The 69,864-nt window shown below is 51.5% G+C and overlaps 1 protein-coding gene across 1 annotated transcript; it reads left to right on the top strand.

Moving 5' to 3' along the window:
• Positions 1–30,091: 30,091 nt before the first annotated feature.
• On the top strand, positions 30,092–61,270 carry XKR7 (XK related 7). Its single transcript, XM_077832382.1, has 3 exons — positions 30,092–30,663; positions 59,523–59,722; positions 60,318–61,270. The coding sequence occupies exons 1-3, from the start codon at positions 30,092–30,094 to the stop codon at positions 61,268–61,270; spliced, it is 1,725 nt and encodes a 574-aa protein (XP_077688508.1).
• The last annotated feature ends 8,594 nt before the right edge of the window (positions 61,271–69,864 follow it).

Genomic DNA, 69,864 nt, shown 5'->3' with positions numbered 1-69,864 from the left:
TTTCAGAGTAGCAGCCCTGTCAGTCTGTATCCGCAAAAAGAACAGGAGGACTTGTGCCACCTTAGAGACTAACCAATTTATTTGAGCATAAGCTTTCCTGAGCTACAGCTCACTTCATCGGATGTCTGTAGATTATTGATACCCCTAGATGCTATGCAGCTGCATAATTCTTCCTTCTAATTCTGAATACGGCAGCATTCGGGATAACTTCAGCTTTCAGCCTAGATATGTGAACTGACTTCTTTACCTTTGGTCTTTGTTACAAGAACTGAGTGTTTGTGGAGAATGGAGACGTGCTGAATGGAATGGAGGCATCCTGAGTACATTTGCAGGGGGTGTTAGTGCATGTCTGTGCGAGAGAGAGAAGCAAAAAATCTTCGGTCAAGATGAAGTCGTGTTTATATGGCAAAAATCACTTGAAATTAAACAAATATGTTTTAGAGACTTTCCAGTTAAAAAGAGGACAGCTTAATTAAATAGCCTCTGAGTTTGAAATAATTGAGAAAGGACAAAGGTATTGTTTGCAGTATAAGAGCAAAAAGGGATGTCAAATACTTGGTGAGGGGTAGGGACTTGGTAGCATCCCCCTCCATGCCTCTTCTGCTGGGTCATTGCCTGAACACTCTTTGTTGCCAAAATACTCGATAAGGGTCTTCTTTACTGGAGAAATGACAGCTGAATATTTAGCAACTCAGGACAGGGAGAGGTTTCTGTGGAAGTGAGTCAGCACCACTCTTGATGAAGCAGCAACTCTGCTGCGTGAAAGAGTAAATTACATTAATGTAATTAAACAGGGGCACTCAATTCATGAAGAGCATCTGTTTAATGCACAAAAGCAATAAAAGTGAGGGATCAGGGCTTCTCCAAGACTGGTCCCTGCCAAGTCACTGAGCAGTTGTCATTAAGGTATTGAAGGCTCTTCCTGGTGTTAAGAACCACTTCAGCTGCAGCTGAAGTCCTTGGAATAATGCAACTTCATGTAACTTTGGAGTCCAGTTATGGATTGCATAAGTGAAAAGATTTTGCCAAAGAAATATGTAGGGAAACCTCCCAGAATCTGGATGTAAACTAATATTAATGATTGATTTGCATTAAAGGTTTTTTGGGTTTTTTTTTGCTGTGCTTGGAAATTGCTTACAATATTAAGTGTCTGCAAGGGTGGGAAATATGTCTGGCTGGGAGGGTGGGAAATGTGTCTGCAAGCTGCATGGAAACTTTTTAAAGGCACCATAATAGAGGTTCAACTTAAATGTACACCCCAAATTAAAAAAAACATAGAGAACCAAAAAAAAGAGCCACCGTGACTAAACTACAAAGTAAAAGAAGCAGTGAGAGGCAAAAAGGCCTCCTTTAAAAAGTGGAAGTTAAATCCTAGTGAGAAAAATAGAAAGGAGCATAAACTCTGGCAAATTAAGTGTAAAAATACAATTAGGAAAGCCAAAAAAGAATTTGAGGAACAGCTAGCCAAAGACTCAAAAAGTAATAGCAATTTTTCTTTTAAGTACATCAGAAGCGGGAAGCTGCTAAACAATCAGTGGGGCCATTGGACAATCGAGGTGCTAAAGGAGCCCTCAAAGACAACAAAGCCATTGCGGAGAAACTAAATTAATTCTTTGCATTGGTTTTCACGGCTGAGGATGTGAGGGAGATTCCCAAACCTGAGCCATTCTTTTTAGGTGACACATCTGAGGAACTGTCCCAGATTGAGATATCATTAGAGGAGGTTTTGGAACAAATTGATAAATTAAACAGCAATAAGTCACCAGGACCAGATGGTATTCACCCAAGAGTTCTGAAGGAACTCAAACGTGAAATTGCAGAACTACTAACTGTCGTCTGTAACCTATCATTTAAATCAGCTTATGTACCAAATGACTGGAGGATAGCGAATGTGATGCCAGTTTTTAAAAAGGGTTCCAGAGGTGATCCCGGCAATTACAGCCTGTAGGCCTGACTTCAGTACCGGGCAAACTGGTTGTAACTATAATGAAGAACAATATGTTCATCTATATGTCTGACAATAATTTGTTGAGGGAGAGTCAACATGGTTTTAGTAAAGGGAAATCATGCCTCACCAATCTACTAGAATTTTTTGAGGGGGTCAGCAAGTATATGGACCCAGGGGGATCCAGTGGATATAGTGTATTTAGATTTTCAGAAAGCCTTTGACAGTGTCCCTCACCAAAGGCTCTTACGCAAAGTAAACTGCCACGGGATAAGAGGGAAGGTGCTCTCATGAATTGGTAACTGGTTGAAAGATAGGAAACAAAGGGTAGGTATAAATGGTCAGTTTTCAGAATGGAGAGAGGTAAATAGTGGTGTCCCCCAGGGGTCTGTACTGGGACCAGTCCTATTCAACATATTCATAAATTATCTGGAAAAAGGGGTAAACAGTGAGGTGGCAAAATTTGCAGATGATACAAAATTACTCAAGATAGTTAAGACCCAGGCAGACTGCAAAAGGATCGCTCAAAACTGAGTGACTGGGCAAAAAATGGCAGATGAAATTTCATGTTGATAAATGCAAAGTAATGCACATTGGAAAGCATAATCCCAACTATACATATAAAATGATGGGGTCTAAATTAGCTGTTACTACTCAAGAAAGAGATCTTGGAGTCATTGTGGATAGTTCTCTGAAAACATCCATTCAATGTGCAGCAGCAGTCAAAAAAGCGAACAGAATGTTGGGAATAATTAAGAAAGGGATAGATAATAGGACAGAAAATATCATGTCTTTATATAAATCTATGGTACGCCCACATCTTGAATACTGTGTGCAGATGTGGTTGCCCCATCTCAGAAAAGATTTATATTGGAATTGGAAAAGGTTCAGAAAAGGGCAACAAAAATTATTAGGGGGATGGAACAGCTTCCGTATCAGGGGGGATTGATAAGACTTTGACTTTTCAGCTTGGAAAAGAGATGGCTAAGGGGAGATCTGATTGAGGTCTATAAAATCATGACTGGTATAGAGAAAGTAAATAAGGAAGTGTTGTTTACTCCTTCTCATAACACAGGAACTAGGGGTCACCAAATGAAATTAATAGGCAGCAGGTTTAAAACAAATAAAAGGAAGTATGTCTTCATACAACACACAGTCAACCTGTGGAACTCCTTGCCAGAGGATGTTGTGAAGGCCAAGACCATAACAGGGTTCAAAAAATAACTAGATAAATTCATGGAGGATAGGTCCATCAATGGCTATTAGCCAGGATGGACAGGGATGGTGTCCCTACCTCTGTTTGCCAGAAGCTGGGAATGAGTGACAGGGGATGGATCACTTGATGACTCCCTGTTCTGTTCCTTCCCTCTGGGGCACCTGGCATTGGCCACTGTCGGAAGACAGGATACTGGGCTAGATGGACCTTTGGTCTGACCCAGTATGGCTGTTCTTATTAAATAAACTGAGATGAAAGCTCACAAAGCAGACAAACAGTGGTACCCCTGTGTCCACAAGCCCTCTAGAACACCAAGGAGTTAGTAGGGTAATTAAAGGAGATGAAGCAGTTGGAGAGAAGGTAAATAAATTCCTTGCAGCAGCCTTCCTAAAGCAGATGATGAGGAAATTCCTGCCTCAAGGGCATTCTTTACAGGAAATCATAGTATGGCATGAACAGAGCAAGAAGTCTCTGAGGAAGAGATTATGGAACAGCTCAAGTAACTTGAGTGCAGGGAGTCCCTAGAACCAGATGGCATTCCCACAAGAGTTCTTAAGGAATTAAAACTTGAGGCTGCCCTAAGGTTCTGTAACAGATCCCTAACCATGCTCCTGAACCTGAAGAATGGAAATTCACCACTGTGATTATCTTCTTCTAAAGAGGAGCCAGGGTGACCATGAGAATTACAGATTAACAAGCCTCCTGTCAGTGGGGGGAAAACTGACTGAGTGTAATTTCCAAATAATACACCATGTAGAAAAATGTTAAATGAATACAGGCAAACCAGCACAGGTGCTTGAAGGGTAAATATTGCTGCTCTGACCTGCTAGAAATTTTTGGCAGAGCTATTAAAATAATGGAGGAAGGGGGAATTGGGCAGATATAGTTTTCTTGGATTTTCCAAAGCATTTGCCAAGGTCGTTTCAAGATGCTGTTAAAGAAAATAAATAGCCATGGAGTAAAGGGGCAAAATCCTGTAGGGATTTGAAAAGTAGCTAAATGATAGGAAATAGTGTCATAATTAACAGCTGCTTTTCATAGAGATAAAATGTTTAATAGTGGGAAACCATGGTGATCAGTGTTGGAGTCAGTCTTAAATGTGTATGAAAGAGTTGGTGGAAAGTGGGAAATGTGGAGTGATATTTTCTGATGACTGAAACCTATGTAGATCATTAACAATTATCAAGGATTGTGAGACTCTTCAGAAGGAGTAACACTGGGGTTTGGGCATCACACTGGCAATGACATTTACTCATCTCCCCTCTCTTTAATTCAGATAAAGGGAGGACTTTTTAATTGAGGTGTATGAAATACCAAAGGGTCTACTGAAATCCTTCTGGTTTCAGACACTCATTTTCACGCTGAACACTGGATGTGAGAACACAATGGCACTCAGAGCTGAAAGGCAGTACATCTAAAATAATGGGGTTTTTCTTCTTAACTCATTGTGCAATCAACCTACAGAACTCCTTGCAGCAAGAAGTGACAGTTGGTTACACCTAGTGACAGTTGTGGAAAGAATAGACTAATTTCCTTGGAGGATTTCAACAAATCCATCACAAACTGAGTCTGACTAAACAGAATGAATGAATGAATGAATGGAGTTTCATATCTGGGAGCATCTTGCAAGAGAATGGCTTCCATGCAAATTTTTGGAGAGGAGGGAACTCTCTAGGAAGCAATTTTTGACTGGGCTTTCAGTAACAGAGCTGAAATGAGTGGACATGTACAGGTGTAGTAGCAATCATGGGCCAGATTCTGCTGTTGGTCATGCTGGAGTAAATGTAGAGTAATTCCACAGAAATCAATGGATTTAGGCCACATCAACACCATTGTAACACAGCGTAATCTGCCCCAGGAAGACAAGAATCTAGACAGACTGGTAGTGAGATCTGAAATGAGTGCCAAAGACAGGAGAATAACTGTTTAATTTCAGTAGGATACATTCTGAGAGACTCCATTAAGATGTGGGCAAAATTGAGAAGAAAAAGCAATGGAGGAAAAGGACACAAAGAGGAAATGGAAAGAATTGAAGATAAATTACTGTATCCCCAAGTGTTCTCCATGCACCATACAGCTCAATAACTACCCTAGGAGCAGAAAAAGGCAATGAGAATGAACAAGGAAGTACAGAAAGTAGAGAGAGAAGTGCCCTCAAGGTCTAAAACATCAGGTTTTGGAGGAGGATGGGAGGGGTGTCAGCAAAGGTAAGAGTAAATCCATGGTAGGAAAAGAGAGGATGACGGATGAAGGGAAAGCTGCAGTGTTTTAGTGTAAAAGGTAAAGGTGACTATAACAAGGAAATGAATCCTTGGTTATAGATTGCACAAAGCAGAGTGAAGAGGGAGCATTTCTGGCTTGTTCACGTTCCCATCCGGAACGCAGGGTGCAGCTGGGTTGATGCTGAAATTACATGGGAATCAGATTTCAGAGTAGCAGCGGTGTTAGTCTGTATCCGCAAAAGGAGGACTTGTGGCACCTTAGAAACTAACAAATTTATTTGAGCATAAGCTTTCGTGAGCTACAGCTCACGTCATGCTCACTTCATTGGATGCATCTGATGAAGTGAGCTGTAGCTCACAAAAAATTATGCTCAAATAAATTTGTTAGTCTCTAAGGTGCCACAAGTCCTTTTTTTTTTTTTAAGGGAATCAGAGACATTGAGGGGGGAATGAGCAGCTTGTATAGGAGCCCAGTCCTGCAAGCAACTACTCAAGTAAGTAATCCTATTGAAGGCAATGCCACTGCTCACGTCGGTAAGGTCTGCTCCTGTGAAAGTGGATTTGCAGATTGAGATGCTTATCTTGTAGCACAGCTATTTGGCCCTTTGGTGTTGCTTTAGGCTTTCCAAAACCAGAGCTGGGTAAGTGAATTTAATACAACCAGAGTCAATAGGCTTGTGCTTGTTCACATCAAAGCTGAATTTTGCTCTTTATTTTTAGGAATAAGATCCGCCCCCTCCCCCCCCCCATGGAGGCTATAGATCTGAAATAATTAGACAGGAGGGATGAGCTATGTGAGTAAGAGGGAGGAAGCTGGGGGCAGGTGAATGTAATATAGGAAGGGATAGACCAGTGAGGTTAAACTGAACTTCTGTGACTAGTCATTGTGTGGAAATGTTTACCAGGAAGAAACACTTGTGTATTTAGAACAAAAAGAAATTGTAGGCTACAGCTTGCTTCTGTGAGACAAGAGCACACCCGAAGATGGACTTTCTAGCATCTTATGGAAACATAGCGTTGTGTGGCCGAACAATCATCTCACTGAAATCCTCTGTAGTATAGGCAAAAACCTGCCCTCATGTATAACCATGCACCCCCATTTAGGTCATGGGTGCATGTAAATTTGATCCATGATTTTGAACACCGTGAAGACCCCACTAGGACCTTAGAAGGAAGACCCTGCTCCCACGGCATTCAGATTCACTGTGCAAACATGCACAGCCAAGACTCGGCGCTTACCTTTAAAGGACCCTCTTTCAGTTGGGCAGAGGGACAAGAATACTCTGTCCAGAGCTGGGCCAATCTGTTGCACCATCACCTCTGCCACAGAGCTGTTACCAATGGCTACACACACCCGTCACTGGTCATTTGCAGCTGATCTGTGAGGACATGAAGAGGAGGGACTGATCCGTGCTCATGATTTGCCCCTGCTTCCCCTCCCACATCAGGCCTTAGTTTGTGCTTGTGCACACACACAGAGTAACTTTTTAGATGAAAGCCAATTGCTTTTCCACATGTCTCTGCAGCTGTAAATAATTTATGCTTTGTCATAAATAATCCCCCTTTCTCCCCACCCCCAAGCAGTGCTCACTGGGCTTTGCTTATTCTTGCTGCTTTCTAACAATACATCCATGTCAGGCAGATGGGCTCATTAATAGGAGAGGGTTGGCTGTTGTGGTTTTTTTTTTAACAATACGTAATAAAGCGAGCATTAGAAGACACAGTCGATGAGATCAAATTTCATTCACTGCAGCTAGGCTGCTCTTTCAGAGCTCAGTCTGTTATCTGCTCCTGACAGTTCCCTGGGGAAGGGGATCTATCTGTGAAACAGGGCAGTGCCTACCAATAATACAGAACCCACATTAATGAAAGATGCAGTGATCTGCACTAGGAACTAGGCTTCATTCACTGTAAAACCTGTCTGATTACAGACATTTAGTGAGTCAGTGGCAACAAATCTAGCAATGAGCAGAGAAGTCCGAGGTGGGTGCCCAACCATTGCACCTATGGACCACACTGATAGCTTGCCAGGACCTTGAGAACATTATATAGGACATGGATTTAAATCTTCAGACATTTTAAAATGAGAACTACGTTCACATGCTCATACTGGTGTTTGAAACATCACTAGCAATTGCTGCTTGTTTGAGTTCACTGAGATTAAAATTCCACTGATGACCAATTTTGTGTTCTTCCTTCTCTTACAAGCGGAGCGCGACTAGGGGATAGATTCAGGATGCTACAGCCCTTCAAGCTGCTCTTTCTGTGCCGTTGTTCTAAGGCATCCCATTTGTGGGAATTGGAGGGATCTCAGAAATCAGAAGCGTTTTGGTTCCCATTTTTCCGAGTCCACCTGATGTATGACAACCTGGTTATCTCCACTCTGCTGGGCTCCTATGATTGTAATTAGTTGTGCACGTACTGCACTTAGAACTGTACAGAATGTGCAGCATGCAGGGCCTCTGCCACGCAGATCTCTGTAGGCTAATAAAATGAATGAAAAGCAGTAAATCCATCGCACAGCATTTCTTCTGTATATGACTGAGAACTATCCATGCTAGGTGTTTGGATAGTGTGATGATGGGCATGGGGTAAATATGACAGATTAGAGGGATGGGTTATCCCAGGTAGGTGGCATGGTAGAAATTTATTTTGAAGGAGAGATTTGGGGCATCATGTAAGAATGCACAAAGAAGAGAAGAATACAGAGGGAGGGAGGTGTTGGTGGAAGAGGGGGAGTGGTATGACAGGAAACCAGAGATGATGGCCAGAATAGAGCCACTTTCATAGAAACATTAAAAATAGAGAGAAATTCCCATAAACATGCATCCCACTTCAGACAGTGCAGGATTGATGTTAAATGCCACAAATGATGGTGCTTTTTCTTTTGGAAGACTATTCCACCACTTAATAGTTTGCAAAGTTAACAAATTGTCCTCAATGTTCATCCCAAATATCTTTCTTGTTTTCATACCAATTACTATTTATTGATAACAAAACTTAACATTTAAATAGGGTTTTTCAAGCATGAACTCATTGATCTTTAACCAGTTTAGTGCTTGAACCATCCTTCAGAGTGCCTTTCTCCCTAACCCTGATCTGTTCTCCAGATTAGGATTCATCTTAATCCCTAATAGTTATGGGTTCTTTTAACCCCTGAAGAATTTCCTCCAAGTTTTCTTAGCATTAACTATAATTGTGAATATTCTTGTTATCCATTTCAGTGTCCACGCTTTAATTCCTTTTCCTTTCAGTAGAATACTGTTCAGTCTTGGCTTCTTAGGTACAGTCTTTCCAGTTGAAGGCAAGGGATTCATTACAGCTACCCCACCCCCAGCTCAGTGGAAATAAAATAATTTCTGTTCATTTTAATTTCATTTTTATTCCTTGCAGTGAGTTTGATGCTGGTGCCACATTGACAGCTGTGGAGACTGTGGCCCTCTCTTCAGAGACTAGGGGAGGGAGTAGCAAGACCAGTGCAAGCTTCCCCACACTACCCAGTCAATGACTTGGAAGACAACTCCAGGGATGAGGGGGAAGGTCACCCTCCATGGCCCATTCAGTCCTTGGCCCTTCTGCTGAAACTGCCAGTAAGGAGGCCAATTAATGCCAGTTGTAATGGTAGTTTTAATTATGTAGGTATCTGTCCCGGACTCAGGACAAGCAACTCCATTCACATACATCATCAGCTAAGTGTCAAGAAATACCAAGTGTAGACTGGACCATTTCTAGCGATGACAGGCTCCGTCCCCAGTGAGCCACCCAGTCCCCCTTCTATTTGTTTTTAGGAGCCGCTAGCTGCTCTGCAATTCAGCAAGCACATTTTAAAATTCAAAAAGCGCCTTGTGAGTCTTTAAACATTAAAATGCTCCAGAGTGGTCATTATACCCTCCCCTTGCAATTCCGACTCAGTGTCTCATGATTACAGTCATCCCATTCTGTCACCCACAGATTGCTGAGGGTCAGGGGGAGAGAGTGGGGAGAAGCCAGGAGGATAAACAGGTGCATTCCAAGAATACTCTCTCCAATCATCAGTCCTCTTTGGTATGATAAGTACAGGAAATGGGAAACAAAACAAGGCATGTCCCAGCTGCTGGTGATCTGTGAGGTTTGTTTGGCAGAAAACATTTGAATCCTAAACTCTCAGAAATGGGATCCTTTCCAGAGAGCGTTAGCATTCTATGTCAGGAAAGGAAACAGCTCCTGTGGTCTTGGAGCAAAAAACCTCTCTCTTCCTCCATGGAGCTAGCAAGCTGTCCGACCCTGAACGTGTCCTAAATGGAGTCAAGAAGGTCCGTTATTTGCATTCTGTCAGTAGAAGCTGCCAGTGTTGTTGCCCTTTGAAGAGCTGGCATCTGAGATGCTGTAGGGAGGCCTAAGAAAAATGGGAGTGACTGTGAATGTGCAAAATTAGCACTTTATATTGGGGGGGAACCTGAGACTCCAGCAGCAGGGATCACACCAAGCCAGAGTTGTCCTCAGGGCCTTGAGGAATGGTTCCAGAAGGGTGTGATAGCTAGTCAGAAAGGGATGGGCCATATTCACACCTGAATTAATTCCAGGGGTTACAGTGGGGTTAAATGTGTAGGGAACTGTTAGAGAGCTTATTCCTTCACTCTCCCACTTCCCTGATCCTTCTCGCATGAACAGAGAGCAACAATACCTGAAGTCCAAAGGTGCAAACAATTCAATGTTTATTGGGGTGAACTTCCAGCAAGCTTAAATCCAAGTTCCTTTTTCCTTATTTTTGAATCCCAACTTACTTCCTGTTTGCCACTAATTTATATAGTAATATTCTTAGCTATACCTTAACCAATCATTCTACTGAAATTTAACTAACCAATCCTAACATATTGTAACATGATTAGCTAACCAATTATATCCCACCACCTTAATTAGTTTACACCCAGCAAAATTAATTATACAGCAGACAGAAACAATCACAGAACCAGACAGAGACCATGCCAATAAACAACAGCAAAGTGGGAACTATAGTGACAAAACAGTACAGAAGTGGGGATTTCACAAGGACATCTATAAAGACATAAGGGTTTCCCAGCTGTGAATATTGATAAGTGAGTTCTTACCAGACAGAAAACTATCAACCTAAATTTCCTTTTACATCTTCTAGGCTCTTCCCTTTCTCTGGAGGTGATAGATCGGATCACCTTCCTAACGGCCGCAGATTGACTAGTTTGCAATGTGAGGATGTGACCAGTCGCTTCCCAGCTTATGGCTGTCTCTGCTTAGCCAAGGACCTTGGCCTAAGAACAGGGCCCCAGACTGTCACAGTGAGAGAAGGCCCTTACACAGATTCTTTCTTGTATACCTCTATTACTAGCTAAATGATAAAAATATACCTACATTCTTAGAGTATAGGCCTTTACAGACAGGCCTGAATATCTATATTCTAACACTCCACCCCTTTTTTTTCTTTTGGGATCCTCCTGCCCAGGTATCCCTGGAAAAGCATAGGACATATGGCGACACACTTTCTGATAGGGCCAGGCATCAAGGTGGAAGGTGTCGATGCTCCATCTGTCCCACTGCCCCTTGTGTAGTACCGTGCCCTGCACCTTCTCTCGTACGGGCATACCACACCTATTCCAATTCGTGTTCCAGACTTCCCAGTGTAGTGGGCCCGAGAAAGTTGGGTCCGGGTTGTCTAGTACGTTGCAGGGGGGGACTTACTACATTACTTATAGGTTATAATTAGTGGCTGTTCTCTAGGGGGTTGTGCCCCCCTTGATCGTTTCCATATGCAATGTAACAATATAGTTAATACACCAGCTGCCATGATAATCCACAGCAACTCCGAGAGTCCTGACCACTGCAGTATGGTCCGACATCCTGGCCACCACCAAAAACACTGCTTCTCCTCCTCTGATAAGGTTAACATTTTGTCAGCGCCATCCTGTAGTGTGTACTGTAAGTGTGTCCAACTGTTGGCGCTTGCAGCAAGTTGCTCTTGTAATCTTTGTGTACTTTTGTCCATATTGTGTGTCCATTGAATATCCACAGTGAACTTTGGTATTGTCCAAACCAATTCAACTACTTGGTACGGTATGGGGTAGTAGGTGCCGGTTCGATTGTTTAACGATTAAGTCCACTGATCCATTAGTGCACCATAGTCCAGGTGGCAGTGTATAGAAGTTCATAATTTGGTCATACACTGGGAGGATTTTGCCTCCTAGTGTTATATTGCACGATTGCATACATTCCCAACAGAATACACCGTACCCCATATGTATTACCCCTAAATGCCCCCCCTTTGCAATAAGCCGTTGATCCTGCTCCTCCATAGTCATAGGAGAGGGGCACATCCATATTTCTCCTCTGGATATACAACTGCTTAATGTGATGACAGTCCAATTTACCCCATTCCACGCCCCCCCCAACTATTTCCTAGTGGCTCCCAACGCGCTCCCCCTTCCCTACTTACTCCCATAGGGTTCAAGGGAACCACCTTATTTGCATTTCCTTCCCATGGTATCATAGTAACAATTACACAAGAACTGTCCCCAAAGGTCGGGGATGTTATTTTCCAGGTAGATGGGTATGTTTTTGCAATTGTGGATAAATATGGGCTAGCCTCCCGATTTAATACTGAAGGCCATTGTTCTGACCAAGCATCTCTCATAATATACATTAACATTATTAACTGAGCATTTTGAATACCTGCGCACACTTCTCCCCATGTTAGTCTTCTGAAGCCACCCCCCACCCCTGTCACCAGGTCCCCTGCCCAGTGAGTTAACTGCAAGTTTACCTCCACTGCGTCCTCCACCCTGTGGCAACTGCCGATACTTGCTGTGCCATTAATTCATTAATTTGTTGTTGAAATTTCACATTTTGGCTCACTAATTGTTTGGTTACCCCCTCGTCCCCCAGATTCCATGTACCCAGCATAGTGTTCCCTGCTGCCCACAATCCCCTTTTCCGACGACGATTCCAGGTGTGTCCCCTCACCCACCCATTGAATTGTTGTTTCAGTCCTTTTATGTACATACTACAATTAGGATGGATTTGGTCCACCCACCATGCCTTGGGGCGTCCCATCCCTGGAATAGAGTGAAAGGACACGTCAAAAACTGCTGGCTGAACCTGCTCCCACAATGGCTCCCAGACATTTGCTCGTCAGGGAATATTCTCGGCTCCAGGCTGTGACCACTTTAAGTTTGGATTCTTCCAACTTGGCACCCATATCACCTGTAGGGTTACATTCTGTAAAATGGTTAACTCATCGTACACCCAGCGTCCCAAAGGGGATTTTACACCTAATGTAATATGTACATAACAATCACACCTTCGGGGATTATCTTCCATGGAAGTACCATTGTGGTTACATATGGTAACATCACACCCTAAATGTGGGGCCCTATTTTCCCAAGAGGGTTCATTTGCTCCAGGAGACCAGAGGGTTATATTCTTTGGACCCTCTGTAACAAACCACATAGCTGGGTAACTGTGTTTTCCACTATCATTAATCATGGCAGCACCCAGGGAGTACCATGCGATATTTCCTGATAAATTTGATATTCTCCACCTGGTTGGGATTCCCCCATCTAATCCATAAACCATATACCGACACTGCCAAATTCCTGTTGGAGTATTAGTGGTACATCTTTCTATGGGGAGATTCTCACAGTCTTCATTAGCTTTATTACCACAGGTTGCATGTGTAGCCGTCCATGTGTTTCCTCCTTTTGACGCTTCATATCGTGGGATCTGAATAGAATTTGTAAATGTGACAATTGTGATTAGCACTAGTAATTGTTCCATCCAGGGCCAGGGAATTTTTATCCTTTTGTCCTTTTTGAATTAACCTGTAATACACACGTAACAAAATTTACACGTCCCCTTTCCCAATCCCCTGTTTGTACCTTTTTTATTTGCGTGCAGTGAATCCACTCCCGTCCTCCATTCTCTGTACCCAGTAATAGCAGACTGGGCCCTAATTGGTCAAGGACAAGATAGGGGTCCTTCCATTGAGGAGCTGGGAATGGATGGTGTTGACCTGGAATCTTGTACACCATTAGATCTCCCACCATGGGTAGATTACTGTGACCAGTTTTTTCCTCCCATTTCCACTCCCTTTCTTAGCTCACTTTTAATGGTGCGGTTCATGCATCCCACCTGCCCCGCAGCCTGGGGGTGATAAGCAATATGGAACAACTGTGTGATTCCAGTGAGGGCCGAGAGCTCCCCTAACAGATCTGACCTAAAAGCAGCTCCTTGGTCTGAGTCAATCACCTTTGGGACCCCCCAGCGAGTGAATACCTCATTTACCAGTATTGCAGCAGTTACCCGAGCAGTTTGATACTTTGTGGGGAAAGCTTCCACCCACCTGCTGAAAAGCATCCACCACCACCAACATGAATCGGTTTCTCCTGTGATCTGGTGGTGGGGGTCCTGTGTTGTCAATCTGTATTCTTTCCCATGGTCCCCTGTCTCATTAATTCTCCCCTTAGCACCTTGTGAGGTGGGCTGTGCCTGGCACAGTCCAAACAACGTTCCAAATGTGATTTTAAATCAGCTGCCATTCCTGGCCCCTAGCACAACCTTTTTAAAGTTCCCAGTGCCTCCTCAAACCCGGGGTGTCCCCCTGCCAAGCTCCCATGTACCCAGCTTAAGAAAGCCGTCCGACTTCCCTGGGGGCACAGCATGACTGGTTCCTCAGTTGTTAAGTTTCAGAGTAACAGCCGTGTTAGTCTGTATTCGCAAAAAGAAAAGGAGTACTTGTGGCACCTTAGAGACTAACCAATTTATTTGAGCACCAAATCGCTTCCATTAGTTCCACCTTGGGCACATGCCTGGCCCCAAGTTTCATGATGCCTTCCAGTCCTGGGTCAGATTCCTGCAACTCTCGAATTCGCCCTCCCCGATCTGTATCCACCCCGCTTCTTGTTAACACTGTGACAGGCACACTCTCTTCTGGCTCCCAGGGCCATGGGGGTGCCTCTGTTGCAGCCCGCTTGGCCTCTACATCGGCCAGATTATTTCCTTTGCTTGGGGTCCTGTTTTCTTGGGTGCCTTTACCTTTACCACATTGATCCGTGTAAAACAGTGACTCAGCTCCTCCACTCGCTTCCACTAGGTAGCATGCTTGATTGTGGAGCCGTCTGTTGCCCTGACGTGATTATCTGCCCACCATCTCAGCATTAATGTGGCCCTACGAAATACATCATCTGAATCTACCACCACCCAACATTCTGGCTCAAATTTGGGATCCACTTCATTTAAAGCTGTTAGCAAGGCTGCCAGTTCTGCCTCCTGAGCTGACCTTGCTTCTAGTGAGAAACCAACGGTGCTGACTGTCTCATTGCCTCGGATTCCCACAACAGCTAAGCCTGCAGTTTTCCGTCCCCCTTGATACCTACAACTTCCATCCAAAAACCATACCAGTGTCCCCTCCTTTACCTGATTGGGGTTAGCCACCCAAAACACCTGACGTTGGGTTTTACCCAGGCTGGCTTCACATTGGTGTGGGGTGCCAGCCAGATGTAATCCAGCTACCCAGACTATGGGTTCCTTTAACACCTCTGCTTTAATGTTTTCTGCCTGTAGAGCCAGCAACCATTTGGCAATACGCTGCCCACTCGCTTGTCCCTGTAAGACAGTGTGCATGTTTAACTGTCGCAGGGGGTCAGGATGAGATCGGACTATGACTTTCTGCATTCCCGGGAGGCATTTGAATTTCCCTACCCCCCAGTAGGAGCACAACCACACCTTTTCACACCACCCATACTTCAATTCCACAGTGCTCAAAAGTCGAGAGGCAAAGGCCACAGGTCGGTCCTTTGCTCCATACTCCCGTGTTAATGCACAACCAATGGTAGTGTCCGATACCAAAGGATACAGATAAAAGAATTTCTCCCCATCCGGGGAGGCCAGCACTGGAGCACTGGCCAGGTTTTCCTTTAGCACTCTCACTGCCTCAGGACACTCTTCTGACCACTCCCAAGTTGAGGCTGGGGTTAGGTCAAATAGAGGCTGGGCTATTTCTGCATAATTGGCCACAAAATCCCTGCAAAATCCAGTTAGACCCAGAAAACTTTGCAAGCTTTTAACATCCATAGGGAGTGGCAGGGACTGGATCAGTGGCACCCGTCCCTTATCGATTTCCCTTCCCATCTGGGACACTTCCACTCCTAAGTAGGTCACTCTTGTTTGTCCCATCTGAGCCTTTTTCCCATTGACCTTCAATCCTGCTCTTGCCAAAGCTTGCAGGACCTGCTCGGTTAGTTCCCTGTCTTCTTCCTCTGTCCCTGACATTAGCAACAGGTCGTCTACATATTGTATGCACCTTGCTGAATCCAACCCCTCCAGAACCTATTTCATGTACCTGTGAAAAATTGCAGGGGAGTCCCTATATCCCTGGGGTAGGACTGTCCAGCAGAATTGTCTGCCCTCCCATGTGAATGCAGTTTTATACTGACACGAGATAGCTAGTGGCAGAGACCAAAACCCATTCGCTATGTCCAAAACAGTGAAAATTCGGAATTGGGGTCCAATACGGGCCAAATTTCAGGGTACGCTGCCACCACTGAGGCTGGCGAATTGGCCAGAGTATTTAGCGCCCTGTAATCCACAGTGAGGCGCCAGGTACCGTTTGGCTTCCTCACGGGCCACACAGCAGCATTACAAGGGGATGCAACTGCCCGAATCAGCCCCCTCTGTTCCAATTCCCCAGTCGTTGCCCCCACCTCTGCCAACGCCTCCCGAGGAATAGGGTACTGTTTCTGTGGGGGAGGGTCCCCTTCCTCCATCAGTACCTCCATGCGGCCCCTCCCACAATCCAGGTTATCCTTCGCCCACACAGGGATGTGTTCCCACCCAGCCGGGGGTGGTGGGAGGGCATGTGCCGCCTTAATGGTCATAGTGGCTATCCCCATGGGAATGGTAAAGCCCTGACCGTCCTGCGTTTGCCCCAGTAAACACACCCAATTGGCTAAATCCAGTAGAAGTCCCAGTTTGAGTAAATCTCCTGCCCCCAACAGATTAAGCATATCATTACAACCCCACATAATCACCCCTTCCCCCATGATTCCTTTGATCCATCCCTGCCTCAGGGTTAACTGTGTCTCCCCTCCCGTTGCCCCTACAATTGTCACCGTCCCTTCTGAGGGTCTCCCCTGCCCCCATGTGGTGAAACTGATGGCTGCTCCAGTGTCTATCAAAAAATCCCTCATGGGACTCCCTTCGATTGCCCCCTGGAGCGTGGGGCGGCCAGATGCGTCCCGTCCTAAACTGAGAACATGGACAGGACGCCTCCCAGGGCACCCCTAAGTTGCAGCACCCACCTCTGTCCCTCCCACTGGTTCACAGGGGGACCGGGGGTCCTGGCACCGAACACATTCCTGTCTCCACGCAAAATTGTGTGTCTGGCATTTCAGGCAGTCCCAGTCCCCTGGCCTCCAGGGCCACTTTCCCCCTGATCTGGTAAGATCCTGGGTAGTCAGTTTAGCCTGCAGTCTCTTGATCTGTTGCTCTATAGCTGCCCGCTTGTCCCTGACTGCCCCCCCAAAGCCACGAACTCTCCCTCTACCTCCTCCTCTCCAGGCTGACCCACCCCTTTTCACCTTGTATTGATCCCCCGCAGTAATAGCATGGAGAGGCTCTTCCCCCTGACGCATCTGCCTCCACACATCTGCCTGTTTCAGAAACTGGGGTAGCTGATTGGGAGCAAGTTCAGGGTGCTGCAACCTTAAATGCCCCACGAACTGCGGATTGCTCAGCTCCAACCATTTCTCCAGCAATTCCACACCCCTACCCTGCTCCACACCCCCATCAGGTCCCGATGCCCCTGCCTGTGGCATCAGCCATGGACCATCCAGGGGATCCACCCAGCACCGTGCCCATGCCTGTATGCGATTAAGTGTATCCCGGCCTGTTTCCCCAGGGATTCGCTTCATCTTATTCATCCCCGCAGTATGAGAGTACACCCCAAACAACTGTTTTGCCACCTGTCCAGGGATTAGAAATGGGTGTGCCACTCCTGCCACATCGATTCCCAAGGTACCTCGTCCCAAAAGACTATGCCATAAGATCACCTGGTCCTCCCGAGTTAGACCCTCCATCTCCCTGCCCACCTCCACTAGCCACAGCACAAACTGATCCCAATCATCCCGGGGTACCTTTCCCAAACGGCCCAGAACTGCCTCCCGGTCCTTCAGGGACAAGGGGCGGATTTCTGCCTGTTCTACTACTTGTGGGGCATGGTCCCCCCACCCTGCGACCGGGGCCACTATTCCTGCCTCCTGCAGTTCCTCCCGGGTAGCCTCTCTCGCAGGGGCTGTAACTGTGGATCGCCGGCTTACAACGTCCCCTGGCAGTGGTGGGTACAGTGTTTTTTCAGGGTAGGGTGGTGGAGGTGTCTCCTTCAGTTCCATTAGTGGGGTGGATGGTTTGGGGTCCCCAAATCCATTGCCCCCATGTTTACAATGATACAATTCCTCCTCTAAGTCTCCTACTCTCCCCAGCAGTTCGTCCCTCTCTCTCCGGATTGCCTCACAAGACTCCTCTGTCCGTGCAGCATCCCTTGCCTTCAAATCCGCTACCTCTACTGCTAACACAGATTTTTCTGTTAAAATCCGTTGCTGATCCACAATCCCCTCCAAATCCTTAATGTGTTGGAGGAGATCAGCTTCCCTTTTTACCCAGTATGCCATCCCAGCACACAAACCTTGTAATACCATTCCCTTTTTCCTACACTCCTTTCCCTTGGGGTCTCCCAAAACCTCTCCCATCTCCTTCTCAATCTCATCCCAGGTGAATCCTTGCACCTGGTATGGGCCCTGATTCTTCCTTATCCATTTGTTCAAAAAATCCGCTACCCCAGCTTGCCAGAACCCGTAACTACCATCATGAGAGTTCGCCATACCCCCTCCAAGCAGCTGTGCAGACTGTTGGGGAGGGGGACTTACAGGCTGCCACTCACCTATCCGATGCGATGTACCCAAGTCCCGGCACCAAGATGTTACAGAGCTTATTCCTTCACTCTCCCACTTCCCTGATCCTTCTTGCATGAACAGAGAGCAACAATACCCAAAGTCTGAAGGTGCAAATAATTCGATGTTTATTGGGGTGAACTTCCAGCAAGCTTAAATCCAAGTTCCTTTTTCCATATTTTTGAATCCCAACTTACTTCCTGTTTGCCACTAATTTATATAGTAATATTCTTAGCTATACCTTAACCAATCATTCTACTGAAATTTAACTAACCAATCCTAACATATTGTAACATGATTAGCTAACCAATTATATCCCACCACCTTAATTAGTTTACACCCAGCAAAATTAATTATACAGCAGACAGAAACAATCACAGAACCAGACAGAGACCATGCCAATAAACAATAGCAAAGTGGGAACTATAATGACAAAACAATACAGAAGTGAGGATTTCACAAGGACATCTATAAAGACATAATGGTTTCCCAGCTGTGTCTATTGATAAGTGAGTTCTTACCAGACAGAAAACTATCAACCTAAATTTCCTTTTACATCTTCTAGGCTCTTCCCTTTCTCTGGAGGTGGTAGATCGGATCACCTTCCTAACAGCCCCAGATTGACTAGTTTGGGATGTGAGGATGTGACCAGTCGCTTCCCAGCTTATGGCTGTCTCTGCTGCTTAGCCAAAGGCCTTGGCCTAAGAACAGGGCCCCAGACTGTCACAGTGAGAGAAGGTCCTTACACAGATTTCAGAGTAACAGCCGTGTTAGTCTGTATTCGCAAAAAGAAAAGGAGTACTTGTGGCACCTTAGAGACTAACCAATTTATTTGAGCATGAGCTTTCGTGAGCTTTTAGTCTCTAAGGTGCCACAAGTACTCCTTTTCTTCTTACACAGATTCTTTCTTGTATACCTCTATTACTAGCTAAATGATAAACATATACCTACATTCTTAGAGTCTAGGCCTTTACAGACAGGCCTGAATGTCTATACCCTAACAGGAACCTGGCGAGCTCAGAGCCCGGCGGGAGTTGAGGGAAAGTTTCAGAAGTGTGCTATCGGTGGAAGCGATGGGCAGGGGAGTCAAGAGCAGACTGTTCTTCCTGGGTTCAGCAGGCTTCTGACATGATGCGTTTATATGACTGACCGCTCGCTTTTAACTGAACAAGAATCCCAGGCGCCGAGTTCCCTGAGTGGAAGCCGGGAGAGTGCGCATTTCTCCTCGTGTCTCTTTCTGATTCTTTTATGAAGCTAAAGTTGAGAACTGTGACGCTAACCATTGTAGGTGCTTATCTGGCCTCTGTTGCCTCAGCGCTTCACAGGCTTTACTGTATTTACCCTCACAACGCCCCTATGCAGTAGGGCAGAGCTGTTATCCCCAACCCTCCTTACTGCTGGGGAACAGACCTGAGAGACTATGCATATGTCTACACTTCACACTAAGCCCAGGCTGTGACTCAGGTTTGAACCCAAGCCCCACTTCTGTCCACACAAAATCAGTCTGAGCTGGGTCCACAAGCATTAAGGACCCATGAACCTGTTGGGGGGAGGGTCAGAGCCCGAGTCCTGCTGTGACTTGGGGCCAAGCCCTGTAATTTTGCAGTGTGGACGTAGCTCAAGCTGCAGAGCTAAGTCAGATGTCCTGTGTAGTGCAGCATGGATGCGTTCAGAGGTGCTGACTTTCTGATTTCCCTGGGGGTGCTCAACCTCCACTCCGCCCCAGGCCTCCCCCACTCCACCCCTTCCCCCAAAGCATCATCCTGCCCTGCCTCTTCCTGCCCCATTCCTCCCCCTCCCCACAGCGCACCCCATCCTTGCTCCACCTCTTCCTGCCCCCGCTCCTCCCAGCGTCTCCTGACGACTCTGAACAGCTAATCACCAGCGAGAGGGAGGTGCTGTCGGGACGGGGGAGAGCTGATCAGCAGGGCTACCAGTGGGTGCTAAGCACCCACTTTTTTTTCCCCATGGGTGCTCCAGCCCCAGAGCACCCGCAGAGTTAGAATCAATCATAGAATCATAGAATATCAGGGTTGGAAGGGACCTCAGGAGGTCATCTAGTCCAACCCCCTGCTCAAAAGCAGGACCCATACCCAATTAAATCATCCCAGCCAGGGCTTTGTATGCCTGTGTATGCATTAGCATGGCCGTGAGACCTGCTCTAGCAATTGTAAAACCCAGTGTTGTATGGACACTTAAGCACAGACCTGGAAACACAGATTCCACAAGCATGGGGTCTGACAGACCTGGGTTTATAGTGCAGTGTAGACATACCTGAAGTGACTCTTCCAGGATGGATGCCACACAGCAGAGAAGGGAAATAAACCTGGGTCTCCTGAATCCCAGGCTATTGTCCTAACCACTGGGCCATCCTTTTCTCAAGCAATGTCATAAAACCTCCCACTCTATACTCTGTCCTACGAATGTGGATATTAGGCATGAAGTCAGCCCAGTGTAGTGCAAGAAACAAGATGGGAAAAGGCAACAAGAGGACTGGCTTGCTGGTAATCATCATACTTTTGTTTGCAGATAATCTCTTAAAAAAGATTACCTATAGATTGGAAGATTACTGATCTTAATCACATAAGGCCATTTGCTCTAGTTAACTTGAGATGTATTTCTGGCCTGCAGCAGTGTGTGCTAAAGCAAGAATGGTTCAAGTGAACATAATATTAATTAAAATGTGCACTTACCCACAGTGATGTTGGCCAGAATAGGACTGAATCGAACTTCTTAGATTTTTTTTTAATGCTGGCTAAAAAGAACCAGAAGATTGAAATGAAATCTTCTCCTTTTCCCAACGGGGGTCATGCCATTGGACCAATCTTTTCCAGGCTTGCTGGTCCGACACTCACTCTCTGTCCACTCCGGCCTTCCATACACATTCTAGCCATTGTTTTCTTGGCTCTCCTCTTGTTCTCCTCCTGTGAACGCTAGTCTCAAGTGCTTCCGTGACAGGATTCCCTTCATCCATCCTTCATCCATGCCCACACCATGTCAGCCTCCTCTCTAGCCACTTCTCTCTGGTACTGCAGACATTGGTCTCGCTCCTGATGACATCATTCCACATGTGGTCCACCAATGGCTCCCCTCTTGCTGCCCTGAAACGTCTAATTTCAATGGCTGCAAGTCTTCTCAAGTGGCTCTCTTTGGTCGCCCATGTCTCTGATCCACACAGGAGAGTTGGTCTTACCAAGGACAGTCCTTACCCATACACAAAGTACGCAGCTGCGTAAGGCACCAGGAAATTTGGGGCATCAAATTTCCTGGGGCCCTATGCAGCTGCATGCTGCTCCAGCCCATGCTCTGCCTCTTCCCCATGCCCCCACCCCTGCTCTGCCCCAGCCCTGCCTCTGCCCCACCCCAGCCCCGCCCCCACTCCATCCCTTCCCCTGAGGACTGCAGCAGGGGTCGGGCGCCCTGCATTCAGGGGGTGGTGGTAAGTGGAGCAACCTGGCCCCAGCCCACTCTGCACCTCTGGCTCACAGCCGCACCACTGGTAAGTGCTGGGGGGCAGTTCCCCTCCCTGCCCCCCAAGTCCCAAGGCTGGGAGCCAGGGGAGCAGAGCGGAGCGGGCTGGGGCCGGGTCACTCCACTTCCCGCTGCCCAGTGAGTGCGGGGTCGAGCTCACCCTGCACTCAGCGAGCAGCAGGAAGTGGAGCAACCCGGCCCCAACCCGTTCCGCTCCGCCGGTGAGTGCTGGGGGGTGGTTTCTCCCCTGCCCCCCCAAGGCTCCGCCCCAATGGAGGCCTGGGCCAGCCTCCCCCAGCAAAGGCCTGGAGCCACACGCACACCCCCCCCCGCAGGGGGGCTGCGTAGGGCACTAAAATGGCTAGGAACAGTCCTGGTCTTACCATACTTTTGTAGAGTTGTCCCTTAAGTATCCTGGGCATCTGTTTATCATAAATCATTCCACTTATCTTGTGCCATGCAGTTCTCTGTCAACTTCTCCATTTGCCACTATCCACCCCCCAAAGTACTTAAAGCAGGAACCTAATTTAGTTGCTGGCTCTCAGTTTTGATATTAATCTGTTTTGCTTCTGCTCGAGTCACCCACGTGGCTTTAGACTTTTCTTTACTCATTTTGAGAATATAGTTTGTTAATTCCCTGTTCCAGGGATCAGTTGTCTGGCCCAAATTTCCTCTCTAGCTCGGAACAAAATACCGAGGATAAACTTAGTCTGAAAAATATTTCCATTTTTGTTTGAGGAGAGCTGACTAAATCCAAACTCTGAATTGAGCCTGGTGCTTCCACTCTGGAACACTGTTTTTGACTTCATTAGAGTTACCCTGGTATAAAAGTGGTACAAAAGAGTGAAGAATCAGGACCCAAGGCCTGTCCCACTTGACTGGACATGGTAAATCCTGTCAACAGTTGCACTGTTGATGCCTGAGAGTGCCAGATTTTGACAAACATGACCTGACTTCAGCTTTCATTCTGGCTTTACAGCACTACTCGATCCTATTGCTTAGAGGCGCTCAGAAGATAGAATCCCTTATTGTAAAAATACTCACTAGGATCAGTATCAAACCTGGAATATATATGGACCTTTGCTTATGAGGACACTAATTGTTCATTTTAGTTTTCAAATCAATGACAAAAATCCTTATGGGTAATAAAATCCTTGGATGTCTGGCCTTTTCCAACAGACATGAATGCAGAGCTTGAAATAGCCTTTTAAATAATGGCTCAGCAGTGAAGAGGAGAGAATCCAACAACAGCTTTACCATCGATGGGATAGACTCAGAGAATATAGGGGCCTCCTGGCTCTTCTAGTCCAGCTCTTACCTCTGTTACCCAGGCTTCTTCTGGACACCTCTTATGATGGTGCTTCAGTTAGTTCCCTTCTCAAATGATTCCATTGTCTAAGTGGCCTCATGGTTAGAAGTCTTTCCCTGATGTCTAACTTCATAAGAACATCAGAACGGCCAGACTGGGTCAGACCCAAGGTCCATCTAGCCCAGTATCCTGTCTACCGACAGTGGCCAGTGCCAGATGCCCCAGAGGGAATGAACAGAACAGGTAACCATCAAGTGATCCATCCCCTGTCGCCCATTCCCAGCCTCTGGCAAACAGAGGCTAGGGACACCATCCCTCTCCATCCTGACTAATAGTCATTGATGGGTCTATCCTCCATGAATTTATCTAGTTCTTTTTGAATACTGTTATACTCTTGGCCTTCACAATGTCCTATGGCAAGGAGTTCCACAGGTTGACTGTGTGTTGTGAGAAAAAATACTTCCTTTTGTTTGTTTTAAACCTGCTGCCTATTAATTTCATTGGGTGGCCCCTAGTTCTTGTGTTATGAGAAGGAGTAAATAACACTTCCTTATTTACTTTTTCCACACCAGTCATGATTTTATAGACCTCTATCATATCTCCCCTTAGTCATCTCTTTTCGAAGCTGACAAGTCCCAGTCTTATTCATCACTTCTCATATGGAAGCCGTTCCATCCCCCTAATCCTTTTTTGTTGCCCTTTTCTGAACCTTGTCCAATTCCAATATATCTGTTTTGAGATGGGGTGACCACATCTACACACAGTATTGAAGATTCACTGTCCCTTTCTCTGATTTGAAGCCATTACCTGCCCATGATCTACATGTTACCTACTTTGGATAATCCCTTCCTCTTTTATGCTGTTACCTCACAAGTGCTTGTAGACATGCATAGGCTCCCTTTGTCCTTGCTTCTCTGAGCAGCACGTATTAAGACCCCCTAACTCTATCATCCTGACTGAAATTGGCACTCTGTTTTAAAAGAAGCTAGATGATAATAGAGTTTTTTCTAGAGATAGTAATACCGATCATGAGCTTTGCCTTATGTACGGGGATAAATTCATGTTGCCCATTTTAACACCACTTCTACAAGCCAGGCATTTACCATGTCAGCCAGAGTTCTGACAGTTTTGATGGGGTTTGAGAGCCATGCTGCAGTAGCTGTATAAGAGAACATTACAGCAGGAATTTGTGCTGTGCTGTGTCTATTTAAATCCTGATAATCAAACTTGGCAGTGTGTCTGAAACAAAAGGTTCAGAGAATTTTTTTTGCACAGGGTCTCAGTGTGGCCAGAGCTGGCATCATTAGTTTAAGCCCAGGCCTGCCTGCAGCATTAGAAATGCATAAAAGGAGCAATCATTTCCTCTGCTTGTAAGCAATGCTCAGAAAATAAGGTGCAAATCTCTGCCTCTGCCTTTCCAGCATCTCCAAGGGAACGATGAGCCTGGTAGGGCTGGGAGCCCAAATTGCACAGGTGCACCTCCGAGTGCCTCTGACTGGCTGCATCAGAGAGCGCTTCTCTCAGCATATCAATGAGGTTCTCAAGGAGAGTCAGAGCAAGTGGAGCCATTCCTCTGAAGGAGCCAACGCTCTTGAAAAGACCAGCTGGTGCAAAGGCTCCTTTCTTTTGGCTGAGGAATGATTTTCAGTCAGAGAAGAGTCCCCTCCCCCAGTCAGTAGTTTGTCGAAAGGATCTGTCAGGAGCTTCTCAAGGTTAGGGATTAAAGTCACATTATCCATGCTAATGTATGCAGCACTCAAAGCCTCACACCGGGCCTGATTCCGCCACTCTTACTCACACTGAGTAGCATGTTACTCCACAAATCGTTTCATTGATTTCATGGAGTAGGAGTCTGATCCAGAGATAGTAATGGTTTAAACTGATCTCATTCTCTGGTGTTGTGCAAGAAAGAGTTTTAAAAGTTAATCAGAATGTCTGGTCCACTCCCATTAAGGGCACTCCCACTCCCCATGTCCCTCAACACCCACTCAGGGCCAGCAGCCGTTTGCACATTCAGCTTCTCAGCAGACAGAGACACCAGGACAAATCTCAAAGGTAAGGTGCAGCGAGAACTGTGCATTTTTGCTGTTAAATCCACACAGCAGCTGCTCAGAGTGAGTGATGTCACTCACAAACAGGGTTGCGGCCTGTGGATCTATGCACAACATAGATCAGGAGGGCCTAAAACCCATGCCAAGGAGCAGCAGCAGGCCTTATTTGCTCGCAGTAGTGCTAGCTATGTGGGTGACTTGACCCTGTTCTGAACCGGGGGACGGGAGTGAGGATTCCTTCTCTGTGCACCTCCCTGTGCATGCAACTTCTTCATGAGACCAAAGCCCTTTTGCTAGAGCTTTGTTCTAATAAACCCCTTGTGGGTATTCACTCACACTGATGATACATACACGGCCAGTGCATTCGTACCTCTGGTGAACACCCTCTTGAATGCCTATCCTCCTCCATTTACATCCAGGCTCAGAGGCCCAACAAACTCCCTGCACACCCCAGGGCACTTCCCATGGATGCATGCATGTCCGTCCGTGGCATGTTGACTATTAATCTAACAGCACTATTGTATGTATATAGACCCTTTTATTCTACAGGATCCCAAAGCGAGTATTAAACTACATACCTTGGGATCATTCTCACATCCCTGAAACGCAGCCACCTATGCGATGGGGAATGGGGCAACCAGTCTGTGTGAGAATCCCTGTGTTACAGCTTGTGTGGAGGGGAAATGGAGAATGAGCTCTGTCGTAGACTCGTCACAAAGAGCGTCGTACGCCTGACATGCAGTATGAGCACTTTCACACTGAGGACATTGATAGCTCCTGACCCTCCCGGGAAATACCCTCCATCTCCTCACCAGCTACTGACACGAACTCCTCGGCTTGGTGCTGCCACTCCTGTTGGAAAGGCACTCCTGTAACACACACATCCCCAGGCTGACCCAGCCAGGTGTGTTACCCCTGTGTCCTGCCATCCTGAAGGGGGGTGTCGGATGGTCTCTGCCGAAAGCTACGAACTAGCTGATGGGGTGGTTATTGCATGATGTTTGTATGGGAAATCATTTTCGAGTTATGTAACATAGTGGATACTGGCTTTCAAAGTTGTTGGTGTGAAACTTGTCACCTTGAGGTCTCAAGGCTAACTCAATCACCACTGAGAACAATGGACATGCATGGAGCCAGTCCTGCATTTGCTCTCTGGACCTGGTGCAGAGTTGTGGATCTACAAAGACAAATGAACCCCAAGAAAAGTCTCTGAATAGGGGACCCCCTGGGTAAGAGACAGAGTCTGTGACTGTATAAAAGAAGAGGAAAAGACAACAACATTTTATCCATTACAGAGAAGAGACTCTACCAGCTGTGTTCTCTCATGACAGGCGGATCTCAGCTTTCTGGACCGGAGAAGAACTGACCATGGTTGAGAAATACCTTATTAGACAGGAAAGGAAGGATAGGCTATAGGGTGCAGTTTATGTTTTCCTTTACTTGTGACCTTATGTTTCAAACTTACACTATCTTTTATTTGAAAATCTATCTCAAGCTCTGTTGAATAAACTTCAAATTGGTTTTGCTGTAGACACGTCTCCGTGCCTTGCACTAAGGAGAGTGTTGCACCTCAGTTCCCTGGTTTCACCTCAGTTCACTGCTTCCCTGGAAGCAGCGGATCGGTGTGCATTGCAGCTATCAGGAAGATAGGGGACTGGGCACTTGAGTGTAACCAAGTGGAGTGTGTAAATTCCTAGCTTGCACTGGGAATGAGGAGGGCCTGTGGAGAGAGCTTGTCTTGCCACCAGCTGGGAGGGAGGGAGGGCGCGCGGGCTTCCCCAGGTGGGCACAGACAAGGCTCTCTCCTTGTAAGCTGGTGGTAGTGATTCACCCTGGACACCTTGGGGTAACCCTAAAAAGTGCCACAACTACCTCAAAGGCTCCTGCCTGCAGGCAACAGCTAAGTTGTGAGCATGTCCACCTTTGACAGCAATGAATCAGGCCCTACTTGAATTGTGGGAGGATTGTAAAACATTGCGGTTGAGTGGCAGACAAGCCATGGAAAATTGTGGAAAAGTAATAATGGACCTTATGGTAATAAAGTCCATTCGTACTTTTCCGTGATGTTCTGCTGACGGCTGCCTGGGGATGACAACCGGAACAGGGGGCTGACAGTGGGGGCTCCCTCTCAGCCCCAGGGTGGCTGGGGCTTCCACCGTCAGCCCTGCACACAGTGGGGCTCTTGTTGTGAAACCTGCCGTGACAGTCTAATATTGCAGAACCTGCAGTTTCTGCAATATGGCCTGTTAAGTGGGGCACATTAAGTGCGGCCTTATCAAGGAGGTATTTTCATTTAAAACCCCACCCCCAGGCAGCCCTGCTGCTTCTGCTGTCTACTCCACTCCTAACTTTCCTCGTGCATGAACCAACAGCTCCGTTCCAAACCAAAATATCAGGTCACCTGAGCCCCTCACCGTTTCCTTTCATCTACTGTCTCCTCCCTCCCCTGCCAAAAGGCCCGTGCGTGGCTCCCGATAAAACCCCTGTGCAGAAGGGAAATGATCTACAGCGATCCTGTCACATCCCCCCCGTGGCTTTAAACTGGGGAAGAAATGAGGAGGTGGAGTATAGCCGTGGTGAGCTTTCTGTTCTCAGTCCAGGAAAGCTGCTGGCTGTGGTGCAGGAAGGAAATGAACATAGAAGGTACGTGTCCAGCTGGATTCTTGTATTTTTAGGGGTGTTAACTAACTATTGTAAATTCCAGTATAGACATGTATACCCCACACTGGTTCTCAGCCAAGGGTTAAACAAAAATTGAAAGGAACATCCATGTTTTGTCTACAGTCATATTTAGCACATTAAAACATGACAAAGAATTTGAGCTTGGACCTCCCCATAGGAGACTTGGGGTAAGAGTGGCCATGGACCCAGTGTGAGATTCCTGGAAAGGTTTCCCATCTTGACTTGCTGCCTCTGGGAGGGGGCACGTAGCTGGCCAGTGCACTAACCCTCATGAGAGATGGTCCTCACCAGGCCCCCTCAGTCAACCTTTCCCCCCATGCTGGAGAGGTGCACATGGACTAGAACTGATAGTCTACTCAAATTGAGCAGAACCTGGTTCATGACTAGCCCCTTTGAATCTAGGGGGAGTAAAGTATTATTTGAGGGGAGTAAAGCTTTCAGAATCCGGACCTTCTTTCTAGAAGGGATCCCACCACCCTCTGCGCTGGAGGGGAGCTTGGAGCTACATCCCAGTTTGGCAGCTTGGGACCTCTCCAAACAGGCCTAATGGTCCCTCTGAGGAGCGGGCCCTTTACAGCAGCGGGGTGAGAGGACAGGGAACGTTGCTGCGTCCCGACGCCCTGTGAAGTGTGAGCTTGTGGCTGAGGAGGGAAGGGGAAGGGAGGGGAAAGCAGGCGCGCAGAGCTCCTGGCAGGACCTGGAGCAGAGCCAGCCACGGCCCTGCCAACAGCCCAGCGGAGGTTCCGCCGGCGGCCGGCCTCGCAGGCCAGAACTCTGCGTCCCGAGAGGAGCCGGCCGCCCACGGGAGGGAAGCAAGAGAAGGAGCGAGCTGGGGGTGGAGCGGAGACCCGTGCGCCCTAGGCGCACACCGCGGGGAGGCGGTGGATTCCTTGGGGAGACGACAGGAAGGCGCAAGGGAGTCTGCCCCCGGAGATGCTCCGCACACCCCTGCCAGGTGGGGCCCCTTTCTCCTGGCCCCCTGCTCCCGAAGGGGAAAGCAGAGGTGGCCGCCCTCAGCCTCGCTTCCCCGCTGAAGGGCAGAAATGGGGCATGGGGCTGCTCTTCCTTCTTCCCTGGCCTCTGGCGTCGTCTCAGTCCTTCCCTTGGAGAACAGCGGGCCTGGCCCCTTCCCCTGCTCCTCCCAGAGCAGTCTGTACCAGCCCAGCGCCCCTTTCCTGACAGCGCAGGAGGGGCAATGTCCCCTCACCCCGACCCCGGGGTTTCCCAAGCGGTTCTTTCCCTTCAGGACCTGGGAGCAGCCTGGCTCAGACCCGCCCGGCTCCCCAGAGCCAAGGCCGACGCCTCGCACTCCGCGGCGGGGACGCCCCCAGTAGCTCGCAGACTGAGCCGGGGCTGGCCTGGGGGGAACGCGTAGGGTCTAGCGGGACGCAGCGCGCCCTGTCCAGGCTGCAGGGGGTCGGGGCGGGACCCGAGCGCCCAAGGAGCGGGAGCTGCGAACGGAGTAATCCGAGGAGGCATCAACAAGTATGCGGGAGACGCAGAGAGCCGGGCAAGGGCTTCGAGCCCCAGACTCCTGCCAGCCTGGACCAGAGGGGCCCGCGGCCTCGGAGCGTCTGCTCCCCTTAGCAGCGCCCTGCTCCCTGCGCGCCGGGGAGGGATGGAGACGATCTGCGGTCGATAGGAGCAGGGGGTGGGGAAGCGTTCGTGCAAATGCAGCGCCCGTGGGGTGAGGCTTAAAAGCCATGACAACCGGGCCTGAACACGCGTGTGAGCCTGGGTGGGGTCAGGGCAGGCCTCGGGGCGCTCTGGTCCGCTGATGGGCGAAGCCCCCAAACTGGGAGAGCGCCCCCAGCCTCCAGCCTGCCACAGCGTCTGCCCCTCGGCCCCGGGACCGGTGGGGCGAGGGGAAGCAGGCGGACGAAGGAGCGGGGAAGGGGGGATGCAGGAGGAATGAATGAATAACCGCCCGCCCGAGTGGGGCGGGACCCCAGCTCTTCCCCGCCCGCCTCTGCCTCCTCCTCGCCCGGCGGCCCCATCCGGACAGGCTCCGGCTGCTGCTGCCGTGGGGGTAACTCGAAGAGGGGAGGTGGGTTTGCAGAGGGGGCGTCCAGCACGGGGTCCTCCCCTCCTCTAGCCCCCCTCCCTTCCACCCCCGCCCCTCCTCTAGCCCCCCTCCAGCCCTCTCCCTCCCACCCCCCCCTCCATCGCTCCCCCCTCCCCGCCCCAGCCCGCCCTCCCTCCGGAAGTCTCTCCCTCTCCCTCCTTTCTCCTCCTCTCCCCCAACATGGCCGCGAAGTCGGATGGAGCCGGGGCCGCCGCGGCCGTGCGCATGGAGCCGGGCGCGGAGGGCGGCGGCGGCGGGGGCAGCCTGCCGGGCGGGGCGGGCCGCGGGGGCGCGGGGCCCGGGCCGGCCGCCCCGCCGGCGCCCCGCGCCTACAGCCTGCTGGACTGCTGCTGGGTGCTGGGCGCCCTGCTCGTCTTCTTCTCGGACGGGGCCAGCGACCTGTGGCTGGCGGCCGATTACTACCTGCGGCGCCAGCGCTGGTGGTTCGGCCTCACGCTGCTCTTCGCGCTGCTGCCCTCGCTGGTGGTGCAGCTGCTCAGCTTCCGCTGGTTCGTGTACGACCACACGGCGCCCCGAGCCCCCGGGGCCGCCGCCGCCCCGCCGGCGCCGGCCGCCAGCACCAAGGACAGCGGCGGCCCCAAGGACGGCGGCCGGCCCGGCTCCGCGCGCCTCTCGCCGGCCCCGGCCCCGGCCCCGGCCCCCGGCGCCCCCCGGACCCGGGGCTGCTGCCGCCTCTGCATCTGGATCCTGCAGTCCCTCATCCACCTCCTGCAGCTGGGACAGGTCTGGAGGTAGGGGCGGGCCCCGGGGGGGGGGGGGGCTGGCTCCGGGCCCCGCTCCCCTGCAGAGCCAGGGGAATTCCGCTGGGGCAGGGCCGGAGCAGGCTGGGGGGTGGAAGGGGAGCCTGGGCTCCCGCTCCCCTTCCAGCGGCAGCTCGGCCAGTTCAACCGGGAGCGGGGAGTCCGGGGGAGCATGGATGGATCTGCCCCTTGGTCCGGCGAATTCACCTAGGACAACCCCGGAGCCGTGTCTAGAGCTGCAGCACAGACGGGGTCTGCCCAGCCCAACCCAGGCCTGGGGCTTTAGCGAGTCTCTTTCTCCACCCTGCCTCTGGAAATGGCAGGGGAAGGGGGTCCAGGACACAGGGGTCTATCCCAGCCTTGCTCCCCACACACCTTGCACTGCCCCTGGAACTCAGCAGCCAGGCCTGGGGGTAGGAGCCCTCCAGAGGCTCTGGGGAGCAGTGGAAGGGAGCTGGGTGTAGCCTGAATTTCCCTGAGGATCCGGGAGGGGGATCTGACCCCACCACCTGCTCTGTCCAGATGGGGAGTTTGCAGCCTGCCTTTGGACTTGTCCTTTGAACAGTTCTGCAGCTGGACATCAGCCAGCAATTGGGGTGAGGGCCCCTCCCTGCCCCTCAGGCCCAGCAGCCCATCACCCACCTTCCCCTAGGACCTGCCTACTCCAAGCCCTCACCCCCAGATCTCATGCTTCTAATTTCCAAAGCTTTAGAGGCAGTCCTGTCCTCAGCTACACTGATCTCCGCCCCGGGGTGGGACGTGGCCCCAGCTGCTTGTCTGGAACAGATGCGCTAGAGCAGGAAAAAGAAAAGGAGGACTTGTGGTACCTTAGAGACTAACCAATTTATTTGAGCATAAGCATAAGCTTTCATGATGCATCCGATGAAGTGAGCTGTAGCTCACGAAAGTTTATGCTCAAATAAATGGGTTAGTCTCTAAGGTGCCACAAGTCCTCCTTTTCTTTTTGTGAATACAGACTAACATGGCTGTTACTCTGAAACCTGTCATAGAGCAGGAAAGGGTCTCTTCTGTAATCAGATCCCTGAGATCAACAGTTCATGAGCTGCAAGTAGAGGGTGTCTGGTCCCCTGAGCTGAAGCACACGACCAGCGTGAAGTGGGGAAGGTGATGGAGGCTGGGGCTGGGGCCCTTGGGTGTGTGTCTTGGGGTTATTGTATGAGCTCCCTCCGGTGAGCCCCATCCATTCAGGAAGAGAGGAGAGTCCTGGGCAAACTGGAGCCGGGAGGAAGGGAAAGCCCTGGGCTGAGACAGGCTTTGAGGGCTAAATGTAACTGATGTGCCATGGGGGTGCTTTACCTAAACCCCAGTGATGGGGAAGGCAGCACTGGGCTGGGGGCTGTTTTGAAATATTACATTTATGGAGCCTTTTCATGGCATGAGGAAACAGGTACCAGATAAAAAGGCACCAGACAGCTGACAGGATCACCCCTACCCAGCAAACTCCCCCCCCCCCCCCCCCCCCGCGGTTTATAATGCATGTGTGTGGACGCCAGCCAAGCTGCTAGCCCCTCTGGAAGGGGTGAACGTGGTGTCCTTCTGGTCCCTGTAACAGGGACCACAGCGAGCAGTCCGCGGCTAAAGGGCTGCACCATTCTAATCCACTCACCACTTCAGTCAGAAACTGAACAGCTCAGCCTTGGTTCCCTGCAGGGCCTGATCCTGTGAGGTGCTGAGAGCATCTGGCAGGGTGCTGGATGCCTTTGGCTCAGATCAGGGTCCCATTCCGTGCCCACACCCATGGAAGTCAGTGGTGTCACACAGAACGTGCAGGAGTGGGGTACCATTGGAGCCATCGCACATCCAGCCTCTCCCCTTCCTTTATCCCAGTCCTCTGGCATTTCATTCCTCTGCTCCCCACCGAAACAGCTGGGACCAGGTCCATGTGAGCAGGATGAGAGACAGCACAGACAGGCGCTCACCAGAGGTCAGCTCCACTGCCTGCATCTCCACTGGCTCTCCAGGGCTCTGAGCTGATCATTTACTGGCATGCCTCTTTCCCAGGGCCAGGCTATTGAGCTTCCCTTTCTCTTCTCCACCCCAGACAGCCTGCAACACTCTCTTTCAGAGTCACAGAGCTACAGGCAGACAGTGCGAAGGAGCTAGGCCTTTGCAACAGAGCTGATTTGTAGAGACGTTAATGCTGGGAGAGAAAGGGGAGACCGTGGCAAATTTCTGAAAAAAATGCAACTAGCAACTGAGGAGTTTGGATCAGGTTTTGACGCTATTCCCACCTTGTATTTCTGTTTTCTGTGGCCTTGTTTGTCCCAGCATATCTGTGTGGAGGCATTTGTCTGTTACTCTTCCCATGATCAGGTAGCATAAGGGTTCTCAAACTTTTCCGCAGTATAGAACGCATCTTAATAGTGAGATTGTCTGTCCCTTCTCATTCATGATTGCACAGACCGGCTGCTACTCTGAAACCTGCCTTCCTACCCATTCTGATCCCAGCCCCGTGGCATCTGCAGCAAGTGCTTACAAGGAAAAGCGATATTAGGGAAATCTGTTGTGTAAAAACTGTCTTTAATGTGCTGTAGCAGCTGGAGATGTGGGGGAGAGCCAGCACCTTGGGACCAGCCAGCTGTCTACAGACTGTTAGCAAGTGGACCATGGCCCACCAGTGCTCCATGGGTCACAGTTTGAGAATGGCTCAGCTACAATTACATTGTAGTCATTGGTTAATTTTTATTTATTTATTTATTTATTTATTTATTTTTGCTCCTGGTTCTATAAATAATCCGACCCCCTGATCTGTTATGGTGGGGTAGGGTTTTAAGCCAATTAAAGTGGTAGCTCTCAGAACTGATCTTCTGGACATGTTGGGCTCAAATTGCAGATCAGTCTCTTTCTAAGCTTGGGATTTGTTACTTACGCCCATTACCAGTTACATGCAGTTTACTAAACTCATTAGTGAGGCTGGATTCGGTGCAGGTGGATGTGACAGTTTCTAGGGGTTGAATTATTGCTGTGTTAACTGTGCATGTGAAGAGAAGACTTTTCCTTGAGCTTCTTTGTCAGTGGGGGCCTGGCCCTGGCCCTGGCCCTATTGGACTGGGGCCTTTTGCGTATCACAACTTACATTCAGTCAATGTACTTACAAGCCTGAGGCCCAGTTTCACTTCTGTGAGAACAATTTGCACCTGCAGAATTTGCCCCTGCATTTTTGGCACCTGCAAAATGAATTTCAGCACAAGCCTTGATCTGCAGTTGGGTACTTAGAGCTGCTAATGCTGCACTTTGTCCTGTAGCTGAACTGTTGGCGTAAAAGTGAAGGCGCAAGTTTTGTGGGTGCAAACTGTATCTGCCCATATGCCTAATAATGTGTCCTTGCTATAGAGCACTCGTGTTTCTGTTACCTTGATTTAAAGCTACTGTAGCAATCCATTAAAGTCCACTGTAATCAGCCCATTCACAATAAACATGCAAAATCATTCTTGTGGTATGCCCTAGAGACGGTATCAGTTGCATGAGAGTGAACATGTGCAATCTATTCTGACTACCCGGAGGCGAGGGTACAAATGCTGGGAAATGTGCCTTAACATTGGACCAGTTCCGGGCCTCCATAATTATGAATGGTCAGAAGAGGGACAGTTCTTTGCATGCAGATTTCCAGCCCAGTCTTAAATGCTCTTCCTAGCCAGTAAAGCACAGCCATGCTCAGTTTGGGGATAGTCAGATGCAATCAGCACACCATTAGCAGCCTGGATCAGGCTGTGTTTCATCGTGTGTCTCATGCTGATGAGATTTCTCAGTTTACAAATTCCTACCCACTTTGCTTGCAAAAGGTCAAAACTATCTTCTCTAAATGGAGAAATATCAAAGAGAAAGAAAGTCCTTTGGGGACTGTTCTCCCCTTGACACGCTTGCCTGCCTCCCATTAGCGTTAATAGGAGCATGTGCACATGCCAAGGGGACAGCCTTCTCCAGTCTGTGCACATCACGCAATGTATTTGCATTTGGTATTCATTCCTCTCTGTCTTGTAATGTCTTTGCTCAGAAAAGCTCGGCTTGGATGTGGCATCTGTTTGCCCGGTCATGTTCTGCTTCCACCCAGTTTCACATCTGGTTTGGTCGCGGGGCCACATGATTTCCCAGAGGTCACACAATAGCTCAGAGGTCATTCGCTGGCTCTGCCCGAATGATTAATATTAACTCTACTTGGCATTTCTATATCACCTTCCATCCAAGGATCTCAGTGCGCTTTGGAGACATTTCATTAGGCCTCCATGTGCATCCTGATCTTATCATTATCCCCATTTAAACTGGGGGATAGCAAGGAGAAATGACTTGCTGTGATAATACAGAAAAGCAAGGCCCCTATTCCTGAAACTGGATTCACATGGCTCCCAGCAGGGCCCCATTGACTTCCGCGGACCCCTGTTTGGGTGCAAGAGTCTGCCTGGGTGGATCCAGTTGCATAGTTATGGCCTGGGTTTGTGGCAGAGCTGGATACGGAATGGAGATTGGCTGATTTCTAATCCTGTGTCTTTAGCCACAGGATTCCCCTTGGAACACATGGCCCTCCTATTTGCCAGGCCTTTGCTCTAACCACTCAAACAAGCAGGGATTCCTTTGATTCCCTAATTACACCATTTTCTTGGATATAAACTGGGCCTATTAAAGAACAACTTGTATTGAAATCAGCCAATTCCCCTGTTGTCTCTTTTGGGTCCCACCTGTTTCTCCTTGGCAGTGCACTGGGCTTTTCAGGGTATGATCCAGTGTTTTTCAGAGCATGAGCTGGAACACCCAGTGGCTGTGGGTCCTCACCTAGGATTTGAAGAAGTGTTGGGGGTGGGTGGGAAAGGAAGGCCTTCATGCCTTTAATCAATGCATTGATGTGACATCATTCAGACTGTGCCACATGGAGATATTTCTAATTATTTCACTTTGCAAGATGTATAATGGATTAAAATGGCTGCAACTGAAAAGCAATTTCCTCCTTGTTTAAATAAAGGATTACGGAATAATATCCCACATTACCTTTTAGGAAAATTGTACTCTGTATCAATTACTTTTAGATCAGTGGGTCTCTCTTGTTTTTTCATCTCAGGATAATGATTAATGAATTTAGTTACAACTGGGGCTAGGCTGTTTTTTTTTTCTTTTGGTTTCAACACTTGAAAATTGGAGTCAGTAATTGGAACAAGTTAAGGACAGAGCTGGCTGGCAAAGGAGCGGAGGAGATGCTGGTATTGTTTTGGATTATTTATATCACTCTGAACAAGGTTAATAATGAGGGTCTTTAGCTGGCCACTTGCTGTGCGGCTTGTCTCTGGGTGATGCTTGCAAATGAGAATGTGCATTTCAACAGGTTTATTCTGGAGGCGCGAGGTTTAACGTAACACACCAACAATTGAAGGGCTAACTGTGCTTGTGACAATAAACCAAGCCTTTCAACACACTCTTCAGAGAAGAGCTGCTGTCCAAACCCTTTCTATTAATTTTTACACTGGTGTTCCTTGGATTTTTTTTAATCTGAAGAAGGCAGTAATTAGCTCTAATAGCCTTCTCTGTAGATTTCTGCTTGATCATCAGTTTTTGAAAATTAAATGATTTTTTGTAATTGATTTCTTATTTCTCACGCAGCTGCCACTGTGTTTGGTTCATAAAAACCTAGCCATGCCCTGTCAGTGCAAGAGAGAATATTTTTCTGAGTTGAAACATAAACTGTATGATCAAATGCATAACAAATAAGAATCAGCATTTCATTCTCGCAAGTTGATGGGAGATGAAATCTTGTTTTAATGAGATCCATAGAACTGACAGAATGATGGGAGAATAATTGTGCCCTGCAATGAAAACAGAGGGCGGGGGAGGGAGGGAGGCAGGGTCACTTGTTGAATCCTTGAAGAGTTGGAGATTGTATTAGCAGATGTGCATATTTTGTGCTTCCTTATCCCTCCCCTCTCCCTTTGTTCCAGTAATGAACTGTGCACAGCAGCTGCTGGCTGCATGGAGGGGAAGACACTGCCATAGGGTTTGTGTGCATGTCAGGCCATTGTGCATTGCAGACAGCAGTGTCATTGCAATGACAAGCCCAATTAGTGAGTTTGATTACATCAAGAGGATAAGGTCACTGGTGTCTGGGCTCCCTTGCACAGACCTGGGAGGGGGACTCCCTGTGGATCCAGACTGCCTATGCCCTAAGGACAAGGGGAGCAGAGAGCTCTGAAATGCTTCAGCTGAGTGGGCTTCTGGAAGCCTGTGGCTCACATCACTGCAATTGTGGGCTGTGCTTTCGCTGCCTTGTGTGTAGTCCCACAGCTGGGGGCTTTGCTTTGTTCACCCCTCCTCCTAGTACTTGGCAGCTACCTCTCCTCCCTGCTGGGATCCTCCCACCTGAGGGCTCAGCCCTCCTTAGCCCCACAAAGGCAAGGGATTATGTGCAAGGGATTATGAATTTACTATGTTTGTACAGCTCCTTGTACAGCGGGCCCTGGGCTCTGACTAACAAGGCTGGTGGACACTACCGTAATCCCACACTCCCTGCAGCTGCTGACAACTCTTCCCTATGCCCCTCTCACCCCAAAGCACAAAGGATAAAGCACATGCTGTTCCAGCACTTGTCCCTTCACACAGGCCAGCTCTGAGCTGAGAGTCTGTCTGTGTATCTGTCCATCCCATCCACTCCTCTCACTCCTTAGTGTGCAGGGACTGATAGCAGGGTGTCCTGCCGCACTGGGCAGACAAATGGGCATGGTCCCTGCCCCGAAGAGATGAGTCTGTCTGGGGAGCATAGAGAGCAAGTCTGCCCTGGATAGGTTATGACCTGCTAGGTCCTTTTCATCGTTAGCCTCTGTGATGCCATGAGAGGTGGGGCTAATTAGGCCTGGTCTACGCTACGCAGGTCGACATGAGTCTCCTTCCATCAACGTACTTGTGCCCATGTCTACACCGTGTCACCCGCTGTCCTACGCGCTCCATTAGGGCCACGCAGCAAACCCCGACCAACCTGCTGAGGTCCTCGCAGTGCAAGTGTAGACACTGCTTGACCTGTGTCGACCTAGCAGTCCTCCAACAGCTGTCCCACAATGCCCCATTCCCTGCATCAGTGACGGCTCTGGTCACAATGGTGAACGCCACTGCTCAGCGGTCACAGAGAGTAGACGCCACCCCCAGAACTCCCCCAAGTCTTTTTGAAATGCCGTTTCCTGATTGTCCAGCGTGGCGAGCACACTTAGCAGGACTCCCTGGCCATATGCAACTGCCCGTGCCAGGTCCGCGCCCCGGCCGCACTCCTGCCTGGCCTAGACAGGAGTATTGGATCTCCCGGCCCCGGGGTGCGGGGGAGAAGAGGCTGAGCGACGGACCAGCCGCAGAAACATGGACATCTATGAACAGCTCGCACCAGGGATGCAGGCAAAAGGGGTCCGACAAGGATCAGCAGCCGTGCCACAGGACAGCAAAGGAACTGAGGCAGGCGTACCACTGGGCCAGGGCGGCCAACAACCGATCTGATGCTGAGCCTCAGATCTGCCACTTTTACAGCGAGCTGCAGGCCATACTCGGCAGAGACCCCACCAGCACCTGGCAGGCCATTGTGGATACCTCTCGAGACCCTGAGACACAGACCCCTGCCTGGAACAGCGAGGAGCAGGAGGAGGGAGACGTGGCAGGCGGTGCAGCCATGCCACGAGCCAAGACCTGTTCGAGACTCCACCAGTCTCCAGCCAGTCCCGCCAGCCGAGGACAGATGAGACTGATGAAGGGGAAGAGACCAGGGTAAATGACTGCATGCATTTTTCCTTACAGTGTTTAAATATAAAGATGGTGCCTGGCCTGTTCCCAAGCTAACAAGACCCAGGAATCAACTTCTCACGGTTTTACTCATGTGTGAGAAGAGACAGAAGCACAACAAACAAGAGGCCGAGCTGCCATGTGCTTTTCATTCACCTGCAGGGTTAGGCTAGGGAGCCACGTGGAACAGTTTGTTTATGCACATATGGCCCTTGTATCCTCCCAAGAGATCTCAATGAAACTTTCCTGGAGATATTCTGCAATCATAACGCGAAGGCTTCTAGGGACAGCTGCCTTATTTCTTCCTCTGCGGTAGCCAGTAGGACACTTTCCCATGCCACTCTGCCATGAGTTTGGCTAGCACGATTACAGTAAATAGGCAGTGGCCTCTAGGTCCGGCCGGCTTCGGGACGCAAGTAGCAGCTGAGCTCTCTGGGCTTTTGTTATCCTTCAGAGTGAGATATCAGCTAAAATCCCCACCACCTGTGGAAAATAGCGCCAATATTCAGTGCCAGGGCCCTGTACTCCTACCCATGGAATAGGGGCTGAAATTTGATTGTTTCATGCAACCGAAGTTCCTTTCCCCCACCCAAAGCTGAAGTGGCGATAAGTGGCATGTCTTATTACAAGCTTGTCTGAGAACAAGGGAAGGGAGTTTTAAAACTTCTCTTTCCCTTTCCGTTGTGACTGTAAATCCTGTGATGCATCTGTCAGTTTTTATCAGCTGCTGCAGGCTTGAGGGGTGCCCCCTCCACACCCGCAGAACGCCTGGCCCTAAAGAGGAGGAGCAAGAAGACGACTAAGGAGGATGTGTTCAGCGAGATCCTGCATCAGACCACAAACAAAGGGCCTGGAGGGCCACCATGGCAGACGTTATGGAGAAGAAAAGAGCAGACAGGAGAAAGGCCCAGGAATCCCAGCAGTGAAAGGAGATGCAGATGCACCAGGACATCAGAGGTCTTCTCGGGCAGCAAACCCAAATGCTGAAGACCCTGGCTGGCCTACAGGTCCAGCCATCCCCGACTCCCCACCCTTTGCAGTCCTTGGAGAACTCCCTGGTAGCAGGTCCTTACACCCCCCGACATTCCATGTGGCATCATGGGTTGCATCCTTATTCTGACCGCTCCACATGGTGGGACAGCAAAGAAAACCCCGGTGTCACATACACTGGCCTGTGGGAACCACGGCTGGCATATGCCTGGCCACAATGGGCTACATGTGTGCATTGAAATGGACAGAAATGTTTGTTTGCTGCCTTTCCAAGTGTAAAGTTCCAGTCCGTCAGTTTACATGAGAGGTTTCTAGTGCATCGCCTGTGAGGTTGGCTCTTTTTCTTTCGTTCGTTCGTTCGTTCTTGACGTTTGACCACTCAGTAAAGTTCCATTGTTGAAGAAAGTGATGGAGTCTACAGACGGCGCTAACCCAGAGGCAAGGCAGGGGGGGCCTGTCCCTGAGCAGCTGCAGGACATGCTCCAGGTGGAGGAACAGATTGAAAGGGTACTGGCAGGCCAGGGGAAGGAGCTACAGGCTGCACCAGGAGGTGAGGCTGACACCTGGAGCTGTGAGAGGAGGGATTACAGTTTTGTTAAGCCTACAGTGGGCACCGTGATCCAGATCTCCCCGCTGCTCCTCCCCTTTGGGAGTTGGAAACTCACAAGAGCCTGTGAAGAACGGGACATTGTCCTACAGGCAGATGAAGTGGATCTCTGTCCAGGCTCCAAATCTCTGTCCAGGCCCCAAATGAGGGAGCCACAGCCTGGTAGAAAGCGACCCGTGGGGAGTATAATTTGCAGGGCTGGGCAAAAACTGGTCCAGACACTGTAAGGCCCCACTAGGGCCCTGGTTCAGGACCTGGTGAGGTGGGTGGTCCTGGGTCCCCTTACCTTGCTCTGCTGCACCTACCCCATGACAGACCCCTCAGGGGAGTGGAAGGGACACTCAGGGAGATTGAGGCCCACCACATACTACCCAGCCAGGACCCCCTCTAGAAGCACCAGGCCGAAAAGATCTGTGCAGCCACTGCTTGACCACTAGGCCAGCTGGCTATCAGACTGACACCCCTTCCCCCTCCGGAGAACAGAATTATCTTTATTCATTCCCAGTCCTTATTGCAGGCTGCCCGGCAGCACGCGAAGCACCCAGTGCTTGCAAATGCACAGCAAGCACCACGCGCCAGCTGGTATAAATGCACAGCAAGGTCTGCAAGGTGCCTAGCACCCCCGGAGCTTCAGCCCCAGACAACGCTCCAGCACAGAACATGGCCGAGGCTGACCGTCCAAATGCTTCTTCAGAGCCTCCCGCACCCAGAGAGCCCATGCATGAGCCTGAGCACCTGTCCCCATTGCAGTCAGTGGGAGTCTTGCCATTGACTGTAATAGGGTCAGTTGGCTCAGAGGCTGCAGCAGACACCATCACCTCTGTGCGTGGTCTGGTCACTAGGCGTGACTAAGCGTATGGATTATGTTCAGCCCCCGGCGGCTCTGAGCCCGTCTGGCCTGCTCACCCGTAGGCCGGACATGCGGGTCAGTTGTTCAGTCCCAAAGCAGTAACGTTATAGAGTGACTTTCTTTCCTGGCCATTTATTTGGTGGTGGAAGGCAAAGGGCCAGACCCGCAGGCCCTGATGGAGCCACAGAATAGAGCAAAGCTGGGGTGGCTCTGCGGCCCGCTGGGCTACGAATGGAGGGATCTCCGCCACAGAGCTGCGTTCCAGGGGGTCTCCCCGTATCTGAGCAGGGAGCATGCCTGGGGGCATGGCACTGGCAGAGCAGGGGAGGGGCAAGGACCCCAGTTTTGTCCGTCTATGTATTTATACCATGTCCCTCACAATGAGAGCTGAACTCCTGCGGAATGGCTGTTAGATCTGTGGCTCCGTGGATCTACTGGGAAACACCCCCACCTCCCCCTGGGGGAGAAGAGGAGGGAGGAATCACAAAGTACAAAGTGAGCCATTCCTCCAGGCCCCCCTCGTACGAGCTCCGAGAGTTGGGCAGCATGCTGGGCAGATGCAGATGCGGCTCACAGCCGTGACAAACTGCAGCCACAGGCAGTGCGTGATTGATACACCGTGGTGGTCGCACCGTTCATCTCCAAGCAGCAGCTGCAGCAGCCTCTCCCTCTGCTCTTAACAAGGTGGTGAGTGACATGGACAATGGATGCAGAGGGGATTTCACCTCTGATCCAGAGAAGGAAGTACTCAGCTCCCTCCTGTCTGCTGGATTGCAGTGTGGCGTGCTCTGCCCAGTGCTCAGCGAGCGGCTTTTAAAAGATTTATTTGGGACCCCCAAACCTGATCCTGCTTTGGAGACGCGAGATCAAGTCACTGGCTCCTCCAGCCACACCATCCTTCCAGCCCTTGCCTCTGTCACCAGCGCTCGGAATAACGCCTGACGCAGAACTGCAACAAGCAGTTTTGGTGCAAGGTGACAAATAACACAACAGAGCTGGAGTGCTGGGGCTTGGGCTGGTGGCTCTACCTGAAAAGCCGAGGGCCTGAGTCTGATCTCATGTCAGCTACTTTTACCCCAGCATCACTTCATTGCTTTCCGTGCAGTTACTCCTGACTCCTGACCTGAGCGAGTGAGACTAGAGGACAGTCCTGAGTCTTCTCAGGAGGCTGTGTGCAGTTTTTCTGACTGAAGATCAGGCGGAAAGGAGCTGGCACAGGAAGCGGGAGCTGGGAACGGTGCAGCCTGGTAGCCAGTGTTCACGGTTGTCCTTCGCATTACAATGGGCTGAGTAGATTTGGAACAGATGGTTTTCAGCTCCTTGTCCTTGCCAGAGCCCAGTGCAGTGAGCTGAGCTCATGCCCTGTCAGCCCTCTCCTACTCTGCCAGCCGCCCCAGGCTTCCCTCTTCACTCCTCAGATTGTGCAGGAGAGAGCTGGGCAATGGGAGGGAAAAGAGCAGTGGGGCTTCCCTGTGCTGAGCTTTCAGATCCTGAAACAGCAGATTGTGTAGCTGGCACTCGCAGAGGGAGAGGTGTGGGCTGAACCAGGAACTCCTGGCACGGTCTCCCTCTGTGGCCTTGGGCAAGGCTGGACAGTGCTTTGTGCCTCAGTTTCCCCAGCTGCAGAACAGGGGTAATCCTACCTTGGGGCAGGGGGGGACTTAGGGTTTGTAAAGTGCTGTGAAGAGGAAAAATGCTAAATACAGTTAAAGGTGGGTTGAGTGTTATGTTATTTGTATTTTATGGTTAGAAGCCCCAGTTCTCCATCAGGACAGGAGGGTCAGGGATTTTCAGAAGTATGCAGCAAACATATTCACACTTGGCTCGAAAATGGGCCCTTGCTTTTCCTCAGAGGAAAAGCCACCGTTGTGGCTGGGTGTTCAAATCCCTTTGGTGCTGTGAGCTGAACTTGGACTCCTCACTAGAGAGGGGATCCCAGGAAATACAAGAGGACTTTGCCCTGTTTTCTCCCTTGCCCAAACACACCGTGGGCCCTGAGATCCCAGGACAATGTGCTTAACTACTGCAGGTGGCTAAGGCTTTGCCAGATTGGGGCCTGGTGGAGGAAGCATCTCCTGTCTGCGAGGGAGCAGTGAGTTGTGAGTGGCACAAAACGCTAGAATTAGCAGCTCCTTCAGCGCTGCATATTAAAGCCTCCTTTTTACACTAATGCAAACAAACAAATTGGTGCCGGGGAGCCTGGCTGCAGGGTCCCAGGCCGGCACACAGCAGTAATTGGCACATAATGAAACTGGAATTGAACTATTAAAATCACATTATTTGCTGACACTAATGTTTTGTTCGGTTGCCAATGTTCTGAAGGTCCTTTTGTGACTCTCAGCAGGAGAGACTCGTAACTATCTCACAAAGAGAGTGGGGCTGGGAAATAAGAAAATTAGGCCATTAAAGCAACTCCTAAGGGCTCTATCCCGAGCCACCACTTGAGAATGAGACTGAGCCGGAAAAATGGCCTTTTGTCCTCACACTCCATTGAGAGGCTTCACTGACTGCAGGAGTCGCTGCTAAGAGCTTTTCTCCACCAGCCACGGGGCTGGGCGCTCGGAGTCCAACACGCTAGCGAGCGAGCAATTTTGGCATCTTTTCAGGACCTTCTGCAGGGCACTGCGTAACCGTCTATGTGTCGCACTGGGAATTAACCCTTTCACGCAGGAGATGCCAGCCACTGGTGGAGACCAAGAATTGTTCATCTCCCCTGGCTGATGCTTAAGCTTTCCCTTCGCCACCTCAGGGCCTGATCCTGCCAGGTGCTGAATGTCCTGGGGGCCTAATGACTTCAGGGAGAGATGAGAACATTCAGCCCCACATGGGGACACAGCCTTTATGCCGAGCCTCTCTGATGGGACCTAGCCTGTCGCTGCTCCTCAGGTCCTGGCCCTCTGTGCCTGCTTTAGCTTCCTGGCCCAGGGTGACTGGCCCCTTTAAGGGGAGATGGGGCTAGCCCCACTTGTGCCATAATTAATTAGCCTCAGAGGGTGGGGCTAAAGGGGGTCAGCTGGTGCTTTAATAAACACTTGGTTCTTATAAAAGGACTGAGCGTGAGCTCAATGTGGGGGTGGAGTCACAGGAAGTGGGTAGCAGGCTGGTCTGTTCACTCACTCCTGTAAGAGGCCCTGAGCCAAGGCTCAGGAGAAGGTGATCCAGGGGAACCAGCATGTAGACTGAGTCCTCAATAGAGGAGAGACTGAGAGGTGGCCCAGAAGGGGACTGGGAATGCTGCCCAGAGGGTGGGCTGAAGAAAAGCCCATGCAGGGCAATAGAATGTTTTGTTTGTTGGGACATTTTAAGTGGACTCCTGTTACCCTGGAAGGGGTTAACTTCATTTTGTGACTTTCTTGGAGCGCCAAGCCATGTGTCCAGCACTGACCTGGCTGTGTGGAGTTTCTTTATCAGGGCTGCTTAATAGGGAAACTGAGGCAGTGCTGCAGAGCCATCCCTGGTCATGAGGGGTGCTTGGGAAGCAGCTGACCTTGTTGCAGACTGGGATGCTGGGGTTGGGTTGGGTTGGGTTGGGTTGGGAGGGGCCTGTGCTCCTGAGGAGGCTAGGGCAAGCACAGTTGAATGGAAGGAGGCAAATGCTGGCTGGTGCCGATGAAATCTTCATGGGTAGCTGGCCTGCAAAGACTGGGGCCATTAATGTAAAGCCAAGACACCACGATCTCAAGGCCAGTCCTGCATCTCCTTACCTACCTCCTCCTTTACCTTGGCAGGGAGTCCTGCTGCTTTCTCTTCAGCTTGTGCATCCACTCAATGCTGGCTGCGGCCACTTGTCTCAGAGCCCAGGCTCCCTGTGCCCCCTGCTGCCATGTGGGAGGAAGGCACCTGTCTGGGGAGCCTGGCCGCTCTCTCCCCAGGTCTCCTTGTCGCTCTCCTTTCCCAGCCATGGGCAAAGCCTCTCTCAGGTGAGGAGCTGCGTGAGCAAGCTCTTCTCTGCAGCAGAGCGAGAGGGGTGGGAAGACCTTGGGATAAACCCCTCTCTGCTCTTCTGCTTTCATTCGCTCCCAGGAGCTGCCTGCTGCAGTCCCACCTCTCCAGCAGCCTCCACAGGTGCCTCTGACTCTGGGGGTGCTGTTGGTGAGCTAGTGAGCAGGGTTAGTAATAAGGACTCCAAGGGACCAGTTCACCCCCTGCAAAATGCAAGTTAATCCCAGTGAAGTCAGCAGGCAGTTTGTATCCTGCAGGGCGCTGATCAGACCCTGCGGTTCTGTGTGACCTTGGGCAAGGCCATCCCCCCACTTTCTGGACCTCCATTTCCCTACCTGTAAAATGGGGCCATTATCTTTGAAAACTCATGGCGATCGGGGGAGGTCCCGGACGACTGGAAAAAGGCTAATGTAGTGCCCATCTTTAAAAAGGGAAGAAGGAGGATCCTGGGAACTACAGGCCAGTCAGCCTCACCTCAGTCCCTGGAAAAATCATGGAGCAGGTCCTCAAAGAATCAATCCTGATGCACTTGCATGAGAGGAAAGTGATCAGGAACAGCCAGCATGGATTCACCAAGGGAAGGTCATGCCTGACTAATCTAATCGCCTTTTATGATGAGATTACTGGTTCTGTGGATGAAGGGAAAGCAGTGGATGTATTGTTTCTTGACTTTAGCAAAGCTTTTGACACGGTCTCCCACAGTATTCTTGTCAGCAAGTTAAGGAAGTATGGGCTGGATGAATGGACTATAAGGTGGATAGAAAGCTGGCTAGATTGTCGGGCTCAACGGGCAGTGATCAATGGCTCCATGTCTAGTTGGCAGCCGGTATCAAGTGGAGTGCCCCAAGGGTCTGTCCTTCGGCCGGTTTTCTTCAGTATCTTCATTAATGATCTGGAGGTTGGTGTGGATTGCACTCTCAGCAAGTTTGCAGATGACACTAAACTGGGAGGAGTGGTAGATACGCTGGAGGGTAGGGATAGGATACAGAGGGACCTAGACAAATTAGAGGATTGGGCCAAAAGAAATCTGATGAGGTTCAACAAGGACAAGTGCAGAGTCCTGCTCTTAGGACGGAAGAATCCCATGCACCGCTACAGACTAGGGACCGAATGGCTAGGCAGCAGTTCTGCAGAAAAGGACCGAGGGGTTACAGTAGACCAGAAGCTGTATATGAGTCAACAGTGTGCCGTTGTTGCCAAGAAGGCCAGTGGCATTTTGGGATGTATAAGTAGGGGCATTGCCAGCAGATTGAGGGACATGATCGTTCCCCTCTATTCGACATTGGTGAGGCCTCATCTGGAGTACTGTGTCCAGTTTTGGGCCCCACTCTACAAGAAGGATGTGAAAAAATTGGAAAGCGTCCAGCGGAGGGCAACAAAAATGACTAGGGGACTGGAACACGTGATTTATGAGGAGAGGCTGAGGGAACTGGGATTGTTTAGTTTGCGGAAGAGAAGAATGAGGGGGGATTTGATAGCTGCTTTCAACTACCTGAAAGGGGGTTCCAGAGAGGATGGATCTAGACTGTTCTCAGTGGTAGCAGATGACAGAACAAGGAGCAATGGTCTCAAGTTGCAGTGGAGGAGGTTTAGGTTGGATATTAGGAAAAACTTTTTCACTAGGAGGGTGGGGAAGCAGTGGAATAGGTTCCCTAGGGAGGTGGTGGAATCTCCTTCCTTAGAAGTTTCTAAGGTCAGGCTTGACAAAGCCCTGGCTGGGATGATTTAATTGGGGATTGGTCCTGCTTTGAGCAGGGGGTTGGACTAGATGACCTCCTGAGGTCCCTTGTAACCCTCATATTCTATGACAGTGATACTGGCTTTGTCGGGGTGTACTGAGGCTCGGTTAATCTCTCGAGTGCTTGGAGATCCCCAGATGGAAGGGGCTGGTGCAGAGCTGATGGTGTGAATAGGCTAAATACTGCTGTCCTCTTACTCAAGCCCCTTTTGACTCCGGCAGAGCTCCCCTGACTGTGATGAGAGTTGTGCCAAGTAAAAACTCAGTGAGGGCCTCAGGCTGTGGCTGGTTCTTACGAGCTGGTACATGGGGTGGGGAAGTGGAGCAGGTACTCGGCTATGTTCTTTCACCAGGCGCACACGTGCTCTCCTGCGTATCATGGGGGATCTCACTAGCAGCTCCCATTGCTTAATACATGACTGGCGGGTGCTCAGCTGAGCATGGTGTAAGAACCAATGTAGAGCCGAGCCGAGTTACTGGGCAGCCCCTAGGTTTCCCCGGTGCAGAGCAGTCCCAAAGAGCAGGGACACCCGAGGGGTCAGGGTGGGGACGACTCCTCCTGACTTTGTGAGCTCCCTCACGTGGCTGGCCAAGAGTAGCACTAGCTCTTCTGTGCAAACCCCCACAATCCCTTTCCAGGTGCCCAAAGGGGCTGATCTTTGAGGAAAAGCCGGGGTGCAGCCTCAAGGACTCAAAGGGGTAGCCTGTGGGTCTTCCCTGAGAAATCCACATGTGGATCCCCACTCCAGCGAGACAGGGCCCCCTGATGCCCAAGGTTGAAGTTCCTAGTGGGCAGTGATGGGGGGAGGCGGGCCTGTCCCTGCCCCTCACCTCTGGACCCTGAGAGTATAAGGGCTGGGGTAGCCTCTAGCGCCTATGGCGAGTCTGTTGGGGTTCTGCTGCAAGCCCCCCCCTTGACTTGGCCTCTGGTTCTGCTGCTCAGTGTGGGGGAGCTACCCCCAGTCACTTTTCAGCCCGTGCCCCCCAGGGCTGGACGCAGTGCGGGTGCTCAGGGTGACTGCCAGGAATGAGACCCTGGGCCGAGGTGCACAGGTTCGAGGGTTAGGTACTTACGCAGCTTCTATGAGCCTGCCTGTAAACAGAAAGCCGGCGTGGCGTGAGGCTGGGCGGGCACAGGGGTGGCTTGCAGGGTGGCAGAGTTTCTCCCCCCGGGGATATGGCTCTCCTGTCATCCCGGCCCTTCCCTGTCCTTCCCACAGTGATTGATGAAGGTTTCCGCCATTAAGAGTCATTGCCAGGTATCCTGGCCCTTCCGAGTGGCTGGAAAATTGTCAAGAGCCCAGTAAATCCCCCGCCCTGCTGAATATTGAAAGCACAGGATTAACAATCACTGTCACATGTCAGTGTCCTTGGTAACGCAGCCAGCCAGGGAGCTGTCAGCTCAGTGACAGCAGAAAGGCTCCTCTCTGTCTGCGCTGATATACCCCTAGCCCCGACTCTCCTCCCTCCGGGCTCCACTGCCCAGCCCAGCCTTGCCCGGCTCTGCCTCTCCCCTCCCGGTCCCTCGGCTGGCTGCCTCACTCAGGCTGCTTTACTTCCCCTCGGCTCTCACCCCCCCGTTTTTCATTCAGCTCCCTGGTGTTTGCTGTCCCACAGACCAGATGCCCCTTTCCAGTGCACCAGCTGCAGGGGGCTTCACCCACCACTGAGGGGATTTCCAGCAGGGCTCCAGTTCTGCAGGGTCCCAGGCTTTCCTGGGCAGGTGTCTCTGCCGTGCTTCAGCTCTGCAAGCCGCAGAGGCGCTGTATAGTTGGTTAAATCCAGCACGGGCACATATTCCCACCAGAGAATATTGGCAGGGAAGGTGGGCATCTGTCTGGCGTGGGCAGCCGGGCTCTGGCGCAGCAAGGTAGTCGGCTGGCGGTGCTCTGGCACTGCGGGATGGGGCTCCCTTGGGCAGTGCGGCATTCCATCGCACCCGCATCCCCGGCGGAGCAGCCTGGCACAGCAGCCTGGCAGGCTCTGGGGGAGGAAGGGGCGAGGCCTCCGTCCCTTGCGGGCTCTGGATTTATTCCCAAGTGGCCGTGCCTGCATACACAGGGCCCAGTGCTCTGCAGCTCTCCTGGGCAGCCCTGCTGATTTCTGGCCCTGTCTCTCCTCTCTGGGCCCAGCTGCCACACGCTCTTTCTGGCTCATTATCTATCTCTCCTTTGTCTCTAGGGGTGTCTCTCCCTCCTCTGCTGCTCCCAGGTTCCAGGGCCCACGCGCGCACCCACCCACCCCTGCCCACGCACCCCTCCACATTACCCCACGTTGCTGTTTCTTCTTTCAAACCAATTGTCACTTTTCAGCTGCTCTGGAACCTTCAGGCTCCAAGAGTCCATCTGCCTCTCCCAGCAAATTTCTCTCCCTGCTGTCTCCTGAGCATCCTTCGGGGCCCTCCCTTCCCTGGGGGTTTCCATTGCCAGCGTGTGCAAGAGGCGAAGGAAAGTCTCCTTCACAGAAGGCTGAGGGAAGCTGCTGTGCGAGTTCTGCCGTCCAGCTCCTCCTCCACGCACAGAGCAGCAGCCGCGAGGGTGCCCCAGTGCCCGGGACAGTCACGGCCTGCAGCACCCAGCTCAGTGCGTGGATAAGGAAAAGGTGGTTTCAGGGGCGAGTGGTGCATGTTTCACTGGAGAAGGGTTGTGCAGTTTGTTTGCCAAGAAGGCTTGGCTCTTGGGCTGCAGTGAGAGAGACACAGAAAGACCCAAGATCTCTAGGAGCTTCTCCCTCCCCACCCATCCCTACCTGAGCACCGGTACCACCGGCTCCCCCGCATCTTCCCACCCTCTGGGGTAAATTCATTTGGCTGCTTCGGTATACAAATGACTGCTCCTATTAGAGCTCTTGCCTGAGCAAAAAGCAGCCACTATTCCCAGGGCAGGATCAAATATCTTCCGCCTGCCCCTGGCTTCCTGCTCCTTTACTCCCAGTTCCTGGTGGGGGTCTGAGAATGAGCTCTGGTTCAGGTCCCAGCGGCCCTGCCCTGGCCCCCCAGATGCCAGCTGCTACCTGCTCTCAGCTGCTCCCCTTCCCTCGCTGCGTCTTGCACTTTCCCCCTCTCTTCTTCCTCCGTCACAAAGCCCTGCCGCCGTGCTCTGGGAGCTGTGGGTCTCTGCGGGTCGCTGCGTGCCTGGTGGGCGGCATGATGAGTGGGGGTACCTGTGGCACCCCAGGTCTTGCCTGAGGGGCAGTCTAGAAGGGGGCTGGTCCCGTGGGTCTGGATTTGGATGTGGAGTGCTGCTGCGACGGTACGTCCCTGTGGGGAACCGAGCAGCAGCTTTCAGGGGGCTGTTAACCTGCCCTAGGGAGCGGGTGTGGCAGAAGTTTGGGCTGGAGGAGACCAAGGGTGGAGCGCTGTCCGGGCCGGAGGGTGAGGTGGAATGTGTGGGTCTGGGCTGGGGAGAGCCGCCTGAGGGAGCACTACCTGGCAGTGATGCCTTTCTCTTTGCACACTCTGAACAGTGTGTTTCTCCATAAGCCAGGGACTGAGAAACCACGGGACCAAGTCCAGGGCTGGTGTAATCAGGCAAAACACCACTGAAACCAATGGTGAGGCACCAGTTTGCACCAGGCTTGAATTTGGCCCAGTAAGAGGAACGATCCCCCTCTGGGTGTGTTCACAGGCGCGCGTCTGTGGCTATTGCACAATGATAGGAATTGCTCCACTGCTCCCTCTTGTCTTGCCCGTGTGTCCTAGCTGCAGCTTTGCACCTTGCTCTCTCTCCTTTATCCCCCTTGGGGCGATTCTGTCCTGCAGAAAGGTGCTTGGCCTCAAGACTGATATAGACGTTCCTTGGATCCCTGCATTCTGCATGGTCTAGGTACTCCACACCCCGATGAACCTGCTGCTGGCCACCTGCCGCTGCTGGATGACCCTCAGCCTGTCGCGGATACAACCCTAACCCTAAAGCTTATGCTCAGATAAATTTGTTAGTCTCTAAGGTGCCACAAGACATCCTTTTCTTTTTCCTAACCCTCAAGTTACTCCTAGCACATGAGTGAGCACTAGCTAGCTGTGGCTGGTAAATAGACCCTGCCTTGTTCACTCCTGTTTGCCCACTCGTCCAAAGTCGCCCCCAGACTCCCTGTTATGGACTCCCTCTCTTCATGCCCCCTGAGCAGAGCTGGGTGAAATATTTTTGGCACATAGGAAATTTGGTGAGAAATGCATTTTTCAGGACCCCTACACTGTCCATGAATTCAGAGTGAATTCAGCAAATGCCTTTGGCTGACAACTAAAATATCAAAAATCTGGAAGCGTTTTGCTTTTAAAAAAATTGAAACGAACCATTTTAAAATGTCTGGTTTGATTTGACATTTGAACATAAGAGTGGCCATACTGGGTCAGACCAAAGGTCCATGTAGTCCAGTATCCTGTCTTCCAACAGTGGCCAATGCCAGGTGCCCCGGAGGGAATGAACAGAACAGGGAATCATCAAGTGATCCATCCCGTCGCCATTCTCAGCTTCTGGCAAACAGAGGCTAGGGCTAGGTGTAATTGGAAATATTTCATGTTGACCCCCACGTATTTTCTTCTGTATTTTATTCCACCAAGACACCCAAAAGTCAGTTTGGCTCGAAACAAACCAGTTTTCCCCTGGGATTTTTCAGTTCAGCCACCAAACTGACAAATCAGGTATTTCTTCAGCTCTGCTCCTGAGTGCTGGTTTCTCAGCTCTGGCCTAGCATTAGCTTCTCTCCCTGGGAATTATAGCAGGGCCATGGAAATAGAAACTTTGATTCCTAATCCCTGGAGTGCCAGCAGACTCCAATATCTGAGAGCTCCCTCACAGCCAGGGACTCCAAAAGAATACAAGCAGAAAGCCAACCCCACGCCCGAGAGCAGATGCCTGGGCCACTCCATACCAAACTTCTGGCTTTGCAAAGTTGATCTTTTCAAGGGCAGAACTTTCTAGCACTGGTGCCCCACCCCTTTGAGAGCATTCGCTGGGCAGTTCACCCCCTCTGGTCCCACAGCCTCCCGTAGCCCCAGTCTAGGTAAAGAGGGCTCCTAGCACAAGGCAGCCAGAAGGAGCTGGGGCTGAGTGTGAGAAGCTGTTATGGAAAAGGACTCTAGACCCGTCCTTTGCCATCCTTCCCCAGCACATCGCCCCTGCCCAGGATTTCCGCTGCAGCACGTTCTTCCTTTCTTTCCCTGCTCGAAGATCACTGGGGTTTTGCACAGGCTGGGAGGTAGCCCGGCTTGGGAACACCAACCCCTGTTGCTTGACATCCACACGGCCATGCTTGGAGCTGCGTTATTGAGGGGAAATCACACCCAGAGACTCCTGCTGCAAGTCCCGCGGGGCTCGGTGGGACCATTCTTCCCTTCCCTTCTCCATGCACTGAAATCTTCCAAGAGATCTGCTCTGTATGTGTTGGGCCAACACTTCCTGCACTAAGAATGGGGAGGAGACAAGCACTGAACCAGGAGGAACTCTCAGCTGGAACAGATGGCAGCTGCAGCTGAGTGCTCACGCGGGCTGTGTGTTGGGGGGCTTTGCTCCTTGGGAAAGACGTATGTGTTGAAGGTGCCAGCGGAGTGTAATTTGTCTGTTCGCTGGCTAAATATGGCCCTGTCTCCGCTCTGCCTTTTATCAAATCCCCCACAGCAAGGAGCCCATTTCCCAGGAATAGTCGCTCAGGAGCAGTGACTTATTGCAGCTGAGAAAATGAACTTTGCTCAGGCTCTCCCGAGGCGGCCAGCACGTTCCTGGCTGCACCACAGGGGGGGCGCCAGGCCTTGGTGTCTTCCAGCAGCCAGAGCGGGGCCAGGCCCACCTCCTTGGAGCTGATATATGGGCTTAAAGTGCTGGGATACGGCTTTCTCCTGGCACTCACCAGCTAATGGAGTCGACTGACAGCATTTTATGAATCTGATACAAAGGCCATCAGTTTGCGTGACAGTTTTACTAGGTTGGGAGGGAGCTTTATAGTCCCACTTCCTTTTGCTTAATCTTTCTGTTTTCCCAGTCATTTGTCTCCCGCCTTCCAACACCTACGTGAGGTGGTTTGAGTAGCAGAGCAGCGTGGAGCACAGACCAGCAACCAGCTCCTCAGCCCTGCTCCACCACTGGGGCTCAGCCATGCCCTCTCGGGACGCCCTTTCCCCAGGGATCCAGCTCCCCAGCTGGCACAGTTCTCCTCCTTCCCGGGGCGAGGAGAGAGAGAGGAATTGGATGTCTAGTGTATAATTCAGAGGATGTAATTGACTGTGAGCACCGAGGCTGTTTGTCCCCAGTGCCCTGGTGAGAGCCACAGGCAGCTGGGGAGAGCCTCTGGCAGTGAATACCTGGCCCCTGAGCTGGGTAAGGCAGGAGCTCCAGCACTGACCGGCTGTGAATCAAGCTGCATTGCAGCTCCCCTCACTTGTGGTCAGTTTTCCTTGAGCACCTGTGAATGTGAGATAATGAACAGCAAGGGTGAGACCATGAGATGACAGAGCACTGCTGTAGGGAACCTCAGATCTCTGGGGTGTTATGGCCTGGGTCAGGCAGGGCACCCTGCAGGGAATCATAGGATCATAGAATCATAGAAGATTAGGGTTGGAAGAGACCTCAAGATGTTATGCAGATAAAACTACACAGGATCGTTTCAGGGGACAAGACAATATGTCACATTTATTATAACACAATTTGATTTATGACCAATAACTAATTTCTAATACCTGTGTATACACACACCCCACACACCCCAAATGTTCTGCAGCTTCTGTATAGTTACCAGTCCTGAATGTAGCTTGGGTTCGTGGCGTGGGTTCGTAGCTTGTGGCGGCTCACTGGCCAGGAAAGCCGGGCACAAGGAAGAGCTGGGTCTCTGTTGGGCATGCACCGATGCCCTTCCATGTTGGCAGCAGAATGTTACCCTCCAAAGTCTTCCATCGCATCCATCCTTTTTATAGGCTTTAGTATGAATCCAGAGTCTATAGGTCCTGCTGTGTCAGGCTGCCTCTGGGTCCGGTGTGACTGATCACCCGTCAATTGCAGACATATGTCTTTCAGCCTGGGACCTGGCTTTGAAGTTTCTTCAGTTGTACTTTTGTTCTTTTCTTTTGAGGGTGGACTCTTCTTGCTTTGTCAGGGCTGTTGTCTGCATCTTCAGCCGTTGGCGTTTACACTTTATTTCATCAGGACAGGCTGGGGCTGGAGGTTGATTCCATCATCCATCCATCCCTCATTCCCACATCTAAACTACACTCATCAGATTACAGCCGGGTTTTGCAAAATGAAGGTTGCAGCAGGGTTTACAAAATGGAGTGAGCATTTTAAAATGGAGTTTGGGACAAGCTGAAATGGAGTTTGAGTTACAATATGGACAGGTGTAAGGAATGACAAACAGTGAGCAGAAGTTACAATATAGACAAGTATAATGAATGACAAACAGTGAGCAGAAGTTACAATGTTGAAACTGTGTAAAACAATTGGATTGAAAGTGAAACTCAATTAGCCAGTTATTGGGGTAACCGGTTTTATGAATGAATGTTGTTTCATTCAAAAAACTTTGCTTATGAAGTTATATTAATAAAGTGAACAATTAAAAACTATTTCGTTGATCAGTTCTACAAGGAGGTCATCTGGTCCAGTGGTTCTCAAACTTGTGCACTGGCGACCCCTTTCACATAGCAAGCTGCTGAGTGCGAACCCCCTTATAAATTAAAAACACTTTTTTATATATCTAACACCATTATAAATGCTGGAGGCAAAGCGGGGTTTGGAGTGGAGGCTGACAGCTCGCGACCCCCCATGTAATAACCTCACGACCCCCTGAGGGGTCCTGTCCCCAGTTTGAGAACCTCTAATCTAGTCCAACCCCCTGCTCAAAGCAGGACCAACCCCAACTAAATTATCCGAGCCAGGGCTCTGTCAAGCCTGACCTTAAAAACCTCTAAGGATGGAGATTCCACCACCTCCCTAGAGAACCGATTCCAGTGTTTCACCACCCTCCACGTGAAATAGTGTTTCCTGATATCCTACCTAGACATCCCCCACTGCAACTTGAGACCATTGCTCCTTGTTCTATCATCTGCCACCACTGAGGACAGCTGAGCTCCATCCTCTTTGGAACCCCCCTTCATGTAGTTGAAGGCAGCTATCAAATCTCTCCCCACCCCCCTTCTCTTCTGTCGACGAAATAAGCCCAGTTCCCTCAGCCTTTTCTCGTAAGTCATGTGCCCCAGCCCCCTGATCATTTTCGCTGCCCTCCGCTGTAGTGAGGGTCCCAAAACTGGACGCAATACTCCAGATGTGGCCTCACCAGTGCCGAATAGAGGGGAATAATCACTGCCCTCGATCTGCTGGCAACGCTCCTACTAATGCAGCCCAATATGCCGTTAGTCTTCTTGGCAACAAGGATACACTGTTGACTCATATCCAGCTTCTCGTCCACTGTATTTCCCAGCTCCTTTTCTGCAGAACTGCTGCTTAACCAGTCGGTCCCCAGTCTGTAGCAGTACATGGGATTCTTCCGTCCTAAGTGCAGGATTCTGCACTTGTCCTTGTTAAACTTCATCAGATTTCTTTTGGCCCAATCCTCCAATTTATCTAGGTCACTCTGGACCCTATCCCTACCCTCCATAGTATCTACCTCTGCCTCTAGCTTAGTGTCATCCACGAATTTGCTGAAGGTGCAATCCATCCCATCCTCTAGATCGTTAATGAAGATGTTGAACAAAACCGGCCCTAGGACTAACTTCTGGGGCACTCTGCTTGATACTGGCTGCCAACTAGACATGGAGCCATTGATCACTACCCTTTGAGCCTGACAATCTAGCCAGCTTTCTATCCACCTTATAGTCCATTCATCCAGCCCATACTTCTTTAACTTGCTGGCAAGAATATTGTGGAAGACTGTATCAAAAGCTTTGCTAAAGTCAAGGTATATCGCGTCCACCGCTTTCCCCATATCCACAGAGCCAGTTATCTCCTCACAGAAGACAATCAGGTTGGTCAGGCACGACTTGCCCTTGGTGAATCCATGTTGACTGTTCCCAATCACCTTCGTCTCCTCCAAGTGTTTCACAGTGGATTCCTTGGGGACCTGCTCCATGGTTTTCCAGGGACTGAGGTGAGGCTGATGGGTCTGTAGTTCCCCGGATTCTCCTTCTTCCCATTTTTAAAGATGAGCATGATATTTGCCTCGTTCCAGTCGTCTGGGACCTCCCCCCATCGCCACGAGTTTTCAAAGATAATGGCCAATGGCTCTGCAATCACATCCGCCAACTCCCTCAGCACCCTCGGCTGCATTAGATCCGGCCCCATGGACTTGTGCATGTCCAGCTTTTCTAAATAGTCCTGAACCTGTTATTTCACCACTGAGGGCTGCTCGTCTCCTCCCCATGCTGTGCTGCCCAGTGCAGCAGTCAGGGAGCTGACCTCTGTGAAGACAGAGGCAAAAAAAGCGTTGAGTACTCCAGCTTTTTCCACATCCTCTGTCCCTAGGTTGCCTCCCTCATTCAGCAAGGGGCCCACACTTTCCCTGACCTCCTTGTCGCCAACATACCTGTAGAAGCCCTACTTGTTCCCCTTCACATTTCTTGCTAGCTGCAACTCCAATTGTGGTTTGGCCTTCCTGATGACTCTGCCCCTGCAGGCTCGAGCAATATCTTTATACTCCTCCCTAGTCATCTGTCCAAGTTTCCAATTCTTGTAAGCTTCCTTTTTGTGTTTAAGCTCACACGGCTGGAGCCATTGCTCACTGATGTGCATGGCTGTGGACAATTCCCACAGACTAGTCACCCCGCATCAGACCTGGGGGCAGGGCTATAAGACAGAAGGGAATTTGCAGCTTGAATTGTGCTAACCTAAGGCTCTGTCTACACCGGAGTCAGGGGTGTGACCGTAAACGTACCCCAATTAGCTCCGGTGCCAATAGCAGGGAAGCCGTGATAGCAGAGACAACAGCAGGGCTGCACACACTGGCCTTGGGGGTGTACTTGAGCGCTAGCTTCCCTGCTGCTGTTCCTGGAGATGGTGAGATCAAAGCCAGGCTAGGGGTGTGTACACATGCCACAGTCGCACCTCAGATTGTCATGTAGACAGGATTCCTGTGGCCCAGTGGCTGCATAGGAGCTGCCTGGAGCAGAGGGCAGTGTAAAAGCACAAAAGCCTCTTCCTCGGCCTCTGGCAATGGCTCACCACAGACCCAGTGCAGCTGGTTGGTCCCGGGCTTGTTGCTGTGGGGGGGAAGGGAGTCCAGTCCCTGTTTGCAAGGTAAAAGACGGCCTGTTTGTAAATCACAAGCATGTGTCCACACAAACACCTCCGCTGACCCCACGCTGGCTACCATATGGCAGGCACAAGCCATGTGATGGCAGCAGCCAGAGCCAGGGAAGGCTCCGTCATCAAAACCCTGTGAGTTTCCTGCATACAGCTCCCGAGGTCTCAGTCAGAGCAGCTGTTCCCTTTATCCTGTCTGATCAGCACGGCAGGGGAAGAGGGGCAGGCCTCAGTCGGGTTAGGGAAAAAATAGATATCCACTTCCGAAAGCCAAGGTGCCACGTTCTCCCTCTGAGATCAGTGCTGCCAAACTGCACCCCCCAGGTCAGTGTGCAACCCAGCGAGATAGACCAGGGATCTCACGCTGGAGAGGAGAGTGGGTGTGATCCCAGTGAAATAGACCAGAACTCCGCGTTCACAAGGCGAAAGGTATCGTGATATCCCAGGGAAAGATACTGGGACTCAGTATACAAAGAGGCCAGACTCTGTGGCATGAGCAACTGTGGGGATGTGCAGCCTAGCCAGACTCTATACCCACTGATGCCCTGCATATCCTGCGAGGGGATCCCCTTCAAGGGCATCTGGGTATGCCCAGTTCCTGTCCCGGCCCGAGCCCAGCATGCCCAGTCTCTCCTGGATCCCTGTGAGGGTGGGTTTGGGTTACTCTCTTGCTGATTGGCAGTCAGGCTGACCAGTCCTCTACCTCTCCCACATTCCCCCCAGCCACAAAAGCCTCCTGTACAAGGCTGCAGGGCGTCTGCACAGGGCTCTGTTTCATGGCACACAACACGGGATCCCTAAATGGAACCGGGCATCCTCCTACCCCACCAGGCACCAATCTGGCTGCCTTTGGGGCCCTCTGCACCCAGGAGGAAGAGCTCAGCACTTGTCCCATGGCCAGTAACAGCTATTAACATGCAGAGCCAGAGGGGAAAATGTTATACTTATAAGAAGTACACAGGATCTTTATAGGGAGAAGGCAGCACTGAAGGCAGAAGGCAGCACGCCGCATTTATTGAGAATACAACAGTTAGCATGTGCTTTTCAATCACACACCCCATGCACACAGTCCTGCCAGTCGATGTTTATAGTTACCAGTCCAGAGTCTGGATCAATCTAGTGGCCAGCCAGACGGGTCGCAAAGGGGAGCAGGGCTCTGTTGGTTGTGATCCGATGCTCCCGGAGCGTGGCAAGATGAACCCAAAGTCCCATGGCCAAGCGCCCTGTTCTTATAGTCTTTTTTCTCTGTTGAAGTCTATGGATTTTGCTGTGTCATTTTGTGACCGGTTACTTCTTAATTCGTGTATCTTTTGATGTAAACATTCCAATACACCTCCGAGAGGGTCATCCTGTCCTGGTTCCAATTTAATCAATTGTCCTGTCTTTAGGGGTGTCAGCCTTCACCTCAGGGTCGTCAATCTGCCCTTCCTTCATTATGGATGCACGTTGACGGTTCTCTGGTGTCCTTAAATCTCTTCACTCCTTCTTCCTTGACCATCTGGCTATAACAACGGCCTTCACACCTTATCTTTTCCTGATGCAAACACTCCTCATTCACACAAACTGTCTTTTTATAGAGACCTTTGAGAATACAAACAGTGTCAGTTTATTTTGAGCGAAAGACATTGTAAATTAAGCCTTCCTCTAATCTCCTTAACATAGACACAATACAAGATCCTGTCTCTTACTTACTAAACCTTAAAACAAAGAAATGTATATTTAACTAGAGTGCCTAATTTGTAATACATATAGGAAACCATAGTAGACATTATAACTTATCCTAAAACAAAAGGGTGACCATAATCAGGCATAAGGATTGTGCTGGTCTGTCCCTGCCTTAACATCAGTACAGACACTGGTAGTCTGTCAGAGGGTCATTCCTTTCTGCTATTCAAAAAGGATGGCTGGCAGGATGAAATCAAATCATACATTAATTCTCATAGTACAGTTATAAAATCCTGCTCCTACAGAGACTTCAAGCAGGCGGAGCACAGGAAAGCATCTGCTAGTGGACTCACTTGTCCTGTCACGCGTCTGACCTTGCCCAGCGAAGGTGTTGGCAGAACGGGGTCAGCCTCAGGGGGGAGCATGGGACATTAGACCTGAGTGGGAGTTTTACCGAGTTCCTTTGGCACCCCAGGGATCTCAAAGGGCGTCACAAAGCAGTGAGTTAAACACTCAGGGCAGGCAAGAGCTCAAGGAGGAAGATCCTGAGCCCCATGCATTAGCAGCTGCTTCACTGAGAGGGGGCGCTGGCTTGGACGCGGCTGTTCTCCCCTGCCGCCGGGATACCTCGTTAGGAGAGCGAGAAAGGACCTCGCTTCAATGTCTCGTCCCAAAGGCGGGGTATCCAACCGGGCAGCCCCCTGCCCCTCTGCTCCACTGCAGGGCCAAAGGGGAGCACGATGCCAGCTGGCCTATTCGCTGCGAGGGGAAGGAGGATACTCGTCTCCCCCATCCCGGGTTTCTGTGGCCAGCTATGAACTTGCTCGGGATGAATCTGAACATACTTGGAAGGATCCTCGAGTCTCCCAAACTTCGGTGCCTTACCCTGGCCCCACAATGCAGGATTCTGTGGCCTTGCTCTTATCCCCCGGACCAGCCGCTGCCTGCCTACCCCAAGCCTAGACTGCATGGCTGGGCCGGGCAGCAGGGCCGCGTGCCAGTCTCTGACATTCAGGGGTCGAGCGAGTGGGGAGCACGGGCTCGCTCCGGTCTCACCCGCTGTCTTCCCTGCCTCCTGCACAGGTACCTCCGGACCCTGTACCTCGGCCTCCAGAGCCGCTGGCAGTCAGAGCACAGACAGCGCCACTTCTACTGGAGGATGATGTTCGAGAGCGCGGACATCAGCATGCTGCGGCTGCTGGAGACCTTCCTGAAGAGCGCCCCCCAGCTGGTGCTGCAGCTGAGCATCATGGTGCAACAGAACAACATTGAGCCCCTGCAGGGTAAGGGACGACTCCCGCCGACCCAGCCCCCATCCCAGCCTTCCTGCCCCCTCTCATCACCTGTCACTGCCGGGGACGTGCCACGAAATTAAAAGGTGGCATATTCAAAACTGAGAGACAGAAAAGGTTTCTCACACAATGGGGGAGGAGACTGTGGAACTCTCTGCCACTGGGAGTTGCTGAGGCCAAGAATTTAGCAAGAGTCGAAAAGGGATTGGACACTTGTACGGATAACGAAAACAACCAGAGCTGTCAATAGTTAATGGTCAAATTCTGGAAGGGACATAAAACCTCCTGCTTTGGAGCTGAAGCCAGAGTCTCTAACTGAGGGACCGGGAGGAGACCTAATGTGGTGGCAGATTATCGCATATCTGCTCCTGCGGATTCTTACCCCTTCCCCTGCAGGATCTGATGTTGGGCTCTGGCACAGACAGGACACTGGGCTAGAGGGAGCTGGGATCTGATCCAGCCTGGCCACACCCATGTTCCATCTTCTGTGTTCCCTTCCTCTTCCTCCCATCTCATACCATCCCCTCCTCCTGTTCCTCTCCTTCCTCTCCCCTCCAACTCCCTGACTCATTCTGTGTCTCCGCAGGTCTCTCGGCCTCGGCCTCCCTGGTGTCCCTGGCGTGGATGATCGCCTCCTACCAAAAGGTGCTGCGGGACTCGCGTGAGGACAAGATGCCCATGTCCTACAAGGGGGCAGTGGTGCAGATCCTCTGGCACCTGTTCACCATCGCTGCCCGCGCCATTGCCTTCGCCCTCTTTGCCTCCGTGTTCCAGCTCTACTTTGGCATCTTCATCGTCACGCATTGGTGCATCATGACCTTCTGGATCATCCAGGGGGAGACGGACTTCTGCATGTCCAAATGGGAGGAGATCATCTACAACATGGTGGTGGGCATCATCTACATCTTCTGCTGGTTCAACGTGAAGGAGGGCCGGAGCCGCTGCCGCATGGCCATCTACTACACCATTACACTGGCGGAGAACGCGGCCCTCACCGGGCTCTGGTACATGTACTATGACCGCCAGGCCACCGCTGACTTCGACGCCTTAATCATCGTCTGCGTGGTCTCCTCCAGCTTCGCCCTGGGCATCTTCTTCATGTTCATCTACTACTGCCTCTTGCACCCCAACGGGCCGGTGTTCGGCCCCCAGACCAGCGGCTGCATTTTCAAAAAGGCGCCGGCCGCCTGCGTGGGACCCCCGGAGGACGTAATCACCAGCCCCCCACGCTCCTTGCCACGGACTACAGGGGGGGAGAGGGAAGGGGTGCCAGGGGACAGGGACAGCTGCGTGCCTGTTTTTCAGGTCAGGCCAAGCGTCCCCCCAACCCCTGTTGCCCGCGCCCCCCGGACAGAAGGGCCCGTCATCCGAATAGATCTGCCCAGGAAGAAGTACCCTGCCTGGGACGCCCATTTCATTGACAGGCGGCTCCGTAAGACGATCCTAGCGCTGGAGTATTCTTCTCCGGCTACCCCACGCCTGCAGTACCGCAGCATGGGGGCCTCGCAGGAGGTGCTGGAGTATGAGACCACGGTGTAGGCCACCGCGGGAGCCATGTAACTGCCTAGCATGCCCCCCCACCCCCACCGTGGGGCTGACACAATGGTGCATTTCCAGAACCCAAGGGGGTCGCTGGTCAGAGCCCACTGGCCGCCAGCCAAGCCCGGCCTTCCGCTGCCCTGGAGAGTGGCTGTCCAGTATCTTCTTAGCATTTTGCCTTTGTGTTCATTCGCACTGATGGCCCCGCACCTCCCCGCTCTACCCCCCATCCCAGAGGGGTTGGCGAGGTCAGCTGGTGCTACCTGCCCCGCTCTGCCTTGACGAGCTCCCCCTCTAGGCAATGCCGTGGCAAAGTTTTCCTCCCTGTGCCCCAGTTGCGTCCAGGCTGCCTCCCTGGCACCCCCACAGATGGGCCCAGAGGAGTCCATCCTCCCCTCCAGGCGGGAGTCTTTGTTGGTGCTGAAATACCTCACCTGTACCTGAGCTCAAACAGCCTGGAGCCGCCCCATGGTGTGGCCTCTAGCCACCGGCAAAGGGGCACGGCACCTGGTGCAGGAGGGGTTGCACAGAGCCCGGCTGGAGAGGGTGGGGAGCAGCTTCCTTGTGGATGTGAGGACTGGCCGGAGCTGGGGAGCAGGGTGTGTGAGGGGCCACGGCATGGGGGGTGGGGGAATCAGGGCAGGCTGAGTGCCCTGGGTACAGAAGTGCACCACAACCCCCAGTTACTCTGGGCACAGGGGGGCCCTGGGAAGTGGGGCTGAAGCATGTGGAGCTCTGGGGGAAAGGTGGGGCCCTGGTTGCTGGAACACACACTGGGTGCTGGGGCGTGCCAGGGGTGCTGGGGTAAGGTGGAGCATGGCAAGATCACAGGCGCAATCCTTCATCATTCCTGTGTGAAGTCTGTTCCCGCCATTCCCTGGGCCTTGGAATTAAGGGAATGACCTTGGGCCCCCTCCCCGTTGTTCCCCCCCCCCACACACACACCCTGAAATGCCTGCCACAGCTGTGCCAGTCCATGGGGGCAGATGCACTTCTGCCTCTGAGTAAAGGGGACATAGGAAGGTTAATAATCCCAGCGTCCCATGGGGTGAGCGTGGCGGGGGATTCTCCCTAGAGTGTTGGGGTCATGATGGAGAGAGCTCCTGGGATCCCAAGGAGCCCGTCGGCGAAGCTGGGCCGGCAGGAGCTGGAGACAACAGGGAGAAAGCTGGAGCTGAATGAGGTGTTTGCCTGAGGTCAGGCCAAGCCAATGGCAACAGCCCTGGCAGGGTAAACGCCAGATTCATACCAGTGCCAAGGGCCAAACTCCCTGGGACTCCAGTGTCGTCAGGATGCAAAAGCCCCAGGGCTGCAGCAATGCCAGGCACCAGCACACACCCAGCGTTTGCCACTCTGCAGAGCCTTCTGTGCCATTCAATCTCCTGTGCGAGGAACGCAGCGGGGCCGCGCTTGGTTCTAGGGCCTCGGGTGGTAAATACTGAGTCTGCAGGGATCGGTGTCCCATCACAGCTCTGCAGGCATGCCCCGAACCCAGGCCAGAGGCTGGGGGCAGTGATCTCTCACTGGGGTGGCTGTTTCAGGTTTTTTGTGAACCAGCTGGTGTGTGGGGAGGGGCATTATCACCAGCATGCCATGAAATTAACAAAGGCTCCCTCACTGTGCAGGCCAGGCCAGCGGGCAGGACAAACCCCGTTTGTCAGATCCATACCTCCACCACTGAAGGACAATGGTCTGAACAAGGCCTTTTCAAGCCAGACTCATGCAGCTTTGTAGAGGGTTGTGGCAGGTCTGCCACGGGAAGCTGGGGGTGTTTTGGTGGCTACTTCATATATTTTCCTGCTTGTGTGTTTCTACATCTGGAAAACCTGCAGCCTTTCAAATGATTGTAGGGGAAGGTCAGGGAGAGGGGTGTCTTTCACCAAGAAGATTAACAGGTCACAAAGAAAGCCGCGTGCGCACACCCCTGGCCCCGCAGAGGGCCAGCCCCACCTCTGTTCTGACCTGACTTCAGCGCACACACAGGTGTGAGGGAGGGCAGGGTGAGGCCTGGGCATGCATAGATGCACACACGGATCTCAAGGGATAGATTTAAAAAAACGTGTGAGGTGCCCAGGTGCTCCCAGATGCCTGCGGTTATGTGCGCAAACCGGTTCATTGCACATGCAAAAGGCTGATTAGGCGCATTTACCGATTGGCCTGGGCAGATTCATTAATCAAGAGCAGAAATTAGCTGCCCCTTTTTCACCTGCAATGAAGAGCTGAAGCTTGCTGAATCCCTGGCCCACAGAGAGGAGGCAGCTGGATCTCACAGTGCCACCTCACTGATCCCAAATGCCCTTCAGTCTCACACACAGAGCTCCAGCTCCTACTGTGAGCCCCATGATCCCAAGGAGGGGTTGCAACCACAGGAAGGGAGATGATGCCCTGAGAGCTAACAGCCTTCGCTCAGGGCTATGCCGGAAACCCCAGACCTGCTTCAGCTGTGGGCGGAGCCCAGTCTGGCCAGGCCCAAGGTCACCTTCCAGGCTGAAAAGGAGGAAACTCGAGAGTTACATGGCATGTAGAAAGAAAGCAGGAGCATGTGGAGCTGGGAGGAAGGCAAAGCCCTCCCCACATTTTCAGCCTAGCTGTAGGGTTTCAGGGGGACACTCTCTACACAGCCTCCCCTTCCCCCACCACGTACAGGCTGCTCACGCTTCCCATGGTCAAAGCCCCACCAGCTCTCGGAGTCCCTCCGTCTACATGAGCAAAGGGCTGTAGCAGCGCTGGGCCCTGCCCTGGTGCTCACCTCTCTGCCTGGCTGGGGTTGGGGTTGGGGTTGGGGTTGGGGTGGTAGAAGGGGGTAGCTCCCTGCTGTCTGAGTTGGGCACCTTATGGGAGAGTCTGAAATATCCAATTTCCTGTTTCTTTTTGCCCTCACCCTTGGATTTAACCCTTTGGCCCCTGCAGCTGTTGGCTCTCCCGACGTGTGTTCATTCCGGTGGTTCTGCAGCCTGCTTACCCTGTGTCCTCTTGCACAGCTGAGCACCCTGTGACTGGCACCTGACTGGGGCACCGGGAGAACTGGGGCACTGCTCACACAGGGGGATACCTGAGTCTCCTCTCCCACAGCTAGGCTGGGCTGCGCTGACTCTGGGCAGGAAGGGTTAAAATGTAACTGAGCCAGAGAACAAACCAGCTGCCTCTGCGTCTCCTCCTGGGACTTAAACGCACTGGGCTAGGTCTGCCCAGGGCAGCCTCCGCTCCTCTTGGGGGTCAGTCAGGACAGGGAGCGAGGGGGAAGGTGTCTGGTGCCCAAGGCTGGTAGCTCTGCTGGGCCATTGCCTCGGCCCGTGGGTGTCCCTGCCAGGCTGAGTTTGCCTGAGCCAGGCACCAATGGTTTGTCTGATTTGCGAGAACTGCTTTTTCTGATTTGTTTGATTTGAAGTGAAATGATCTACCTCAGCAACGCGGGCTGGAGTCCATTGCTACAGCTGGCTCTGCCGGCAGGGGTTGCTGGGGGGGGTGCTCGTCACCAGGCCAGAAAACCATAGGTTCATTGCGCCAAACGTCACCCAGGCCAGTGAGATTTGGGTGGGGAGCTTCCCGGGCAGTACAGGCCCAGGTGCGACTCTCAGGGCTTCATGAGGAGGCACCACGCAGCGGAGAGCAGAATCTGTCCTTTGTCATCTGTGGGCAGGTCCTGAGGGCCCTTGCTAAGTTCTCATCCAGTCCTCACTCAGACTAGCTCCTGATGTCAGCCTCTGGCTAAGGATTTATCCCACGCTTAGAACTGGTGTGTGCAAGTCAGCAGGGTGGAGCTGAGCAGGGCCTCGTGATCTGGCCCGCTCTTTCCCATTTCCACCTGCCTCTACAGCCAGCGGGGTGATGGTAAAACTCGCGTTTCCCTGGGGCCTCACGATGTATTCCCCCAGAGCGCCGCTTCTGTGCTGACCGTCCCATGCAGCGAGCGGAGCAGCGTGTGCCTTGGACAGGGCTTGGACGTGCTGTGCAGTCCTGGCTGGCTGGCCCACATGCACCGTGACCTGAGTCGCCTGCAGGCACCAAGCATGGGGCATCCCACCTGCCGCATGCACTGGCTACGCCCCCTCCCTGTGCACTGATGTGTTGACGCACCTGGCTACAGCAGGTGCTGTGTATCCCCTAAGTGCCCCGTGGGCTGGGCACGCTGACTGCACGGCTTGCCCCGGCACCCACACGAAGCACCGTGTTCACCCGCTGGTGCACTGATCTCTCCCAGGGACAGAGTGTCCCGTGCACACTGATTACACCTCCCTGTACACCAGAAACTGAGCATCACGTCTCCCATGCACTGTCTGGCATGAGTCCCACAAGCAGGACTTACAGGGCAGGGAGTCACGGGGACACCCTCAAGTCTCACTCATGACTCCACAGTCCCTTGTGGTCACACGCCCAGTGCCAGTGAGAACAAGCTGTGCATGGCTCTGGCGAAACTACGGGGCAGAGCAGGGGCAGTCCAGCTCCCCCTCCTCAACTGGTGGAGGGAGAGGCTCTCCCCCCCTCCCGCCCCGCTCTTGTTTCAATCTACTTTAACCCCAGTGCTTGATTGTCAGTGCACTGACTGTACCATGTGTTGTACCTCATTATACCCCTGGCATCTGCATTACCACACACTGACTGCGATATGTGCCTTTTACACACCATGCTCTCACTCACCCTGGCTCCCTGTACTGTCTGGTAATAGTGAGCTCCATATAACTGTGCAGACCTCACACTGTAACTGCACCATCACTGCTGACTACACCAGGTGTGTTACACCGCTCAATCTGACTGTATTTTGCACACTTACTACCACACTCTTGTCCCATACACCACGCTACACATTGATAGTAGCATGCTATATAGCAATTGTTCCTTTGCACCATATGTCCATTGTCCTTTTCAGGCAACTATGGTCCTGTTGTACCATGGACTGGCCCAGATTATGATCTCAGGTCAGTGGCATCAATCCAGGGTAATGCACAGTCAGCCGAGTCACTCTGGATTTCTGTCAGTGTAACGTGAGAGCAAACGCTGACCCACCACCTGAAGAAGACCGTGCCCACATGGTGCTGCTGCACGGCATGCTGATCACCCCGCCACCTCCGCCTGGTGCAGCCTGCCCCAGGATGCTGCATGCGTTCTGCTCCAGTGCGGCACAGCGTGTGCTGTAACACCAAGCACTGTCTGCAGCATGGACACTTAGCACAATTAGCAGAATGTTCTTCACATCTTCCGAGGCAGATTGTAACCACGGCCATCTGAGGCCTGCCTGATGACAAGCGGATTGCAGCTGGAGGCTGACTCCTGAAGGCGGGTTTGAAATAGATTGCAGAGAGAGAGCTGGGGGAGAGAAATAGACACAGCCGGACAGAAGCTGTCTGTGCATAGTCTGCAAATGACTGTCCGCATGGGTGTCAGGGTTATTCCCACCTGGATGCTGCAATCTGAAGAAACAGGGCTAAGCCCATAGCAAGGGCGTAGAGGCAGCCCAAGAGCTAGTCACTGCCTCAGCGGCTATAACCTGGGCTTCACATTTAGCCCCTTGCTTATTTTGGTCGCTGTTTTGGAAGCAGCCTGTTGACGAAACGCCCTTGAGCTTTAACTGGTGTTTCTCAAAGTGTCAGCCAGTAGCAAGAGCTAGTGCCCCCCTGCAGTACCCAGGGTCTCCCCTAGGTGTCGCTGGGTTGCTGCTCTGTGCAATGTGTCGAAGTGGACACATTGCCTTGTGTGTTGTATTTGTAATCTGAAGAGTTGGGCCAAAGCTGGTGGCTGGGGTGTTTTTATACCTTTCCGTATTGAATGGCAGCCGCAGAAATCCTTGCTGTATGCATTTCCCCTGGGTCCAGGTTACAGCTGGAGCATGGAGTCCAGACCTACACACCCATATGCATGGAGCAAATTTACACTAATGAAAGGGCAGAGAAGTGTTTTGCTTTAGTAGGTCCTCTGGAGCCCCAGGTCTGACAGGAACTCCAGCCCCTCCGAGTTTGGCATTAACCGGCCTGGCATTGGCACAGCATCTGGGTGTGAATTAGGGCCCTGTGGGACGATCTGAGCTTGGGGGTCGGGTTTGGGTTTCTCTTTCGCCTCAGGGAACCATTTATGGGTCAGGAATACTATGATAGCTGGTCCACTTGGGTCATGTGAAAGGAGCAATGAGGAGTATTGTGTCATGGCCAGAACATGGGACTGGCAGTGGGGAGTTCAGAGTTCTGGCCATGGCTCTGATTCTGAGTGACTGTGTGACCCTCGGCAAGCTCACTTAATCTTTCCTGGGCCTCGTTCTGTGCCTCAGTGTGCCATTCTGTAAGAATGGGGTAGTGAGTTTGCAATCAATGTTCGTCAGGGGTTTTGAGATGCTCAGAAGAAAGGTGCTAGAGAAGTGAGAACTGATTAATATTATTAGCTCCCCTGTCCATGGTCTGCCATACCATGAGGTCATTTTTTTGGCCCTATAAATGGCTACTGGAGAGACAAGGTGGCTGAGAATATGCCTTTTATTGGACCCCTTCTGACGATGGCTGACAGTTACAAACACTGGAGCCTGCCTTCCCCACTGTTTGGGCTCTAATCTGGCTCTAGTGGTTAGTCCTAGGGGACTGTGATGGCTGTGGGCACACTGTTACTTTATACACGTAAGGAAAGAGTTTCTTAGCAAGTTTGGAAGCGTCGTGTTCATGTCACTCGGGCTCCAAAGAGACAGGCTGTTGTTTAGCCAGCCCCAGCTGTTATGAAGGGGTAAATACATGCTTAAGCCTCACAGTCTGGGGCCTGCTACTGTGGGGTGGCCGGGGGACAGTTAAAGGGGCAGGAACTGCGAGGTGGTGGGAAGGTCCCAGAGTTTGGGCTGCGGCCCCAGTGGGAATGTCTACATGGCACCCGGCAATGGAACTGCCTGGCAGCCTGAGCCCTGTGAGGGAGTCAGCTGGCACAGGACAGCCGCCGGTGTCTGATGGCGAACTTTCCAAGCCCACACTGTGTAGTAATCCTGGGTTTGCAACGCTGGACCTGGGTGTCACCGTCCTGCTAACGTGGCCGTACCTCGCCATGCAGACCGTCCAACTTGGGTCTGCAGTTTGAGCTGCGTCCACACTGCAAAGTGACAGGGCTTGGACCAGAGTCGCAGCGGGACTCGGTCTCTCACTCAGCTCCCTAGCAGGGTCCTAGGATCTAGGTTCTGAGTGTTTGCTCACCCAAGTCAGACTGATTTGTTTGTGGACGGAAGGGGGGCTTGGGCAAACCTAAGTCAGAACCTGGGCCTAGTGTGTGGTGTAGACACAACCACAGAGCTTTAAAGCTCATAACCCACCCCTTAAACTTCACCAGGAACCAGCTGGCAGCCAGTTCAGACCCCAGAGCTCCAGGGCCACGCACCCCTGGGGGACATTCTGCTTGCTGCCTGGCAGCAGCACTGAGGAAGAGTCTGAAGCAGGGTAAGTGAATCACTGGTTGGATCCACAGGCCAGCAGGATGCTCAGTGACCCCATTGCTGCTACAGTCCCTGGGGCTGGGATAGCAGCCAAGCAGCATCATGCCACCAGAGTGGGGGGAAGAGGCTTCTTCCACACCCCTACTCCAGTCTCCTGCACAGATCCCGTTGGCCTGGGTTTTGTGGGAGAGGCGAGGAGAGTGGCATGTGCCCCTTAGACTACAGAAGCTTGTCAGGTCCTGGGTTTGCTTCAGTTTTGGTTGGTATTCAGCATTGTTAGCCAGAGGGTGCCTGTCAGCATTCAGCGTATCACCATCCTCATGGTCCTCCACTGATACCCATGCTGGGGACCTCTGCAGGAAGAGTGACGGCTTCCTTTAGGGATGCCCCAGCTCTTCTGGGGTACCTAGCTGGGCTTGTCACAGGATCCTCGCTGCAGCCCTAGGGAGGAGCAGCGAATCTGCATCACCTCCTCCTTAGAGCCCCTGTCCCGCCCCAGCCCCATGGCATGAGCGCAGAGAGGGCAGTTGTTGGAGACGGGTTCTTTAGTGGCTCCAGGGGACTCCGTGGGATATTCCCCTTCGGTTTGCTCAGCAGTTTGCTCCTAGGTATAAAGAAGCTGGACCCTCAGCTGCCATCGTCTGTGTCAGACGATTATCCCAGCCCCGTGTAGCATACACCCAGCTGCCTCCACAGTTATTTTCAGCCACTTGCTGGGAAAAGTAAAAAGACTTTCCGGGGGCCTGGTTGGCAGGCAGATGCCAGGAGGGCGTTGTGGGCGAAGGGAGGACTCTGGAGCTCTGCTGGGTGTTTATAGTGTCCGTATAGATATGTAGATCAGCTAGAGTGATCCTGACTGTGTCCAGGGTCTCATTTGGGGGACGGCGGTGTGGGGGGATGGGTTTTCCTGTGTTCTGCTCTGTGTCGCTGTGTCTACGCGTGTTTGTGGGCACTCCGTGACGTGATCTTGTCCAGCACACATGACCTGAGACCTCCAGCCTGTCTTTCCAGCCCAGCACTTGGGGTCAGGTAGGAAGGAGGGGGTCAGGGGGGTCTCTGAGCTCCTGCTGCAGGGACTGGACATGGGCCGGCCACACTCCCCTGTGAGATGGGCGTGGGCCCTGCCAGCAGGTAGAAGGGTGTTGCCTGAGGTAGCCGCAGCTTGCTACAGACACGCAAGAATCCCGCATTCTGTGGGCTG

The sequence above is a fragment of the Eretmochelys imbricata genome, chromosome 13, assembly GCF_965152235.1.
Source record: "Eretmochelys imbricata isolate rEreImb1 chromosome 13, rEreImb1.hap1, whole genome shotgun sequence".
NCBI lineage: Eukaryota > Metazoa > Chordata > Testudines > Cheloniidae > Eretmochelys > Eretmochelys imbricata.
This window is presented reverse-complemented; position numbering and strand designations above follow the sequence as displayed.

What these genes read in the sequence shown, in the direction of transcription:
- XKR7 (XM_077832382.1), top strand. Translation starts at nt 30,092, where the DNA reads ATGGCCGCGAAGTCGGATGGAGCCGGGGCCGCCGCGGCCGTGCGCATG. An exon ending in CAGCTGGGACAGGTCTGGAG is followed by an intron (nt 30,664 to 59,522) that starts GTAGGGGCGGGC and finishes CCTCCTGCACAG; the next exon opens with GTACCTCCGGACCCTGTACC. An exon ending in CAACATTGAGCCCCTGCAGG is followed by an intron (nt 59,723 to 60,317) that starts GTAAGGGACGAC and finishes GTGTCTCCGCAG; the next exon opens with GTCTCTCGGCCTCGGCCTCC.